The sequence below is a fragment of the Anastrepha ludens genome, chromosome X (assembly GCF_028408465.1).
Source record: "Anastrepha ludens isolate Willacy chromosome X, idAnaLude1.1, whole genome shotgun sequence".
In the NCBI taxonomy this organism is placed as follows: domain Eukaryota; kingdom Metazoa; phylum Arthropoda; class Insecta; order Diptera; family Tephritidae; genus Anastrepha; species Anastrepha ludens.
In genome coordinates this window covers 54,120,894-54,192,982 of record NC_071503.1, presented here as the reverse complement: position 1 = coordinate 54,192,982, position 72,089 = coordinate 54,120,894, and the positions used below count along the sequence as shown (strand labels likewise).

The 72,089-nt window shown below is 37.6% G+C and overlaps 4 protein-coding genes across 4 annotated transcripts; all 4 read right to left on the bottom strand.

Moving 5' to 3' along the window:
- Positions 1–28,650: 28,650 nt before the first annotated feature.
- Positions 28,651–29,046, bottom strand: LOC128869414 (probable fatty acid-binding protein). Its single transcript, XM_054111965.1, has one exon. The coding sequence runs from the start codon at positions 29,044–29,046 to the stop codon at positions 28,651–28,653; it is 396 nt and encodes a 131-aa protein (XP_053967940.1).
- Positions 29,047–36,359: 7,313 nt separating this feature from the next.
- LOC128869520 (uncharacterized) lies at positions 36,360–36,878 on the bottom strand (the record flags this gene model as incomplete). The annotated part of the gene is made up of 2 exons (XM_054112088.1): positions 36,561–36,878; positions 36,360–36,446 (listed from the first exon to the last, which is right to left on the bottom strand). Coding segments are annotated over exons 1-2 (405 nt in total), but the record flags the coding sequence as incomplete, so codon positions are not given.
- A 7,643-nt stretch (positions 36,879–44,521) lies between these two features.
- LOC128869516 (uncharacterized) lies at positions 44,522–45,040 on the bottom strand (the record flags this gene model as incomplete). The annotated part of the gene is made up of 2 exons (XM_054112086.1): positions 44,723–45,040; positions 44,522–44,608 (listed from the first exon to the last, which is right to left on the bottom strand). Coding segments are annotated over exons 1-2 (405 nt in total), but the record flags the coding sequence as incomplete, so codon positions are not given.
- A 6,390-nt stretch (positions 45,041–51,430) lies between these two features.
- LOC128869336 (uncharacterized) lies at positions 51,431–52,119 on the bottom strand (the record flags this gene model as incomplete). The annotated part of the gene is made up of 2 exons (XM_054111873.1): positions 51,632–52,119; positions 51,431–51,517 (listed from the first exon to the last, which is right to left on the bottom strand). Coding segments are annotated over exons 1-2 (405 nt in total), but the record flags the coding sequence as incomplete, so codon positions are not given.
- Positions 52,120–72,089: the final 19,970 nt, after the last annotated feature.

Here is a 72,089-nt window from a genome sequence, read left to right as displayed (position 1 = left end):
ACTCATCACGATTGAGACCAGTAAGATTCTGATTACGGTATACTGGAAAATATTTTTAGGCAGTCTATGGACTGGTGAAAGCAGTATTTATTTATTTATTTATTTAAGTCTATGAATTACAATCCTTACAGACTATGATACAAAGGTTGCTTAGATTAAACTACAAATATATTACATGTATTTAAAAATTATACTAGCTACTAACTAACTATAATATAGAATTCAAAAGATTTAAAAATACTGTTCTTGAAAGCGAGAAATCAAGCGAGAATTCGAAATGGCTGATGGGCTAATGCTACAATCGCTAACGTCCCGTTAAAACTCTGGCAAGCCTTCGGGTACGTTCCTTACACGTCACTATTAAGTTGGTGGTGCAGGTTCAGTTGAGAAATCCTGACTAGTTCCTGTCCTGGATCTGAACTCTATTACCCATGAAGCGTAGAGTCAATACTCGCATGGCCTCTCTGCTTGCATAGATAATCTCGGGGACACTCCCTGCTTGCATAGACAAACCACCGGGCAAAGAACAAAAGAAGGAAACAGAGATGGGCGAAATGACAACGTAGATCCAGCAGCCTTTAGAAGAAGTAACTCACTGCCAAGATCTTTGCCGGCAAAGAACGCACCAATCCTGAATTCAGCTGGAAGTGGACCAGCCCGCACTGTGTTCAAATGTCAAAGCTGATAGCCCCTCAAACGACAACGGACAAAGTAACATCCACATTCAGATGAAGGATGCCTCCAGTACCGCTATTGGAGGCTACAGCCAGCGCAGTAACTCCAACCAGCACTGTTGCAGCGGCAGAACGGCTCGTCACTCCCATTTAAGCGAATGGCAAGACAGAAACGATCCCCGCAAAAGAAAGCGCGTCAATCGCCGCAATTGAAATGTCTCCACGGCTTAAGCTAACATGAGGAGGATGGAGAAAGTGGTGATCTACCAATGTAAGCTGGCGATAAGGTCTATGCAGCAGGCGTTTAGACGTCAAAAGAACACAAGCAACGAAGTCAAAGCTGGAGTATCCAAATGGGCTCTCGAGCCCCCGTAAGAACACTGCCATCCAGCAAATAACAGATACTATCACCTCTGCGACGACAAACCCGAAGTGAACGGCAGCCAGTCCGGCTGCCCCTGAGAGCTGTATGAAAGCCAGAGCAAATGGACCCAGTGGGAACAAAACAAGACCCCCTGAGAAAACGGATGAGGGCTGGAAGACAGTTCCTAAGAGGGGTATCCAAAAGAAGCCGAAGGATAAGTTTGCCGAGCCAAACAAAGGGAGCCACCCGCGAGCACAACACGCAAAGCCAGAAGCTGTTGTGATAAAACCCGCTGAAATCTATAGTTATGTAGATGTCCTGAAGGAGTTGCGCGCGAAAATTACGACTGATGAGTCAGTCAAAATAAAGCCCAACTGGAAAACGAAGGCTGGGGACATACATGAGCTTGTAAGAGTCTTCGTATATTTAGGAACCAGCATTAACACCGATAACATTGTCAGCCTTGAAATCCAACGTAGAATACCTCTTACCAACAAGTGCTACTTTGCAAAATTTATTCACCACATCAGCTGAAAACGGTTGGATAGAGGATTCAGGAGCGACTTGTCATATTGTAGGGAATAAAGAACATTTTATAAATTTTAATCCAAACCACCATGAGCATGTTGCAAGCGGTCAACGAGTACTAGCCACAGGCAAAGGAAAGGTATCTATCAATTTTATAAATAAATTCGGGAACAAAGTTTTAGTTAATACTAGCGTACCCTCGCCCGCTTCGCTAGACGATAAATTCAATGATTTGCTGAAAGAGAATAAAATTAATACGAAACAAAGCAAATTCTTTTATACAATTTCATTCGAACTTTATTGTAACACTTTTTGGTAGACAACGTTTTTGGTTTTTTCATCTTTCGCGTGAATAATGACGATGGTTTGCCAACTCGTGAGCAAGCTACATACATTTGTCCATGAGAAAAAATTGGGTATTCTAAATTAATACCGCACATTTGTAGAGACTGTCCTTGCGCCTTATTAATTCTCATAGCGAAGGCAAGGCGAATAGGGAACTGCAAACGTTTGAAATCGAATGGTAAATCCGCCGGAATCAGTGGAATTCAGGGTATCAAAATGTCTTCTCCTTTGTACTTCCCTTTCAAAATTGTTGCTTCGATAACGTTACCCATTAGCTTCTTCACAGCGAGTCTGGTACCGTTGCAAAGTCGGGGCACATTACTATTGCGCAGCATAATAATCGGTGCTCCAATTTTTAATCGTAAATTATGAGGTGGTAAGCCTGGCAAATCGAGTGAGTTTAAGAATTCAGTTGGATAATTTACGACCTCATCTTGATCAGTAATAGTGTCCATTGACTTATACGCAACTATGTCACCAGGTATTTGATCTAAAATAGCTGAATTTATATCATTGACGTCCTTATTTTTCCCAGCTAAAATTGCTCTTTCGCTGAGTCAATCATGGTTTTTGTAATGTTGAACTATGTTTGGAAATACACTCTGTATCAATGCCTCTTTAGACTGTGCAAAAGTGCAGAAATTGTTAGGCAATGTTATCATTCCTGTTGTTTTTGAAAAAAGGTTCATTTTTTTTGGTTAAAAAGTGTTTTTTGAAGTTTTGAAAAACACTTCGCTCTAACAAAGTTCTTCTCAGTTAATTGCTGAAAATTAAATATTTTGAAAAAACTATTTTTTTTTTAATTTAACGTTTTTGAGAAAATTTTGTTCTTGAAAAAATTTCATACTTTTGTAAAAGTTTAAATTGATTTGTTAAAAAAGATTTTTTTCCGCTTTGAAAAACACCCCCTCGAAAAAATGTATTCTCTATTAATAGTGGAATATGAAATGCTTTGAAAACAGCATTTTTTTTTTAAATTTTGTTTGGTTTTCAGAAAATTTTGTTTTGAAAAAATTGCATACCCTTGAAAAAGTTTTATTTTATTTTATTTGTTTAAAATTTTTGAAATTTTTGTTTTTGTAATTTTAGAAAAACACCTCTTCGAAGAAATTTCTTTTATCTTTTTGAGGAAAATTTGGTTTTGAAAAAATTTCATGCTTTCGAAATTTTTTTATTTTACTTTATTTCTTCAAAATTTTTGAAAACAATTTTTTTTATAATTTTCGAAAAACACCCCTTTGAAAAAATGTTTTCTATGTGTCACAGTGGTATTCCATTAACTTTTAGGATTATAGTCAAATACTTACAAATATCTACGCTTTCACAAATAGCAACAATAAACAAATTTCTTCAAAACCAAAAAATTTACTTTTTTTCTAAAAAAATTCTAAACAAACAACGTAATAAATTTAGAATTTTGTGTTCACGAAAAAACAGTATTGTTTTTATTGTATTAACTGAAAACCAAAATGTTGCAAAAAATCAAAACAAAACTAAATTATTTTTTTGTGTTCATTTGGTCCATATGTTCCATAAAAAGTTGATATGGTAAATAATATGCAGGGTCTGATACACGCAAATTTTCATTGACCATTATAGTGACAAAATTATCGATCACCAATTCCAACAGGATTTCAAAATCAGAGTTGGAATGAGTTGTGTGTGGTGTACTTCTGAAAAAATGAGAAATAAACAAAATAAATCTAAAAATTCGAATTCTAACTTTATCTTGTGTATGTTCTTATTACCTTTGAATTTTTCCAATGAAGCACCATTCATTTTAAATTTTCCAAGAATTTTTTTTATCATTTCGCGTTTCTTTCCTTTGTTTCTTCCATTTGTTCATAGCCGAAAACATCGTTTGCAAACGCATTCATTTCCATATAGAATTGGTCAAAGAAAGCATTGCTCAATTGAATTGAAACATTATTTTCATAAATACTTAGGACCTTAACTAATGCACCTTGGTACATACCTAACGCAGATATTCATCGCGACCTTGACATCGATACTATTGATGAAACAATACAAAGCGCTAGCAGAAGACACATAAATAGACTATTAACGCATACAAATCCTATGATGAGAAGACTACCAAATAAAGAAAAATCTACCCAAAGTCGGCTTAACCGTCAAACACCAACAGATCTTGCAAAATCCTTGTAATCAATTGTCAACTAATCGTATATGTCATTGTTTGTTAACCACTTGTTTTTAAATAATATGTATATATTTCTTCTAAATGAGCTTGGGCCCTTCAATATCACTCTCATTCCATCTTTTCGTAAATCAAATTACTTATTGTCTAACGACAGGTGTAATATTTTATGGAAGAAATAAAAAAAAAAAAAAAAAATTTTCATTCGAATCATTTGAAATTTCTGTATACAATAACGAAAAATTCAAAAAAAGTTGTACACATAAAATGAATGTCGATTCGAAACTTACTTTAATCTAAGAATCGAGCAAGTTTTGTTTAGTACAATATTTTGATTTTTTCTTTTTTTTATATGAAGAAAATATTTAAAAGAAATTTTTTTTTGCTAAAAACCTTCCCCTAGTGGATCCCTATAATATGAAAAAAGAACGAATAAAATTGGCCTCGTATCGGCCCAAAAAAATGCGTAGTCATTGGTGTATTCACGAATGGCATAAAAGGCTCAGTCATAGAGATATTAAGTAGTCAGAACTTTATCAACTGGAAACCTTTTAGAAGGTGTAAATTTTCAGAAATGCAAAAATTCGTAAATTCTGAGGTATGCTTTGAAGGACAAATGAGCAGAATGAAATTTTCTCAAAAATCGTCTACAAATACAAAAGAAGCACTTGATTTAGTACATTCAGACGTTTGCGGTCCTATGCAAACTACCACACCGTCAGGTAAAAAATATGTACTCACATTTATCGATGACTTATCAAAATATACCACCGTTTACCTTATTAAGGAAAAATCAGAAACATTCGAAAAATTTAAAGGATTCGTAGAAATATGCAAAACGTTGTTCGGCAAGAAACTGAAAATGATTCGGACTGATAGAGGTGGTGAGTATATGAAATATTTTGAAACTCATGGCATACAGTATCAGCGCACTGCTCTGTACAGTCCGCAACAAAACGGGGTAGTAGAACGTAAAAATCGTACTCTAATAGAAATGGCTCGCTGAATGATCATAGAGCTATATGATCAAAGTCGAAAATAAGTTTTGGGGCGAAGCAGTAATGATGGATAATTATATCCAAAATCGACTTCCTGCTATAGGCATACAAAATACTACATTTGAAAGTTGATTCGGTACAAGACCAAATATAGAGCTCATACGCCGGTTCGGATCAAAATGCTATGTTTTCGTACCAATTGAGAAGAGGCAAACACTTGATTCAAAATGTATCGACTCTATTTTAGTTGGCTATGACTACACATCCAAAGCATTCAGATGTTACGTTCCAAAAACTGGTAAGGTTATCATCAGTCGTGATGTGAAGTTCTTACACACGGATAGCGAATTAAAAATAAACCAGATTCTGGAGAAGAATATAGTCATACTACAAAATAAGAAGAATGATCAGAAAGCCCATGAGGAAATTACCAACGATATAGACACACTACAAAACGAAGAAGAACCGGAAAGTCGGATTCAAGCAGCGATACAGAACTTCGTCGGTCAGCAAGGAAAAATAAGGGCAGAAGTGCTACGAGGTGGACTGATGAAATGGTAAATTATGAAAAAGCGAATTTACTGAGTTATTTAGAAACAGAACCAAACAGTTTAAAGGAAGTTTTGGCGAGCAAGCATAAAGGGAAATTGCTAGCAGCCATGCAAGAAGAAATGCAATCACTTAAAAATAATAGAACATGTGAATTGTGTGAGTTACCACTTCTTTCTGAGTTACCAAAACCGATTGTCAAGGTTCAATTACTAGCCACAGGGCTCGTTTAGTCGCAAAAGGTTTTTCGCAAAAATTTGGAACAGGTTACGATCTGATATTTGCACCCATAGAAAAACAATCAACTTTTCGAAATTTACTTACTATTGCAGCGAAAAAAAAACTTTATAGCGGCATTAAGATGCAACAATAGCATTATTAAACGGGAAACTTAAGGAGACAATATACATGAAACAACCTCCAGGATTCGAAGTAGAAGAGAAGGAGCGTTACGTTTGTCGATTGAGGATGAGTATTTACGGACTTATGCAATCAGCAAGCGTTTGAAACCAAGCGGTACATAACGTTTTATTAGATGCTGATTATGTTCAAAGCAAAAATGATGGTTGTTTGTATACATACGCAGCTAAATATGAGTACTGCTTTGTACTTATTTATGTTGATGACTTCATCGTGGCAAACATATCAGCGGACTTAATCAGAATGTGTGAAAATGCTTTGAAAGCAAAATTCGAAATTCCGAATCTTGGAGATATACAAAATTACCTCGGACTGACAATCACAAAAACAAATGGATTTTATACACTAAACCAAATGTCATATATTGAAAAGATATCTCGCGAATTTTGCATGGCGGACGCAAAACTTTTGGAAATACCCAGGACTGCGTCTTACGGTAAAGGTGAAAAATCAGATCCGCTAATTAATAACGAAAAGTATAAACAACTGGTTGGTAGTTTACTGTGCGATAGTGTAAATACTCGTCCCGACATTTCGGCGAGTATATCTGTTTTGGCTCAGAAGGTATCTAGTCCAAATCAAGTGAACTGAAATGAGCTCAAGCGTATACTTAAGTACTTGCACGGCACCGCAGATTTATCCTTAGCTCTTGGAAGAAACGACGCCGAGTGCAACCTTGTCGGATATTCCGACGCTAATTGGGCAGAAAATCGCGTTGATAGAAAATCAAACAGCGGATAAGTTTTTATGTATATGAGTGATGTAGTCAGCTGCAGCTGCAGAAAGCAAACCTGTGTGGCAGTTTCTTCAACTGAAGTAGAATTCATCGCTCTATCTAAAGCATGTAAAGAGGCTCGGTGGATCCGTAAAATTCTCGAAGACATGAACCATCAGGAAACTGCACCAACGACATTATTCGAAGACAATCAGAGCTGTCGAAGAAGAAAACGTTTCGGGTAGATCCAAGCACATAGACACCCGGTATCACTTCGTGAAAGACTACGTACAAAAAAAATTATCAAATTCTCTTACTGTTCAACGAAAACTATGGTTACAGATCTTTTAACTAAGCCATTGACAGAAGTGCGCATTAAATTACTAAGGGAAAAATGTGGCCTAACATCATTTGAATGAGGAGGAGTGTTGGAGTTATGAAATTATATTATCGTTAATTAAAGATACTTTCGATACATATTTGTATTCACTACCTTTTTATCTGTTAGCATATAATTTTTTTTCATTAACACGCGGTATATTCATCTCACTGTAATTTATCATAATCAATTGAAGTTAAATAAAGTTATATTGGCACTTTGCATTTATGTTAGTGCTTTTCATTATTGGTACAATTATCCGGATGCTAGTAGGTTCTACAAGTTTATGCAACATTATTGTGTTAAGAGTGAAGCTACTTTTGTTATTATCAAAACAGGGGATCAAAAAGAATTTTGTGTTTTAATATTATACTGCTTCTTGATGGAAAAAAATACCGTTCAAGCAAAGAAATGGCTTGAAAAGTGTTATGGGGACTACGTTCCATCATAAACAATAATAAAACGATGATTTGCTGACTTTAAACGTGGTCGTAGAGACAGGTGGTAACAACAGAAAATATTAAAAGAATCCACAAAATTGTTTTTAATGATCGAAAAGTGAAATTCAGTGAGTTAGCTGGCATCGTTCCCACACTCCCCATATTCGCCAGATTTGAGTCCCAGCGAATATTGGCTGTTCGCAGACCTAAAAAATGCTCGCCGGTACGAAATTTCGCTCGAATGAAGAAGCTCGCTGAAACTGATGCCTATTTTAAGGCAATTTATTTTCATTGCTATAAAAACAACTTTTTCAGCCATTCACTTCCTTCCTGCACACATTTTTACGATTTCGCACATTATTTTACACTACTTATACATCCATTTCTCTGAAGTAAATTGTTAAATACATTTTTTTTCATCGGCTTGATTCAGGAAAAGCTTTAAAAAGCTTGAAAGCTTAATAAAAGCTTTTGGTTTGTGTAACAAATTTGTTTCCTTGTTCATGTAGTAAATAGTAAAAGCTCTTGATCTATTTATTAGCAATGACTTCTTATCTTTGTTGGAGCAAACAAAGTAATATACTTTAAATGCAATTTCTATATGAAGTTGCGATGGCTTGTTTGGTTGCATTGGTTGGCTGGTCGGTTGGTTAAAGTGGTGATTCATCCACAATCCAGCACAGCACATACCAGGCGTTTCGTTTCTGAATTTAATTGCTTTGCAATGTATACATTCTATGTTCATTTGGCCAATGTAGGCATGCATGCTGTAATCAATGGTGGCATCGTAATTGAAAGCCGCACGTTCCATTTGACGTATATCATAAACGGACGTACGCCCACGACGGTTTCTTGGTGCTTCACTATTAACCGACTGATTTCTCCGTCTGTGTCGTTGTGTTTCCACTTCATTTCGTCGAACACGATCTTCTTCACTTTGTGATCTTCGATTTAACGCTGTAGCATTTGATTGACGTGAACGTCTGCCAATGTTTGCTCGTCTTGCACGTGGCATTGTTTCAGTACAGTATATTACTAATTGAATGTAAAAGCAAAACATTGAAAATTATTTCAAGTCATTTCGGACGATAATATATATAAAAATAAATATTATTCAAAGTTCAATGTGTGTACGTGGTTAAAACAAACACATGGTTAACACTCACCAAAAGTATGTCTGTTCGCAATGAGAGCACGATATACAAGAACTCAAAGCACACAAGAGAACTGTCAACTGAATTCCAACGACAGCAAATTAATATGAACATAATACACTTACAACCACAATAGTACAACAGAAACGCTCATAAGCGGCTGTGTATTTGTTGTTGTTCTTCCCATACATGCATTTCGTTTGAGAGGAAACCATTACTCACATAAAATGTCAACCCCACATTCCCCTATGACCGGAACTGACACCCAGGGTTCCGGAGGAAGCGCAATACTAGTGGTGAAACATGGCACATTGGCTATGCCAATGGAGAGCCGAGTGAGTGTGAGCGATATACCGCCGTCGAAACGATCTGAAGCAACTGAACAAGTTGTGGAGGATGAGGAGATGGCGGACAATCTCTCAGTAGACTCAGACGGATCTCTGGTACCGAGTAAGTCTTTGACAACGGTTAAGCCTGGTGTGAATCAGGTAAGTACCGGTAAAAAGACCGAAGTTATTGGAGAGTTGAACGCAGGTGTTGGTCTAACCGCAAGGCAGATCAAACGAAGAAGACAGAAGGCGAGGCAAGCCGAAGCACTAGCTAAGGCAAGGACTCAAGCTCCGTCAACTTCGACACCTGTAACGGAAACGGGAAAGCGTGGCAGAACAGAGGATTCCTCTGTAACGCTGCGCTCTTCCGGAAACGAAACGGGGTCTGTGCCAACGACCGGGAAGAGGAGAAAGGCAAAGAAGAGGAAAGTCGAGAGACGGAATTCGGAAATGTCTGCATCCTCGATGCCTGATAAGGCAGAGGCTAAGGGACCTCAAATGTCGAATGACACTCTTCCGTCAACGTCTGGCGAATCATTCGCGAGAATGGCAGCAAAGGCAATTACGGTGGAGATACATACCGACAAACAAGATGGTCTACTGTCCAAAGGGCAACAAGACTATCTTGACAGCTAGCGTTGGAAAGCTATCGGTGAGTCGAAAGACACGCCGACTTTCGAGGGGAAAAGCGTGGTGGACAGCATCGTAAAGGTGCACTGTTCCAATGCTTTTTCCCGAGAATGGCTAGAAAAAGCGAGAGCAAAGATTCCAGCCTGCGAAAACCGCAAGTTTATTCTTGTTGAGAGTAGCAAAGAAAGGCTGGTACGAGCGAGTGTCTGGATTCCGAGTCCTTCCTGTAATTCAGCAGAACTCCTCAAACGCATCCGTGTTCAGAATAAGGATCTTGACACGACTCTCTGGAGAGTATACTCGTGCACCAGGCAGAAATCCGCTACCACTTCGGAGGCGGGTTCCCACCTGGTACTGGGCATCGATCTTGAGTCCCTCAAGGTTCTTAAGTCGAAGTACGGGTGCCGTCCTCAACTACATCTGGGGCGGATCCAGTTCCGTGTCCAGGATAAGGACAAAGCGTAAATATACTCAGTCTCATGACTGAAGTAATATTTACACAGATAAATCTGCAGCATAGCAAAGCGTCTACGGCTCTCTTGTGCCGTAGGCATGCAAAACTGCAAACAAACCCACACATAATACTTATACAAGAACCATGGGTATGTCACAAGCATATCTGTGGTTTAAGTGCTATGTCGTGGGGACAAATACTTCATTGTGAAGGGAATGTGAGACCGCGAGCATGTATTATCATGCCGAGGTTGATCGAACACACGATGTTAAAAGAGCTATGCTCCGGAGATATCGTTGCTGCAAAAATAAAGTACTTGAAAAGTGGGAACAGTGTCGAAGCTATCATAGTTTCGGCCTACCTACCCTACGACTCTTTACAGCCACCTCCTTCGAGGGAGCTAAGAGAAGTGGTCAAGTACGCAGAATCCAATAATCTGGGGTTAATAGTGGGCTGTGATGCAAATTCACAGAACAACCCCAGAGGTCTCAAGTTACTGGATTTTATCCTGTCATCCGATTTGGTCATTCAAAAAACTGGTAACAAACCAACTTTTGTGATCAGAAGGAGACACGAGGTGATAGATTTAACACTTACCAATAGGTCAGTTGGAAATCAAATCAACCGATGGCGAGTTTTGGAAGAGGACTCTCTTTCTGATCGTCTTATCGAATTCCGACTGGGGATTGACACAATATCAATACCTTCCGGTAGGAATCCTCGAAATGTGGACTGGGACAGGTATGGTGAGCTTGTAACAGAGCGATTACCAAACCTGAAAAAACTCAAATCAGCAGAAATGATTGAAGATGCTACTAAGAAATTAGAAGGTACTTTAATCAATTGCTTTGAGGAATTGTGTCCACTCAGGCAAAGCAGACAGGGGAAAGCGGTTCCTTGGTGGAACCCTGAACTGTATAAGCTTCGTGTACGGTCCAGGAAACTTCTTAATAAGGCCTTGAAGACCAAAACAGAAGAGGACTGGGCTAATCATCGACTTACACAGAGAGAATATATGAAAAAAGTACGGCAAGCCAAACTTGAATCGTATAGAAATTTCTGCAGTAACGTCGAAGAAATGAGGGAAACAGCGATACTTTTGTAAAGTCCTTCATTTAGACCGCTCAGTAAGGCTGGATTCCATTCCAAAACCTGATGGTTCATACACCATTTCCAAATCGGAAACGTTCAATGCTCTACTCGAAACCCATTTTCCGGGTAGTAGAACTCTCTCTGAAGTTGAGAGTGGCATGAACAATAACGGTGGCAACGGTGGAACCTCTAGGTACAGCTGGTATATTGCTAGTCGGATAGTGACAAGGGAATCGATAAGGTTTTCCTTATCTTCCTTTGAGAACTTTAAGTCCCCTGGACCTGACGGAATATATCCGGCAATGCTTAAAAAAGGAGGAGACAGGCTGATTGAGGCCCTGAAAAGGATCTTCACAGTCTGTCTTGCATTTGGTTATATACCATCCCAATGGCGACGCGTAAGAGTAGTATTTATTCCGAAACCAGGAAAAGATGACTATTCCCTAGCAAAAAGTTTTAGACCAATCAGTTTGACATCGTTCATGTTGAAAAGTCTGGAACGAGTGGAGGAGAAACATATTCGAGGGGGGGTATTGCCGAGAAGTCCACTTAGTAGAAATCAAGTCGCTTACCAGAGTGGAAAATCATGTGAATCAGCCTTACACGATCTTGTTAGCAAGATTGAAGCTGGGCTGGAAGCTGACGAATACACAATGGGCGTGTTCGTGGACATTGAGGGGGCTTTTGATAATGTCACTTTCGGCTCGATATGTTCTTCTGCCGAACGACACGGAGTTCATCAAGCCATTATAAAATGGATATATTCCATGCTCTCTGAGAGGCTGTTAACCGCTGGTGGGAGCGATGACGAGCAAATCACAGTCAGGGCCAAGCAAGGATGTCCCCAAGGGGGTGTTCTTTCTCCGCTGCTGTGGTGCTTCGTCGTAGACTCTCTATTAGTGGAGATGCAGGAACTCGGCTTTCACGTCCAAGCATATGCGGACGACGTCTGTGCGCTAACATCGGATAAATCCTTAAGGAGGCTTTGCACGAAAGTGCAGAGGATTCTTGACAAAATCGATGATTGGTGCATGAGACAAGGTCTTTCCGTTAATCCGAACAAAACAACCATGGTCTTGTTTACGAGAAAACGGAAATTGGATGGACTCAGTCTTCCAACACTGAAAGGTGTGACACTTGGTCTTTCCAACGAAGTTAAATATCTAGGAGTAATCTGGGATAAGAAGCTGACTTGGGAGACACACGTTTCGCTGAAGGTGAATCGTGGATTGAAGATTTTTCAGCAATGCCGTAGAGCCTTTGGCAAAACTTGGGGTCTGAAACCTTCTGTGGTCATATGGATATACACGGCACTTATCAGACCAATCATCACTTACGCTTCTGTGGTCTGGTGGTGACGGAGCATGGTTAAGTCCACAATCCGGGAACTATACAGGCTGCAAAGAAGTGTATGTTTATGCATCACGGGTGCCATGAATACAACCTCTGGTGATGCCCTAAATGCTATGCTTGATTTGCTCCCCCTGGATCTTAAGATACAACAGGAAGCAATAAAAGCAATGTATAGACTCCATAAATATGGTTTCTGGCACGAAGATGGAACTTTGGGACACAGAGAAATCTTTAAGTTGCTGTCGGAGTAGTATCCACTGTTTTTGGCACCTAAAGATGACCTGATACCCACAGTTTCATTCGGAAGGAAATTTGATGTCAGATGGCGTGAGCAATGGAGCAATCCAGAATGCATTCAAGGAGGTTTGACGGATATTTTCTTTACCGATGGGTCCAAGAAAGAAATAGGGTCTGGAGCCGGATGGTACTTAAACGATAGTAATAAGTATCACTATGCTATGGGGGGAATGGCAACTGTTTTCCAAACAGATGTTTTTGCCATCCTAAAAGTAGCCGAATGGATAATCGAGAGGAGATGGAGCGGGAGACAGATTGGAGTCTTCAGTGACAGTCAGGCTGCATTGAAGGCCCTGGAGAACGCGAAGCAAACCTCAAAGATTGTTCAAGAATGTAAGAAGAAGCTTAATTCTGTCGCAAGACAAAACAGGCTTGTACTTATATGGGTTCCGGGACACTCCGGAGTTCAAGGAAACGAAATTGCCGACGAATTGGCCACCCGTGGATCAGCGGTGCCCCCACAGGGGCCAGAGCCAATAATCTGAAACAGTCCCGCAGGAATCAAGAATTGGATCAACGATTATGTAGGCAATCTACATAAAGAGCGATGGTCCGGTCTAGAACGCTGCAGAACTGCAAAGTGTTTTGTGACAAGTCCGAACAGAAAACTGTCAAACTTTCTACTAAAACTTAGAAGGACAGACATTCGGTTGATGGTCGGCATCATTACAGGACACAACCCATGGGGTTAGCATATGACCACCATTGGAATCATCTAGGACCCGGTATGCCTGTCATGCTTGGAGGAGGCGGACAGCACTGAGCACTTTCTCTGTGAGTGTCCTGCCTTTGCTAGAGCACGACTACGAGTATTGGGTTCCAATGTCATGAGAATGAGTAATATTCGTTCTCTAAAACTGGAGGATATTTACAGATTTGCCAAAGAATCTGGAAAATTCTCACAGGACTAACTATCTCTATCTCTGTCGCTATTCTTTCCAATCTCTGTCTCTGATACCTTTCTCCCTCCCTCCTTGACTATCTACCCCCATTCCAGAGCTTTAAATACAATGGGCTTTTTAGCCTGAGTGTTTTAGGAGCCACCCAATCTCCTGGTGCTCCTTGGCTCGACCTTTTCAAATTCATTCAATTCAACTTCTTTATATATATATAGATCAATATTATTCAAAGTTCAATGTGTGTACGTGGTTAAAACAAACACATGGTTAACACTCACCAAAAGTATGTCTGTTCGCAATGAGAGCCCGATATAAAAGAACTCAAAGCACATAAGAGAACTGTCAACTGAATTCCAACGACAGCAAATTAATATTAACATAATACACTTACAACCACAATAGTACAACAGAAACGCTCATAAGCGGCTGTGTATTTGTTGTTGTTTTTCCCATACAGGCATTTCGTTTGAGAGGAAACCATTACTCACATAAAATGTCATAACTCTGGAACAGCTGCCCCGATATCAATCAATAAAATGTTTAAACAGTTGAATTAGTTGATTTTTTTCATTCAACATACTTTCTAAAGATGTCACAATAGCCTTTTCTGTACTTTTTTAAAATTTGATAATGGTGGTCACCTATATACAGGTAAGGTGAAAGAGCCGATAAAAACTTGTAATTAAACTTTGATTCTTTAATTTCCATTTCAACTTTTTACGCTAAATAAATTATGCTAAAATAAATAAAGTTAAAAATGTTTTTCCAGTTCCTCCTGGAGCATTCAATTTTTTATTATATTTTCGTCCAAAATGACTTGCAATTCGATAAAAAATTGATTGCTAAAAATATTTGATTTGTGAACACAATAACGTATAAAATAAAATGAAATAATTTTTATTTTTATTTCGGAGAAAGAAAAGCAACGTTTAATTTAATACAATTGTATACACAACATTTTTTGTTTTATTTTGTGGTGCATAAATAAACAAATTTTTTGGCGCTCCAACTCTCGAACATGCAACGTACAGTTGACCATGGGAAAAGCAAGCTTCCTCTAAATTAACTCCACACATCTGGAGCGTTTGCCCTTGGGCTTTGTTTACGGAAGCCGAACAGGAAATTGAAGACGTTTAAATTCGAATGGCATGTCCGTTGGTATTAATGGGATGCGCGGCATTGGCAGAGAACGTAAATTCATAGAGAAGGCGCAGTCCCGGCCCGTTCCTCCTAACAAAATATGGGTAGGAAAGCACAAGTTAACAGTAGGAAATTAATTAATATGGCTGCCGGAGAGAAATGAGAGGGAGAGAGTGATACGCAAGTGTGAAAAAATGTAGTTTACATTAGCTTACATTTGCTTGCGTACAGAACAGATTTGTTCATTTGATATGTCCATATGATTTGTATGCATGTTTACAGATTTGTGCTTTTTGGTTTTTTTATAAAAATTGCGCGTAATTTAGGACATATGTAAGTAATTAAGTTATGAAAATTGGGCGAAATTTTATGTATGCATGTTTATATACATATATTAGCAAAGGACATATTTATTTTAGGTTTACATATATGAAAATTGCGCCAAATATTGAAAAGCTCTTATGATTGCTTGTAACCAATTGAACTTGAATGCGCACACTCTCATTATTTTATTTACATATTTATAAAAAACTTTTGAATTTAAAGGATCGGGTGTAGGATAATGCCGTATGGGTAATTTGAAGCCAAGTATAATGATTTATTTAATGAAACTTGGTTGAGATGTAAGGGAGTGGCTCATGAACAACTTTTATATCTTTCAATATTTACACGCATTTTAATACAATACACTTATAAATTGGTACATAATACAACTATGTATGTATGTTGTTCTAAATTTCACTTCAATTCATAAAATATATGGTCACAAACGCATTTTTACTGGTTTTTATACTTGTATTCAAAACAACAATATCCTTTCGCTAAATTACACAATTTTAACAATTAATTACTTGAAAACTATAAATCCCCGGAGGGTGCGGTTTCTTGTTTTATATATGTATATGATTATACTGAATATACCTCAATTTAAATTTTGTAAAAATTAAAATAAAAACTTTAATTAGGCTATGATGATGTCCCACCGAACAAGTGGACCGAAAAAAAAAAAGGAGCTGATGTATCGAAGCTGCGTGCCTAAGGATAAAGTTATACTTTTTGCGTTTCCTAGGGACGAAGAGACCCGTAAGAATTGGGCCTTGGCTTGCAACGCGCAAGTGTCAAGCACTGACAGGGTTTTTATTTGCCAACGCCATTTTGAACCCACATTGGTTACAAAATATAAACTCTTGAAAGGGGCTTTTCCTGGCTTCAATTTAGAGCCAGTAAATAGAAGTCGCTCGCCTAGTGCTGCCTCTGATTGGGCTTGCCCGCCCGTCACTGCAACTTATTGTAGGGTAGTTAAGCAAGTAGAAGAAGATTTAACTCTGGAAGAGTTTGAGAAATATTCGATTTTAGAGGAAAACAGGCAGGCTAGTTATAGTAATCAGATCTGCGTGGACTTAGAAACCACAATCACTCGCGAACGGTTTGCTCAGTCTGCTCGCTATTATCAGAGCAACGCGGTCAAATTCAATAAACGTATTGGGGAGCTTGAAAAAGAAAATAATGACCTAAAAAATAAATATTCTGAGTTGTTGAAACGTGCAATAATTGCGGAAGAAAGTTGTAGCAACTTTTGCAAAAATGATCGTCAGTACCAAAACAGGTTGGTATAATGAGGACGAAAAGACATTGGCTCAAAATTTGAACTATATGTCCACTAAAGCATATACTTTTATGCGTGACGATGTAGGTTTTTGTTTACCACACAAATCATCGCTTTTGCGTTGGCGCCCCATCAGGTATGTTGTTCCAGGTTTCAATGCCAATGTCGTTAACAATTTAAGCAAAATTGCTAGCAAAATGTCCGGCACAGAACGCATATGCATTTTATTATTTGATGAAATTAGCATCAAGCCGGATCTTACTTATAATAAAAGTAGGGATATAATTGATGGGTTTGTGGACCATGGGGAAGGTCAACGTCAAAGCAGAATAGGGAACAAATGTTGTTTTTTTATGGTTAAAGGGTTGTGCTCTAAGTGGAAGTATGTATTTTCCTACTATATTTCCAAAAATGTTTTAATGGTTTTAATGGTACAGAGTTACATCAAATTGTAATGAGTAACATTTTATTTTTCAGGGTTTTCTCCGTCTTTCAGATTTTTCTCTATCTTTCAGGTTTTCCTTTTATCTTATTTTTCAGGTAGCACCTGAGCCTAGATTTTTAAACCACTACAATTTTCACTTAATCACGACAATAATTTAATTCGACAGGATTTCCTTACAAAATCAATATATTCGTTCAGCTAAATCAAATGAATATCTGCATATGAAAAATCGTTCATATGGACGTGCAAAAGCAAACACGCATATACATAAATACATGCCTACGAACTTCCATAGACATACATACATATGAGGCTGCGAGCACTTGCGACAGAAAAAATATTTCGATTTGCTATTGCTGTCGAGAATTGAGAACACATATTTACATACATATATTGATGCATACATATGTATGGAGCCGCGGCCACTCGACTTGACAAAAATTCAAGATTTACCAAATATTGGCAAATAATTCAACGCGAAATATTCCAATATTGACTATTTTCGAATGGTCGCGAAAATTGGCATATGGGCGGCTCGTTTTATGAATGAAAGTACTTTGCTCGTAGAAATATGAGCTCGAACTTATCAATGAATTTGCTTTTGTTGTGTTTTTTAATATTTGAAACTGTTCAGCGCCGTCGCGGGTAAATAATCATGGCCGCAGCAGCTACGCCTAGGAATGCATTTTGTTCTTGTAGTCGCTAGGCTTAGAATTTTAGTTTTGGAAGCATACACATGTAAGGGCAAAAGTAAGTATGTACGGTTATATTATATGTATATACGAATATTCATTGTTTTGCTTAGAATAGAAACATTTACGTACATATGTAAATTGTCCCAACATATGTATTCATATATGCATATATACATACATATGTTTATGTACGCGAATGCCGTTTAGATGAGTTTTTTTTGCATATGTTAGGAATATGTTTGCATACGTTTGTCTATTTGCTTTTGAATTTTTTATATGTAGATACATATGAGCTGTGTTTTGAGGCAGGTCAAGATTTTTTTCTGCCCACATGAAATGGATGGTAGATGTTATATCTATTTAGTATATGAATATATGTATGTACATACATATGGATATAAAAATTTAAAAAGGACACATATTGTTGAATAATAACCGTTGATGCAAATGAATGGTTTACAAAGCCAATTTTTTATGTGAATATTTTGAAATTATTTTGATAATGCACTTAATATCAATACAATTTCGTTAATTAGATACTTAAAATTTCACATTCATGCATGCATATACTTAGAATTAATTTATTCATCTCACAAGAAATAATCCATTTGCGCATGCAAAATGCCTACGGGAAATAAGCATGAAAAATAAATGTGATTTTTGCATACATACATACATACATATGTATATTAGAAATATGTTTGCATACGTTTGTCTATTTGCTTTGAATTCTTTATATGCAGATGTGTATGAGCTGGCTTTTGAGGGAAGTCATGTTTTTTCTGCCCACATGAATATGGATGGTAGATGTTATATTAATTCAACACTTTACTGAATAATAAACCTTGATGTAAATGAATGGTTTACAAAGTTATTTTTTGTGTTATGATATTTGAATAATTTTGATAATAGACCTAAATTCAATACAATTTAGTCAATGAGATACTTAAAATTTCATATTCGTGCATACATATACTTAGAATTATTTTTATTATTATTTATTAGAGAAATATGAAATATAACACTAACTGATAGAGCACTCTAGCTACTTAGGCCTACGGTGCTATTGCGTTACTTAGAATTAATTTATTCATCTCACAAGAAATAATCCATATGCGCATGCAAAATGCCTACGGCAAATAAGCATGAAAGAAAAATGTACAAGTCTGCTGTTATTTTCTTTTCCCTAACATCAAATCATGGCATTTTACATTTCAATGCAAACGCTATATTTATTTCTGTTGACTACGCTCCGCTATGTTAACTCTCTACTGTTAACTTCCTACCCTCGTTTTGATGTGTTTTGACATTTAACCTGCCCATTCGTTCCTGAGCCTTCTCTATGAATTTACGTTCTCTGGCATTGGTACAATTTCACCTTTTGCTTTGCCAGTGAGAATTGTTGCTTGAATTAAATTTGGCATCAATTTCTTCACTGAAAGTCTCGTCCCATTACAAAGTTTCGGTGCATTAAGATTTCGGAGAAGTATAATCGATGAACCAACTTTCAAATTCAAATTGGTGGTTCCAAAGAATTAAAAAATTCGACCGGATAATTGACTGCGTCTTCATTATTCATAGCAGTATCAATGGATTTATACGTTAGCGAATCACCTGGCAATTTTTCCTGGATGTGGAAATTGATTTCATTGACATTGATATTTTTTGGTGCTAAAATTGCACGTTTTCGTAACCAATCATGGTTATTGTAATTTTGAACAATATTTGGGAAAACGCAATCAATGAGTTCTTGTTTTGATGATACAATTATGCAAAAATTATTCGGTAACATAATAAACCCATTTTGATCACGTGCTGATGAATCATTTTGAAGACGCACACGCATATTGGTCGTCAACGAAAGCCTTTGTACGTGTGCCCACAAAAATGAACTTTTCAAACATGCATTAATTTCATCAGCAGGTGTTGATCTCGGAATAACAGGCAACGTTTGACGAAAATCACCAGATTACAATATTAATGCACCGCCAAACAGCTGTTGATTCTGTCTCAAATCTTGCAATGTTCGACTTAAGGCTTCCAAAGATTTTTTATGGGCCATTGGACATTCGTCCCATAAAATGTTTGTTGCAAAACTTTAGCCATTCCAGGACTCCTTGAAATATTGCATGTTGGTGTTTCAATTGCTTGCATGTTCAATCGCGTTGCAATTCTCGTTCAAATAAATCATGCATTGGACGATTTGGTTGAGTCAATCCTAATTGCCCTAATGCTTTATTTGCAATAGTAAGGCACAAATCTTCGATCATTATCAAGGCTTCATTATACATTTCCAATGTCAGCAGCAATGCAGGATCATTGGAACGATGTTGAAGTCGAATCAAAATGTCTTCAGCCATGAAATCTTAGTATTTATTCCACAATTCCAGTGGATTTGATGGAAAACATGTTGATATTATGATCACAAATAACATACGAATTTGATTTGGTGGAGATGAAATTGATGCATCACGAAGCGTAGCATCCCAATGCGTATCATCTTCCAGCAAATGCAATTGTTGACATGCTTCACGGTATGTGGCATGGTTGCGGTCCATGTACGTTCACCAACAAAAGTCGCAAGTAAAAACATTCAATATTGGCTGGACTAACTGTATAAATGCGTCCCAAAGCATCTGTTCGAAAAAAACCTGGATAACAATCAACAGATGTGTCTTGTTTGCGACGTTAAAATTTTTTTGTTGATGCATTTCATGTGAAATAGTGTGGCACTTCCGAATATAGCAAAGTCCTGGCAAATTCATCCGTTTAACATAACTGAAAATAAGCTGTCAGTGTAGTTGCTCGTGGCTCTACTGCTCTTTGTTCGGCATTTGCAGCAGTGAAGTAAACACGTTGGCCGTTTTCAAGATGAACTGCCAAATCTACAACAACCGGATGTCTGTCATGAATTGGAAACGATAAAATACGCCATACAGCTTCATTCGTACTAATATAGCGCCCCATTTGATACAGCAAAATTTCATCATGACTATCTTCAGGAGCCACTCCAAAAACAGCCATATCGCTGCCTTTATTCACATACTTGCAAATATATTTGATTGATTTTACAGAATTGCAATATTCTACATTTATGTGAGCGTTGAACATTTTTGACAGTATCGGTGAGTACGGAACTATCCACCGATTATCGATTTCAACGTCTTGATTTTGAAGTTTAATTACAGTTGATTTACCGTTGTCTTCAGTTGATCGTCGACGATACTGTGGATATCCATCATCTCCTGTAATTGTTTCAGCAATCAATTGTTTTGGAAAACGTTTCGAACGTTTGCCATCAATCATACAGGGTGAATTTCGATTAATATCACCACAGGGACCGTGAATCAAATTTTTCGTGACAACTTCGAATAATCCTGGGTCGATGGTTTGATCTGGAATTTCGGCCGATATGACAGTATCAATCATATCAGGTGTTATTTTGTGTACCAACCAAATCAAGATATGTGCGTGAGGTAAGCCTCTTTTTTGCCACTCTATGGCATACATAAAGCACCGCACTTCTCCAAATACACGGAGTTTGACAATCAGATCCATTAATTTTTTCAATTTTTGTTGAAATACAAGGGCCCTTATGTCAATGCACCTGATCTTTTGGCACCTGACCATCAAATAAACAATCAGACACATCGACCCACTTCGGATTGCATGTAAATGTGATGAATGGATCCGGTCGGCCATAATTTCGTACATATGTCATCGCATCTTGCGTATATTCATGCATATGACGTTGGCTACCAACATATGATGATGGTAAAATTGTTAAACGGCCGATATCATTCACATTTGCATCATTGATTATTGCGTCACGCAAATGTATGTATTCCTCTGATCTCAATCGGGCTTGATTGTGACGGATGAAATTGAATCGCTCGCTCACTTTCAATTTTGGCGTACATATCGACAATATATTGATGCGAAAGTTGATTGCATCGGAAAATAAAATTGTTTTCTTGAGGGCGAATCATCAATCGATACAAATAAAATTTCATCGCACTGACGGCTTTCGTTGATTTTTGACCTGCAATGCAAAAATTAATTAGGGTATGAAAATTATTTAAAAATCATATTTAAATAAAAATAAAATGTGTATGTACGAGTTGTTGGGTTTATCAATGGTATGTTGATATGATAGCCATCGTCCCCTCTCCAAAACAAAATGGGGTATTGCAATGCATCATAACAGCGATGGAGTTCTGAAATACGTTGTAATTGCTCATTGAAAAGTACTTTTCTTCGGGGAAGAGCTTTAGAGCAAACCTGCCGACTAAAGGTTCCTTTTAAATAAAAGATTTCTTTTTATTTAATATAGTTAGGGCAAATGACTACCAGGCTAAGACTGAATTGCCCGCCTTCTGATAGAATGGCTTTCTTTTATACTTTCTTTTTGCTTTGTCATCAATAAAATATATACAATAATTCCAACCAAACATTGTTACAAGTAGAAATCAATAACAAAATTATAAATTCATAAAAATACTATACAATAAAATTTTGCTTAGGTTGACTTAAATTTTGCTTAGGCAGACTTACTTCACAGTAAGCTATGGTTTTGCTTTGGAGTGAGGTATCAAATGACAAAAAAAATGTATTTGGTGTGTGCCATGTGTTTACTTATGTTTCGGGTTTCAAAAAAAGGAAAAGAATTATGTCATTGAAATTAAAGAGTAGAGTAAATTGAAGTGAAAAAAAGGAAACAAATTATGTCATTGAAATTAAAGAGTAGAGTAAATTGAAATGGTTTACATAATTTAAGTTTGAGTTCATTTACCTATTAAAAATATATTTAAAGAATTCGAAAGAAGTTTGAAAGTGAAGTGAAGGTACTCTACACCCCTATGGTTAAGATTGAAAATTACTGTGCTAAAAAACTTTGGTTAAATTTTGCAAGTTCAGTAGTTTTCAATAAAAATAATTTTATGACTATAAAAGTTTGTTAGTATATTTAAATTTTGTTTTAATTGTATGTTTTATAGTAAATTTTTCTTTAATTTATTTAATATGATAATATTTTAGGTCATTTTGTATTTCTTAAGGGTATTATTATGATATTCCTTAAGCTTATTGTTAATTTGTAATACAGAATTGACTCCTTTAAGCTCCACTATGAGATAAGGGCCATGATATGGACTTTGCTGTTTTCTTCTACTTTCTAGTTTTACAAATACCCAGTCACCTACTTTTAATTCTGATGTGTTACTGCTCTTGTCATATAGTTCTTTTCTCTTTTGTTTTGTTAGTTTTATCAGCTCTTGTGCCCTAAGAAGTGACTCTTTTAGTCTAAGTTTCATCTCATTTGCGTAATTGTTTAAGTTATATACTGGTTGATTGTCCTCGATTATGTCAGTTGGTAAGCGTGGAAGTTTTCCGTATATTAACTCGTACGGTGAAAATTCCGTCTCTATGTTCGGTGTGGTATTAAAAGCAAATGCAAAATAAGGTAGCCATTGGTCCCATTCGTGATTTTCTACGAAGTGTAACAGAAATTCATTTAGGACTCTGTGACTCCTTTCAACTGTTATTGTCTGATGGTGATAGGGTGCTGAAAAGGTCTGCTTTATATTTAGTATTTCGCATATATTTTTCATTAATTCATTTGCAAACTCTGTACCTCGATCAGGTTTTAATGTATTAAAAAGTCCGTATTTTAGTATTACCTGTTCTACTAGTGTCTTTGCGATAGAAATTGCTTCTTTAGTTTTCATTGGGAATAAGATTACGTATTTTGTCAGTTCGCATTGTACCGTTAAAATATATCGGAAGCCATTTGATATAATCAATGGTCCTACTGTATCTATGCTTAAATTTTCAAAGCTTGTACTAGGTGTGTCTGTTATTGTCATTTTTTCTTTTATGTACTTTGTCTGTTTGTTTCGAGTACATTCTTTACAACTCTTTATATATTGTTTTATCATTTTTCTCATGTTCTTCCATATGTATTTTTGTTTTAATTTTAAGATAGTTTTTCTTATACCCAGGTGTCCTCCTAGTGCTGAATTGTGATACTCAAAGATTAAATTTTTTATAATTTCTTCGTCATTAATTTGTTTTGGGGCTTTATATAAAATTATTCTTAAGGGTCTTAAATTTTGTTACAATCTTTCAGTTTGCAACTTGTTGAATGCTTTCTTAAAATTTTCAATATTCATTTCTCTTAATAAATTATCTTTTTCTAGCGCTAGCTTTTCTATATTTCTTTTAGTCGCTATTGATGATAGTTTCGCCATGATTGAAACGTATTTCAGAGGCTCCTCACTATATCGGACTATTATATCCCCAGTTTTATTTATCTGTATTTCGGATCCTTTCATTTTTTCTTCGTATACGAATTTTAATCTATATATATATAAAAATGAAATGATGTTCGTTTGTACGCATTTTTTTGGGCCGATACGAGGCCAATTTTATTCGTTCTTTTTTTCATATTATAGGGATCCACTAGGGGAAGGTTTTTAGCAAAAAAAAAAATTTTTTTTAATATTTTCATCATATAAAAAAAAGAAAAAATCAAAATTTTGTACAAATTGTGTTTTTAGTGAAAATTGCCGCAGAACTTGCTCGATCCTTAGAAGTTTCGAATTAACATTCATTTTATGTGTACAACTTTTATTGAATAAATATACGAATTTTTCGTTATTGGGAAACGATTTGTGTCGTGTTGATAAGTTGCAAATTTTTTTCGACGGAGAGTAAACATAAACACAGAGGTTTGTACGCTCTTTATGAAGAGAAATGCTTCAGTACACATACACGAACGCCGAATTACTGATTTGTGTTTTGTGTGCAGTTCATTTGTGAGAGCAACAAGTGTGTTGACCAAGGATAATAGATTTACCAAGGTTTGCCAGACAAAAAACAGTTATTCGGCTCTCAGAGAATTTGACAGAAGTTGTTTTTGGGTTTACGTCAAACCAGGCAAGGATGATAGATTTACCAAGGTTTGCCAGACAAAAAACAGTTATTCGCCTCTCAGAGAATTTGACAGAAGTTGTTTTTGGGTTTACGTCAAATGAGATATACATTTTGTAAGAACAAAGAAAATGTTCAAACGGTTTGTTTACGAATACCACACACCAGAGCACAACACTTTATACCTTTCCCCATGTGATGTGGCAGAAAAAATTTGTTTTTGCAGTTTCAAGCAGACCTGGTAACTATAGGTCTTGCGTGTTGACAGTTTTCTTTGGGTATTCACATCGATAAGATTACAATAGATTACATTGTTCCCGGATTGATACGAATTGAAAAAAATAACATTACATTTTCGGAATGGCAGATTTAAATAAAGTTGTGGATTTATTTACCGAAGAGGATGAACACATGAATACACAAAATTCACTTGAGCGTGAATACCATTATGATTGTAATGAGCTAAACACATTCGCAACATCAAATTTAACGAAATTGAATGACCAACAGCAACATGTTTATGATACAATCATGAAAAGTGTTAGCCATGGACCTGGTGGATTGTTTTTCTTGGATGCTCATGGGGGAACAGGAAAGACCTTTTTGACCATTGGCACTCGCTTCTTCCGGAATTGCGGCTACATTACTGGAAGGCGGTCGCACAGCACATTCAACATTAAAGTTGCCTTTGAATATGCAGGTAAATGAAACACCAACATGTAATATTTCGAAAAAATCTGGAATGGCAAAAGTTCTTAAAATATGTAAGCTCATCGTATGGGACGAGTGTACTATGGCACACAAGAAACCATTGGAAGCACTTGATAGAACTTTGAAAGATCTACGAGGAAGCCAAACAGTCTTTGGAGGTACCATGATTTTATTGGCTGGAGATTTCAGGCAAACATTACCTGTGATCCAAAATCTACGGCTGCAGATGACATCAATGCATGTTTAAAATCATCGAATTTATGGAGACATGTAAACACGCTTACACTTGCTACAAACGTACGTGTTTAACTACAGAACGATCCGTCAGCAGCTGAAATTTCACACCAATTACTGAAAATCGGAAATGGCCAAATGTCTGTCGAATCAACAGGAATGATTACATTGCCTAACAATTTCTGCACCTTTGCACAGTCTAAAGAGGCGTTGATACAGAGTGTATTTCCAAACATAGTTCAACATTACAAAACCCATGATTGGCTCAGCGAAAGAGCAATTTTAGCTGGGAAAAATAAAGACGTCAATGATATAAATGCAGCTATTATGGATCAAATACCTGGTGACATAGTTGCATATAAGTAAGTCAATGGACACTATTACTGATCAAGATGATGTCGTAAATTATCCAACTGAATTCTTAAACCACTCGATTTGCCAGGCCTACCACCTCATAATTTACGATTAAAAATTGGAGCACTGATTATTATGCTGCGCAACATTAATGTACCACGACTTTGCAACGGTACCAAACTAGCTGTGAAGAAGCTAACGGGTAACGTTATCGAAACAACAATTTTGAAAGGGAAGTACAAAGGAGAAGACGTTTTGATACCCAGAATTCCACTGATTCCGACGGATTTACCATTCGATTTCAAACGTTTGCTGTTCCCTATTCGCCTTGCCTTCGCTATGACAATTAATAAGGCGCAAGGACAGTCTCTACAAATGTGCGGTATTAATTTAGAATACCCAATTTTTTCTCATGGACAATTGTATGTAGCTTGCTCACGAGTAGGCAAACCATCGTCATTATTCATTTACACGAAAGATGGAAAAACCAAAAACGTTGTCTCCCAAAAAGTGTTACAATAAAGTTCGAATGAAATTGTATCAAAGAATTTGCTTTGTTTCGTATCAATTTTATTCTCTTTCAGCAAATCATTGAATTTATCGCCTAGCGAAGCGGGCGAGGGTACGCTAGTCTTTTTATATTTCTTATATCGGCTGTGGACGTACAATCCCAAATGTGAAGTTGGCCTGACTTCGAATGAGAGTTGTAGTTCTCCTTGTCTACCCTGGTGTTATTTTTGGCAGACATTCCCCTTGTTATTACAAACATTTTATTATTGTCATCACAATCCGTTGGTATCATTTTTTTAGTATGTCTGAGTCTATCTTTATTGTGATAATGCATCGGCATTTGTGTTCATTTTGCCTTGCTTGTAGACTATTTCGAAATCATAGTCTGACAAATCAAGTCTAGTCCTTGTCATCTTGGACGAAGGATTTTTGTGTGAAAATAAGGAGATAAGAGGTCTGTGGTCCGTTACCACGGTGAATTTTCTACCCATTAGGTGGGAATTTTCTACCCATGGACGGAAGAAATTTATTCCGCAGTGAATCGTGAGTAGTTCTTTTTCTATGACCGATTTATTTATATCATGTTTTACTAAAGTTTTGCTTGCATATGATATATGCAAATCTTTTCCTATTTCTCCTTGACTAAGTACTGCACCGAGTGCGAAATTAGATGCGTCTGTTGTGAACACAAATGGTTGCTCGAAATTTGGATATTGTAAGATAGGTGGATTGATTAGTTTTCCTTTTAGTGATTCGAATGCTTTCTGACATTCGTCAGTCCAATCAAATACTTGTCCCTTCTTTACAAGATTATTTAGGCACTTGGTTATTTGAGCAAAATTGTGTACAAAACGTCTATAATAATTGCAAAAAGCTACAAATCTCCTAACCTCGTCACTACTTTTGGGTACGGGGTATTTTTTTATCACTTCAAATTTTGATGGGTCTGTTTTTATGCCATCTTGCGTGATCAGATGTCCTAGGTACACGACTTCGGATTTAAAAAATACGCACTTTCTCGCATTTAGTTTTAAGTTACAATATATTTTCGTAGTCTTTCAAAAACTGCAATTAAATTACTGTTGTGGTGTTTTAGACTACAGCCAAACACTATAATATCGTCTACGTATAAAAATGCATTGCTATCTAAACCACTCAAAGCTATTGTGAGAATTCTTTGAAAGCTATTGCTAGATATTTTGAGTCCAAATGGTAAGCGTTTAAATTGGTAATGACCTTGTCTTGTGGAGAATGCAGTCAGGGGGCTTGAGTGTTTGTCTAGCGTTATCTGGTGAAATGAGCTTGTCATGTCGAGCGTTGAAAAATATTTTGCGCGACCCGGTTTGTCTAGTACGTCTTCTATTCTTGTCAACGGATCATTAATAATCTTTTTGTTTAGTTGTCTATAGTCTACTACAAGCCTCCATTTTTTTTTGTCTCCGCTACTTTTCTTTGGTACAATCAAAAGAGGTGAATTATAGGCGCTCACTGATGGTTCCACTATGTCGGTTTGCAATAAATTTTCTACTTGTTCTTCTATTTCTTCAATATTTTCCATTTAAAATGTAATTATAGAATTTCATTTTATTGTATGATATATATATATATTTTTTCTTAATACATTAAAAATTTGAAAAAAAAATTTTATTTTAGATTTTTTGTTTTTTCAACGCCATTGTGCATTTTATTAAAGTTAATACAAATTCTACACTTTTTTTATTTTCATTAAGGTGCACGAATATTCAATTTTATGTTTATTTAACTGAATGCAAAAAGTCACATTGGTTCTTATACCAGTTTTGTGCTTAAATATTTGTCAATGATAAAAATTTGAAATTAAATGTTAATATATTTAAATGCATTAGCGAAAAGTCTCTATTCAACAATATTTATCATAGCATGTGTGAACAATTTGGTGCGCATCGTTAATAATATTGAGAATTATTTCACTTTAATTAGCCGCCTAATCACATAAAAATAGTTAATTGTTACCTAATAACAATTTCATATATTTAATTACATTATTTTATGCGTTAATCATCAAATAATCAGTCATAAACAAAATTGGGATATTCACAATCCAAAATATATATATATGCATATGTAGTTATATAAAGTACAATGTATGCTGTATGATAGTTAGTTTTTCAATCATTAGTTTATCGCAAGAAGTGGCATTTTTTATTTTAAATTACTTTAGCTTTTTGTTACTGTTGTTTTGAACTTCGCATGTAGCGCACGGCGCATTTATACAGTCTTGTAGGTTCTGGCGGACTTCACGTCGTTGAGGGTGAGAGTAGTCACTAGCTCGGAGTCAGTGAATTCACGAATAATGGTCGATGGTTTGTTACTCTTCTGTTCTTGCACCAATTTGTTGCCATCCAGAGTGAAGACGCTCTTCACTTTGCGACCATCAAGTGTCTCTTCATCGAATTCCTCGCCCAGCTTGAAGTTGATCGTAGTTGTCTTGAAGGTTGAGGTAGTGGTGAAAGAGTAATTATCACCATCCTTCTTCAGTTCAACGGTGGGGCTGACACTGTTACCCATTTTGCGTAGAATCATACCTACACCCAATTCCTTCATGTATTCGTCGAAGGTTTCACTATTTTCTAGTTTGTATTTCTTTCCTTCCCAGACAGCCATTTTTACTAATAATTTATTTAGCGTTTAGGATCGTCCGCAGGATCGCCATGAAAAGCACTTTTCTTCGGGGAAGAGCTTTAGAGCAAACCCGCCGACTAAAGGTTCCTTTTAAATAAAAGATTTCTTTTTATTTAAAGAAATGAAATCTTTGTATTTATTCCACAATTCCAGTGGATTTGATGGATAACATGTTGATATTATGATCTCAAATAGCATACGAATTTGATTTGGTGGAGATGAAATTGATGCATCACGAAGCGTAGCATCCCAATGCGTATCATCTTCCAGCAAATGCAATTGTTGACATGCTTCACGGTATGTGGCATGATTGCGGTCCATGTACGTTCACCAACAAAAGTCGCAAGTAAAAACATTCAATATTGGCTGGACTAACTGTATAAATGCGTTCCAAAGCATCTGTTCGAAAAAAACCTGGATAACCATCAACAGATGTGTCTTGTTTGCGACGTTGAAATTTTTTTGTTGATGCATTTCATGTGAAATAGTGTGGCACTTCCGAATATAGCAAAGTCCTGGCAAATTCATCCGTTTAACATAACTGGAAATAAGCTGTCAGTGTAGTTGCTCGTGGCTCTACTGCTCTTTGTTCGGCATTTGCAGCAGTGAAGTAAACACGTTGGCCGTTTTCAAGATGAACTGCCAAATCTACAACAACCGGATGTCTGTCATGAATTGGAAACGATAAAATACGCCATACAGCTTCATTCGTACTAATATAGCGCCCCATTTGATACTGCAAAATTTCATCATGACTATCTTCAGGAGCCACTCCAAAAACAGCCATATCGCTGCCTTTATTCACATACTTGCAAATATATTTGATTGATTTTACAGAATTGCAATATTCTACATTTACGTGAGCGTTGAACATTTTTGACAGTATCGGTGAGTACGGAACTATCCACCGATTATCGATTTCAACGTCTTGATTTTGAAGTTTAATTACAGTTGATTTACCGTTGTCTTCAGTTGATCGTCGACGATACTGTGGATATCCATCATCTCCTGTAATTGTTTCAGCAATCAATTGTTTTGGAAAACGTTTCGAACGTTTGCCATCAATCATACAGGGTGAATTTCGATTAATATCACCACAGGGACCGTGAATCAAATTTTTCGTGACAACTTCGAATAATCCTGGGTCGATGGTTTGATCTGGAATTTCGGCCGATATGACAGTATCAATCATATCAGGTGTTATTTTGTGTACCAACCAAATCAAGATATGTGCGTGAGGTAAGCCTCTTTTTTGCCACTCTATGGCACACATAAAGCACCGCACTTCTCCAAATACACGGAGTTTGACAATCAGATCCATTAATTTTTTCAATTTTTGTTGAAATACACGGGCCGTTATGTCAATGCCGATCTTTTGGCACCTGACCATCAAATAAACAATCAGACACATCGACCCACTTCGGATTGCATGTAAATGTGATGAATAGATCCGGTCGGCCATAATTTCGTACATATGTCATCGCATCTTGCGTATATTCATGCATATGACATGGGATACCAACATATGATGATGGTAAAATTGTTAAACGGCCGATATCATTCACATTTGCATCATTGATTATTGTGTCACGCAAATGTATGTATTCCTCTGATCTCAATCGGGCTTGATTGTGACGGATGAAATTGAATTGCTCACTTTCAATTTTGGCGTACATATCGACTATATATTGATGCGAAAGTTGATTGCATCGGAAAATAAAATTGTTTTCTTGAGGGCGAATCATCAATCGATACAAATAAAATTTCATCGCACTGACGGCTTTCGTTGATTTTTGACCTGCAATGCAAAAATTAATTAGGGTATGAAAATGATTTAAAAATCATATTTAAACAAAAATAAAATGTGTATGTACGAGTTGTTGGATTTATCATTGGTATGTTGATATGATAGCCATCGTCCCCTCTCCAAAACAAAATGGGGTATTGCAATGCATCATAACAGCGATGGAGCTCTGAAATACGTTGTAATTGCTCATTTCTACGATACAAAACAATATCTCGTGGCCGAAACTGTTCACCAACCACAACAATGGCTACTTCATCAATCGTTGGTACATTGAATCGTCTGGCGTGCTCCCCAATTGGTGTTTTATCGGCTTTTATTATGATTTTTTGGCCACTTTGAACAATTTCACCAACTCATTGTGTTGATGGACCATTGTTTGCAATTCATTCACGATTGATCTTCTCGTATTCGTCGATATTCCACTGGGCTGATCTAATTCACTATTCTCATCACCAATAAAATATATTTGCAAAAATTTATGGTCACCATCTGGAAATGGTAGCAATAGTATATTTGACCTTGAATCTGTAAAGTTCGAGAAATATATGTAGATAACGGATCTGAATTTTTAAAAACATCGAACACAGGGACGGCACATAAATTAAATATGATATTGTTTATTCCAAACGAACTAATAACCTTAAACGTCGGCATAAATCCATCTCTCATAATATTTGTAGCTCCAAAAGAAGTCATTTGAAAGCATGAATTGTATTTTTTAATGTTTAAGAGGAAATGCTTCGACGTTGGTGAATTGCCAAAAACCAATGAATGCAAAGGTTCTGGCGGAAGTTCTAGCACCGGCAATTTGACTTTCCCACCAGCACAGCACATCTCAGGCGTTTCGTTTCTGAATTTAATTGCTTTGCAATGTATACATTCTATATTCATTTAGCCAATGTAGGCATGCATGCTGTAATCAATGGTGGCATCGTAATTGAAAGCCGCGCGTTCCATTTGACGTATATCATAAACGAACGTACGCCCACGACGGTTTCTTGGTGCTTCACTATTAACCGACTGATTTCTCCGTCTGTGTCGTTGTGTTTCCACTTCATTTCGTCGAACACGATCTTCTTCACTTTGTGATCTTCGATTTAACGCTGTAGCATTTGATTGACGTGAACGTCTGCCAATGTTTGCTCGTCTTGCACGTGGCATTCTTTCAGTACAGTATATTACTAGTTGAATGTAAAAGCAAAACATTGAAAATTATTTCAAGTCATTTTGGACGATAATATACAATATATAAAAATAAATATTATTCAAAGTTCAATGTGTGTACGTGGTTAAAACAAACACATGGTTAACACTCACCAAAAGTATGTCTGTTCGCAATGAGAGCACGATATAAAAGTTCTCAAAGCACAACAGAGAACTGTCAACTAAATTCCAACGACAGCAAATTAATATTAACTAATACACTTACAACCACAACAGTACAACAGTACAACAGAAACGCTCATAATCGGCTGTGTATTTGTTGTTGTTTTTCCCATACAGGCATTTCGTTTGAGAGGAAACCATTACTCACATAAAATGTCATAACTCAGGAACGGCTGCCCCGATTTCAATCAAACTCCTCAAACCACCTCCTCAAAGGTAGAAAAGAACTCTAAAATCTTTGTATCAATCGGTTCAGCGGTTCTTGACTTATAAGATTACCAAGGAAATGTAACTTCTTCTTATATTTATAGACTAGCACTAGCACTAGCATTACCCAGTGGGCTTCGCACCACCATACATAAAATGTTTTTTTTATATCACAAGAAATGTTTCATATTAAGTTTTCTTTATATAACTCGTAAAATGTTTAAACAGTTGAATTAGTTGATTTTTTTCATTCAACATACTTTCTAAAGATGTCACAAAAGCCTTTTCTGTACTTTTTTAAAATTTGATTGTGGTGGTCACCTTTATACATGTAAGGTGAAAGAGCCGATAAAAACTTGTAATTAAACTTTGATTCTTTAATTTCCATTTCAATTTTTTACGCTAAATAAATTATGCTAAAATAAATAAAGTTAAAAATGTTTACTCCAGTTCCTCCTGGAGCATTAAATTGTTTATTATATTTTCGCCCAAATTGACTTGCAATTCGATAAAAAATTGATTGCTAAAAAGATTTGATTTGTGAACACAATAACGTACAAAATAAAATGAAATAATTTTTATTTTTATTTCGGAAAAAGAAAAGCAACGTTTAATTTAATACAATTGTATACACAACATTTTTTGTTTTATTTTGTGGTGCATAAATAAACAAATTTTTTGGCGCTCCAACTCTCGAACATGCAACGTACAGTTGACCGTGGGAAAAGCAAGCTTCCTCTAAATTAACTCCACACACCTTGAATTAAATTTGGCATCAATTTCTTCACTGAAAGTCTCGTCCCATTACAAAGTTTCGGTGCATTAAGATTTCGGAGAAGTATAATCGATGAACATACTTACAAATTCAAATTATCCGATGGCATGCCTGGTGGTTCCAAAGAATTTAAAAATTCGACCGGATAATTGACTGCGTCTTCACTATTCATAGCAGTATCAATGGATTTATACGTTACCGAATCATTGACATTGATATTTTTTGGTGCTAAAATTGCACGTTTTCGTAACCAATCATGGTTATTGTAATTTTGAACAATATTTGGGAAAACGCGATCAATGAGTTCTTGTTTTGATGATACAATTATGCAAAAATTATTCGGTAACATAATAAACCCATTTTGATCACTTGCAATTTTTCCATCGCCAATCTTCAGCAATTGCTTTGAAAACTCACGTGCTGATGAATCATTTTGAAGACGCACAGGCATATTGGTCGTCAACGAAAGCCTTTGCATTAATTTCATCAGCTGGTGTTGATCTCGGAATAACAGGCAACGTTTGACGAAAATCACCAGATTACAATATTAATGCACCGCCAAACAGCTGTTGACTCTGTCTCAAATCTTGCAATGTTCGACTTAAGGCTTCCAAAGATTTTTTATGGGCCATTGGACATTCGTCCCATAAAATGTTTGTTGCAAAACTTTAGCCATTCCAGAACTCCTTGAAATATTGCATGTTGGTGTTTCAATTGCTTGCATGTTCAATCGCGTTGCAATTCTCGTTCAAATAAATCATGCATTGGACGATTTGGTTGAGTCAATCCTAATTGCCCTAATGCTTTATTTGCAATAGTAAGGCACAAATCCTCGATCATTATCAAGGCTTCATTATACATTTCCAATGTCAGCAGCAATGCAGGATCATTGGAACGATGTTGAAGTCGAATCAAAATGTCTTCAGCCATGAAATCTTAGTATTTATTCCACAATTCCAGTGGATTTGATGGAAAACATGTTGATATTATGATCACAAATAACATACGAATTTGATTTGGTGGAGATGAAATTGATGCATCACGAAGCGTAGCATCCCAATGCGTATCATCTTCCAGCAAATGCAATTGTTGACATGCTTCACGGTATGTGGCGCACATTTGATCATTGACAGTTTGTAAATGTTGGAATGATTGCGGTCCATGTACGTTCACCAACAAAAGTCGCAAGTAAAAACATTCAATATTGGCTGGACTAACTGTATAAATGCGTTCCAAAGCATCTGTTCGAAAAAAACCTGGATAACCATCAACAGATGTGTCTTGTTTGCGACGTTGAAATTTTTTTGTTGATGCATTTCATGTGAAATAGTGTGGCACTTCCGAATATAGCAAAGTCCTGGCAAATTCATCCGTTTAACATAACTGGAAATAAGCTGTCAGTGTAGTTGCTCGTGGCTCTATTGCTCTTTGTTCGGCATTTGCAGCAGTGAAGTAAACACGTTGGCCGTTTTCAAGATGAACTGCCAAATCTACAACAACCGGATGTCTGTCATGAATTGGAAACGATAAAATACGCCATACAGCTTCATTCGTACTAATATAGCGCCCCATTTGATACTGCAAAATTTCATCATGACTATCTTCAGGAGCCACTCCAAAAACAGCCATATCGCTGCCTTTATTCACATACTTGCAAATATATTTGATTGATTTTACAGAATTGCAATATTCTACATTTATGTGAGCGTTGAACATTTTTGACAGTATCGGTGAGTACGGAACTATCCACCGATTATCGATTTCAACGTCTTGATTTTGAAGTTTAATTACAGTTGATTTACCGTTGTCTTCAGTTGATCGTCGACGATACTGTGGATATCCATCATCTCCTGTAATTGTTTCAGCAATCAATTGTTTTGGAAAACGTTTCGAACGTTTGCCATCAATCATACAGGGTGAATTTCGATTAATATCACCACAGGGACCGTGAATCAAATTTTTCGTGACAACTTCGAATAATCCTGGGTCGATGGTTTGATTTGGAATTTCGGCCGATATGACAGTATCAATCATATCAGGTGTTATTTTGTGTACCAACCAAATCAAGATATGTGCGTGAGGTAAGCCTCTTTTTTGCCACTCTATGGCACACATAAAGCACCGCACTTCTCCAAATACACGGAGTTTGACAATCAGATCCATTAATTTTTTCAATTTTTGTTGAAATACACGGGCCGTTATGTCAATGCCGATCTTTTGGCACCTGACCATCAAATAAACAATCAGACACATCGACCCACTTCGGATTGCATGTAAATGTGATGAATAGATCCGGTCGGCCATAATTTGTATCAATATGTATCTTGCGTATATTCATGCATATGACGTGGGATACCAACATATGATGATGGTAAAATTGTTAAACGGCCGATATCATTCACATTTGCATCATTGATTATTGCGTCACGCAAATGTATGTATTCCTCTGATCTCAATCGGGCTTGATTGTGACAGATGAAATTGAATCGCTCACTTTCAATTTTGGCGTACATATCGACGATATATTGATGCGAAAGTTGATTGCATCGGAAAATAAAATTGTTTTCTTGAGGGCGAATCATCAATCGATACAAATAAAATTTCATCGCACTGACGGCTTTCGTTGATTTTTGACCTGCAATGCAAAAATTAATTAGGGTATGAAAATTATTTAAAAATCATATTTAAACAAAAATAAAATGTGTATGTACGAGTTGTTGGATTTATCATTGGTATGTTGATATGATAGCCATCGTCCCCTCTCCAAAACAAAATGGGGTATTGCAATGCATCATAACAGCGATGGAGCTCTGAAATACGTTGTAATTGCTCATTTCTACGATACAAAACAATATCTCGTGGCCGAAACTGTTCACCAACCACAACAATGGCTACTTCATCAATCGTTGGTACATTGAATCGTCTGGCCTGCTCCCCAATTGGTGTTTTATCGGCTTTTATTATGATTTTTTGGCCATCGGTGGGCATCAGATCGAGTGCCACTTTGAACAATTTCACCAACTCATTGTGTTGATGGACCATTGTTTGCAATTCATTCACGATTGATCTTCTCGTATTCGTCGATATTCCACTGCGCTGATCTAATTCACGATTCTCATCACCAATAAAATATATTTGCAAAAATTGATGGTCACCATCTGGGAATGGTAGCAAAGACCCAGCTCTATGGTATATTTGACCTTGAATCTGGAAAGTTCGAGAAATATATGTAGATAACGGATCTGAATTTTTAAAAACATCGAACACAGGGACGGCACATAAATTAAATATGATATTGTTTATTCACAACGAAGTAATAACCTTAAACGTCGGCATAAATCCATCTCTCATAATATTTGTAGCTCCCAAAGATGTCATTTGAAAGCATGAATTGTATTTTTTAATGTTTAAGAGGAAATGCTTCGACGTTGGTGAATTGCCAAAAACCAATGAATGCAAAGGTTCTGGCGGAAGTTCTAGCACCGGCAATTTGACTTTCCCACCAGCACAGCACATCCCAGGCGTTTCGTTTCTGAATTTATTTGCTTTGCAATGTATACATTCTATATTCATTTGGCCAATGTAGGCATGCATGCTGTAATCAATGGTGGCATCGTAATTGAAAGCCGCGCGTTCCATTTGACGTATATCATAAACGGACGTACGCCCACGACGGTTTCTTGGTGCTTCACTATTTATTTATTATTATTATTATTAATTGTTCGACTTTTACATTTCATTACATTTCATTTTTAATCATTAACATTAGAACGTACGACAGTGACACTAGGTCGTTTGTCGGAAGAAAAAAGAAAAAAAAATCTTACATTTTACATATGTTACTATGGTACTATATATTGAATTCGCTTAAAATTAATTTTCTATATTCTATAGCACCAGTGATGAACTTAAATAAATTATTATATCCAGAAGGGCCAACACCATTTAAAATGTCTATGATTTCATCTCGGTTTAAACTAAATTTTCCAAAAAATCTTTGACGAATTCTTTTAAGTATCGGGCATTTTCCTAAAAAATGTGTGATGTCGTCTAATTCATTTAAGTTACATAAAGTGCAATTTAAATCCCTTTGGCTTCCCAAGTATATTAAATCACATCTGGCTTTCATAATCCACATAATTTTATAGATTCTAGTATTATCGTTTAAATAGCTTCTGGCGTTGTTATGGTCTAATTCCTTATATAATCGGGTGCTTTGGTGTGCCCTTTCCCATAAAGTTCGAATATTCGAATCATGAAGATTTTCTATTATTGAAATTATATTTCTATTCCACTCTCTTTTATTTGAAGTGCCCCAGTTACATGTTATATTTAACTTTTGTGCTAGATTACTAATTTCTTCAACCCAAAATATCTGTTTTTCTAAAATCTTTTTTGATAGTATATGAGGCAATCTATTATCATCATATTCAAATAACGTTTTGAATATATATTTTAAGTGAAGCTGCAGTGTATACAAATGAAAACTTGGAACATTTGTCTCCAAGAGAATGCAATAAGATGGCGTATTACTCGGGAGATGAAGTACCCTTTTTAAAAAATAAAGTTGAATTTTGTCTACTTCTTCAAACAATGAGTTTCCCCATACCTGAGCAGCATAACTCTGGATTGCTCTAGTCACCGCTAAAAACAGTTTCCATTTTGCCGACAACTTAATTTTATTTTTACTAAGAAATGTGCACCAAGTTGCATTTATGCTATTTTTCGCTAGAACATTTCTATTTTCTATATGTTGCTTGAAACTGAGTTTTGATGTTAGCTTTACACCCAAGTAATTATATTCTTTCGTTATTGGTATAACTTCGCCGTGAAAAAACCACTTTTCTTTTTCTGCTATTCTACCGCCTCTCCGAAAGATCATTATAGCTGACTTAGATAAGTTTACTTGCATGTTCCACTTTTCGCAGTATTTTTCTAAGTTGCTTATCATTTTTTGAAGAGCACTAACCTCATCTGCTAATATGACGATATCGTCAGCATATAATAGCAAACGGATATTTAACTCATCTATAAAGAGTCCCCCCTCCAAGCAGTCGTGCAGGTCATTCAAGTAAAGAGCAAAGAGCAAAGGTGAAAGCAGGCACCCTTGCTTTACTCCTGACGATATTTTGAATTTTTCACTCATTTCATCTCCTACTTTTACTATCGAACATGTATTTCTGTAATAACTTTCAATAAAGTTTGCCATTTTGGTGGAGATTCCTATTTCATGAAGCTTGTATAGCAATAGTTGTCTAGGGACAGTATCAAAAGCGGCTTTAAAGTCCACAAAAAACGCGTACACTTTTTTCTTCTCCCTGAACTTAATATGGACTATTGCTGCTAGGTTATATATGTTATCTACAGTTGAATGTCGCTTTCTGACACCTGCTTGAAATTCTGTTATAATATTTTTATTTGCTACCCAGCTTGTGAGTCGCTCATTTAAAATGCCCATCATTATCTTTGCAACACAATTCATGAATGAGATACCTCTATAATTGGAGTGCTTCACTATTAACCGACTGATTTCTCCGTCTGTGTCGTTGTGTTTCCACTTCATTTCGTCGAACACGATCTTCTTCACTTTGTGATCTTCGATTTAACGCTGTAGCATTTGATTGACGTGAACGTCTGCCAATGTTTGCTCGTCTTGCACGTGGCATTCTTTCAGTACAGTATATTACTAGTTGAATGTAAAAGCAAAACATTGAAAATTATTTCAAGTCATTTTGGACGATAATATACAATATATAAAAATAAATATTATTCAAAGTTCAATGTGTGTACGTGGTTAAAACAAACACATGGTTAACACTCACCAAAAGTATGTCTGTTCGCAATGAGAGCACGACATAAAAGTTCTCAAAGCACAACAGAGAACTGTCAACTAAATTCCAACGACAGCAAATTAATATTAACTAATACACTTACAACCACAACAGTACAACAGTACAACAGAAACGCTCATAATCGGCTGTGTATTTGTTGTTGTTTTTCCCATACAGGCATTTCGTTTGAGAGGAAACCATTACTCACATAAAATGTCATAACTCAGGAACGGCTGCCCCGATTTCAATCAAACTCCTCAAACCACCTCCTCAAAGATAGAAAAGAACTCTAAAATTTTTGTATCAATCGGTTCAGCGGTTCTTGAGTTATAAGATTACCAAGGAAATGTAACTTCTTCTTATATATATAGACTAGCACTAGCACTAGCATTACCCAGTGGGCTTCGCACCACCATACATAAAATGTTTTTTTTATATCACAAGAAATTTTTCATATTAAGTTTTCTTTATATAACTCGTAAAATGTTTAAACAGTTGAATTAATAGGACTATGAATAAGTTCGTGCGGTTTTTTTTCGAAATTTGAAACTTTATTGACGTAAAATGGTTACAAATTTAATATTCAAAATATTGTCCATCGCTTACTACTACTTTTTCCCATCTTTCTGGCAATTCACGGATTCCCTTTGTGAAAAATTCGGTCGGTTTTGCCGCAATCCACGAATCGATCCATTTTTTGACTTCATCGTAATTACGGAAGTGCTGGTCAGCCAGGCCATGTTGCATCGATCGGAAGAGATAGTAATCGGATGGCGCAAGGTCTGGACTATACAGCGGGTGGGGTAGGACATCCCATTTGAGCGTTTCTAAGTATGTTTTGACCACTTGTGCAACATGTGGCCGAGCATTGTCATGTTGCAAAATAACTTTGTCGTGTCTATCGGCGTATTGCGGCCGTTTTTCTCGCAGTGCTCGGCTCAAACGCATCAATTGTCGTCGGTAGACATCCCCCGTAATCGTTTCATTCGGTTTCAGTAGCTCATAATACACAACACCCAGCTGGTCCCACCAGATACACAGCATAACCTTCAGGCCATGAATATTCTGCGCCGACGTCGATGTTGAAGCATGGCCAGGGTATCCATACGTTGCCCGACGTTTTGGATTGTCGTAATGAAACCCACTTTTCATCGCCAGTCACAATTCGATGCAAAAAACCCTTTCTTTTGTGCCGTTGAAGCAGTTGTTCGCATGCCATAAAACGGCGTTCAACCTTCTTGGCTTCAATTCATACGGCACCCAATGGCCTACCTTTCGGATCATTCCCATGGCTTTTAAACGTTTGGAAATGGTTGATTGATCAACTCCCAAAGTTTTTGCAACCTCTTCTTGCGTTTGAGCCGGATCTTGATCGAGCAATTCCTCCAATTCGGTATCCATGAACTTTGGCGGCGCACCCTCGCGTTCTTCGTCTTCCAAGCCAAAATCACCACTTTTAAAGCGTGCAAACCACTTCTGGCACGTTCGCTCAGATAGAGCATGCTCACCATAAACTTCCACCAAGATACGATGACTTTCGGCTGCTTTTTTCTTCATATTAAAATAATGAAGAAGAATTCCCCGCAAAAACACATTATTTGGCACGAAATTCGACATTTTCAAGTGTGGTAAAAATATTGTTGTTTACGCTTCAAATAAAAAACTTATACTGACGTTTGTGCCTTACGACAGTAGCTCTCCAATGAATGTTTGGAAATGTGGATCGATGGAATAATAATCAAGTTACGCCATCTGTTGTAAAACCGCACGAACTTATAAATAGACCTATTAGTTGATTTTTTTCATTCAACATACTTTCTAAAGATGTCACAAAAGCCTTTTCTGTACTTTTTTAAAATTTGATTGTGGTGGTCACCTTTATACATGTAAGGTGAAAGAGCCGATAAAAACTTGTAATTAAACTTTGATTCTTTAATTTCCATTTCAATTTTTTACGCTAAATAAATTATGCTAAAATAAATAAAGTTAAAAATGTTTACTCCAGTTCCTCCTGGAGCATTAAATTGTTTATTATATTTTCGCCCAAATTGACTTGCAATTCGATAAAAAATTGATTGCTAAAAAGATTTGATTTGTGAACACAATAACGTACAAAATAAAATGAAATAATTTTTATTTTTATTTCGGAAAAAGAAAAGCAACGTTTAATTTAATACAATTGTATACACAACATTTTTTGTTTTATTTTGTGGTGCATAAATAAACAAATTTTTTGGCGCTCCAACTCTCGAACATGCAACGTACAGTTGACCGTGGGAAAAGCAAGCTTTCTCTAAATTAACTCCACACACCTTGAATTAAATTTGGCATCAATTTCTTCACTGAAAGTCTCGTCCCATTACAAAGTTTCGGTGCATTAAGATTTCGGAGAAGTATAATCGATGAACATACTTACAAATTCAAATTATCCGATGGCATGCCTGGTGGTTCCAAAGAATTTAAAAATTCGACCGGATAATTGACTGCGTCTTCACTATTCATAGCAGTATCAATGGATTTATACGTTACCGAATCATTGACATTGATATTTTTTGGTGCTAAAATTGCACGTTTTCGTAACCAATCATGGTTATTGTAATTTTGAACAATATTTGGGAAAACGCGATCAATGAGTTCTTGTTTTGATGATACAATTATGCAAAAATTATTCGGTAACATAATAAACCCATTTTGATCACTTGCAATTTTTCCATCGCCAATCTTCAGCAATTGCTTTGAAAACTCACGTGCTGATGAATCATTTTGAAGACGCACAGGCATATTGGTCGTCAACGAAAGCCTTTGCATTAATTTCATCAGCTGGTGTTGATCTCGGAATAACAGGCAACGTTTGACGAAAATCACCAGATTACAATATTAATGCACCGCCAAACAGCTGTTGACTCTGTCTCAAATCTTGCAATGTTCGACTTAAGGCTTCCAAAGATTTTTTATGGGCCATTGGACATTCGTCCCATAAAATGTTTGTTGCAAAACTTTAGCCATTCCAGAACTCCTTGAAATATTGCATGTTGGTGTTTCAATTGCTTGCATGTTCAATCGCGTTGCAATTCTCGTTCAAATAAATCATGCATTGGACGATTTGGTTGAGTCAATCCTAATTGCCCTAATGCTTTATTTGCAATAGTAAGGCACAAATCCTCGATCATTATCAAGGCTTCATTATACATTTCCAATGTCAGCAGCAATGCAGGATCATTGGAACGATGTTGAAGTCGAATCAAAATGTCTTCAGCCATGAAATCTTAGTATTTATTCCACAATTCCAGTGGATTTGATGGAAAACATGTTGATATTATGATCACAAATAACATACGAATTTGATTTGGTGGAGATGAAATTGATGCATCACGAAGCGTAGCATCCCAATGCGTATCATCTTCCAGCAAATGCAATTGTTGACATGCTTCACGGTATGTGGCGCACATTTGATCATTGACAGTTTGTAAATGTTGGAATGATTGCGGTCCATGTACGTTCACCAACAAAAGTCGCAAGTAAAAACATTCAATATTGGCTGGACTAACTGTATAAATGCGTTCCAAAGCATCTGTTCGAAAAAAACCTGGATAACCATCAACAGATGTGTCTTGTTTGCGACGTTGAAATTTTTTTGTTGATGCATTTCATGTGAAATAGTGTGGCACTTCCGAATATAGCAAAGTCCTGGCAAATTCATCCGTTTAACATAACTGGAAATAAGCTGTCAGTGTAGTTGCTCGTGGCTCTATTGCTCTTTGTTCGGCATTTGCAGCAGTGAAGTAAACACGTTGGCCGTTTTCAAGATGAACTGCCAAATCTACAACAACCGGATGTCTGTCATGAATTGGAAACGATAAAATACGCCATACAGCTTCATTCGTACTAATATAGCGCCCCATTTGATACTGCAAAATTTCATCATGACTATCTTCAGGAGCCACTCCAAAAACAGCCATATCGCTGCCTTTATTCACATACTTGCAAATATATTTGATTGATTTTACAGAATTGCAATATTCTACATTTATGTGAGCGTTGAACATTTTTGACAGTATCGGTGAGTACGGAACTATCCACCGATTATCGATTTCAACGTCTTGATTTTGAAGTTTAATTACAGTTGATTTACCGTTGTCTTCAGTTGATCGTCGACGATACTGTGGATATCCATCATCTCCTGTAATTGTTTCAGCAATCAATTGTTTTTGGAAAACGTTTCGAACGTTTGCCATCAATCATACAGGGTGAATTTCGATTAATATCACCACAGGGACCGTGAATCAAATTTTTCGTGACAACTTCGAATAATCCTGGGTCGATGGTTTGATTTGGAATTTCGGCCGATATGACAGTATCAATCATATCAGGTGTTATTTTGTGTACCAACCAAATCAAGATATGTGCGTGAGGTAAGCCTCTTTTTTGGCACTCTATGGCACACATAAAGCACCGCACTTCTCCAAATACACGGAGTTTGACAATCAGATCCATTAATTTTTTCAATTTTTGTTGAAATACACGGGCCGTTATGTCAATGCCGATCTTTTGGCACCTGACCATCAAATAAACAATCAGACACATCGACCCACTTCGGATTGCATGTAAATGTGATGAATAGATCCGGTCGGCCATAATTTGTATCAATATGTATCTTGCGTATATTCATGCATATGACGTGGGATACCAACATATGATGATGGTAAAATTGTTAAACGGCCGATATCATTCACATTTGCATCATTGATTATTGCGTCACGCAAATGTATGTATTCCTCTGATCTCAATCGGGCTTGATTGTGACAGATGAAATTGAATCGCTCACTTTCAATTTTGGCGTACATATCGACGATATATTGATGCGAAAGTTGATTGCATCGGAAAATAAAATTGTTTTCTTGAGGGCGAATCATCAATCGATACAAATAAAATTTCATCGCACTGACGGCTTTCGTTGATTTTTGACCTGCAATGCAAAAATTAATTAGGGTATGAAAATTATTTAAAAATCATATTTAAACAAAAATAAAATGTGTATGTACGAGTTGTTGGATTTATCATTGGTATGTTGATATGATAGCCATCGTCCCCTCTCCAAAACAAAATGGGGTATTGCAATGCATCATAACAGCGATGGAGCTCTGAAATACGTTGTAATTGCTCATTTCTACGATACAAAACAATATCTCGTGGCCGAAACTGTTCACCAACCACAACAATGGCTACTTCATCAATCGTTGGTACATTGAATCGTCTGGCCTGCTCCCCAATTGGTGTTTTATCGGCTTTTATTATGATTTTTTGGCCATCGGTGGGCATCAGATCGAGTGCCACTTTGAACAATTTCACCAACTCATTGTGTTGATGGACCATTGTTTGCAATTCATTCACGATTGATCTTCTCGTATTCGTCGATATTCCACTGCGCTGATCTAATTCACGATTCTCATCACCAATAAAATATATTTGCAAAAATTGATGGTCACCATCTGGGAATGGTAGCAAAGACCCAGCTCTATGGTATATTTGACCTTGAATCTGGAAAGTTCGAGAAATATATGTAGATAACGGATCTGAATTTTTAAAAACATCGAACACAGGGACGGCACATAAATTAAATATGATATTGTTTATTCACAACGAAGTAATAACCTTAAACGTCGGCATAAATCCATCTCTCATAATATTTGTAGCTCCCAAAGATGTCATTTGAAAGCATGAATTGTATTTTTTAATGTTTAAGAGGAAATGCTTCGACGTTGGTGAATTGCCAAAAACCAATGAATGCAAAGGTTCTGGCGGAAGTTCTAGCACCGGCAATTTGACTTTCCCACCAGCACAGCACATCCCAGGCGTTTCGTTTCTGAATTTATTTGCTTTGCAATGTATACATTCTATATTCATTTGGCCAATGTAGGCATGCATGCTGTAATCAATGGTGGCATCGTAATTGAAAGCCGCGCGTTCCATTTGACGTATATCATAAACGGACGTACGCCCACGACGGTTTCTTGGTGCTTCACTATTTATTTATTATTATTATTATTAATTGTTCGACTTTTACATTTCATTACATTTCATTTTTAATCATTAACATTAGAACGTACGACAGTGACACTAGGTCGTTTGTCGGAAGAAAAAAGAAAAAAAAATCTTACATTTTACATATGTTACTATGGTACTATATATTGAATTCGCTTAAAATTAATTTTCTATATTCTATAGCACCAGTGATGAACTTAAATAAATTATTATATCCAGAAGGGCCAACACCATTTAAAATGTCTATGATTTCATCTCGGTTTAAACTAAATTTTCCAAAAAATCTTTGACGAATTCTTTTAAGTATCGGGCATTTTCCTAAAAAATGTGTGATGTCGTCTAATTCATTTAAGTTACATAAAGTGCAATTTAAATCCCTTTGGCTTCCCAAGTATATTAAATCACATCTGGCTTTCATAATCCACATAATTTTATAGATTCTAGTATTATCGTTTAAATAGCTTCTGGCGTTGTTATGGTCTAATTCCTTATATAATCGGGTGCTTTGGTGTGCCCTTTCCCATAAAGTTCGAATATTCGAATCATGAAGATTTTCTATTATTGAAATTATATTTCTATTCCACTCTCTTTTATTTGAAGTGCCCCAGTTACATGTTATATTTAACTTTTGTGCTAGATTACTAATTTCTTCAACCCAAAATATCTGTTTTTCTAAAATCTTTTTTGATAGTATATGAGGCAATCTATTATCATCATATTCAAATAACGTTTTGAATATATATTTTAAGTGAAGCTGCAGTGTATACAAATGAAAACTTGGAACATTTGTCTCCAAGAGAATGCAATAAGATGGCGTATTACTCGGGAGATGAAGTACCCTTTTTAAAAAATAAAGTTGAATTTTGTCTACTTCTTCAAACAATGAGTTTCCCCATACCTGAGCAGCATAACTCTGGATTGCTCTAGTCACCGCTAAAAACAGTTTCCATTTTGCCGACAACTTAATTTTATTTTTACTAAGAAATGTGCACCAAGTTGCATTTATGCTATTTTTCGCTAGAACATTTCTATTTTCTATATGTTGCTTGAAACTGAGTTTTGATGTTAGCTTTACACCCAAGTAATTATATTCTTTCGTTATTGGTATAACTTCGCCGTGAAAAAACCACTTTTCTTTTTCTGCTATTCTACCGCCTCTCCGAAAGATCATTATAGCTGACTTAGATAAGTTTACTTGCATGTTCCACTTTTCGCAGTATTTTTCTAAGTTGCTTATCATTTTTTGAAGAGCACTAACCTCATCTGCTAATATGACGATATCGTCAGCATATAATAGCAAACGGATATTTAACTCATCTATAAAGAGTCCCCCCTCCAAGCAGTCGTGCAGGTCATTCAAGTAAAGAGCAAAGAGCAAAGGTGAAAGCAGGCACCCTTGCTTTACTCCTGACGATATTTTGAATTTTTCACTCATTTCATCTCCTACTTTTACTATCGAACATGTATTTCTGTAATAACTTTCAATAAAGTTTGCCATTTTGGTGGAGATTCCTATTTCATGAAGCTTGTATAGCAATAGTTGTCTAGGGACAGTATCAAAAGCGGCTTTAAAGTCCACAAAAAACGCGTACACTTTTTTCTTCTCCCTGAACTTAATATGGACTATTGCTGCTAGGTTATATATGTTATCTACAGTTGAATGTCGCTTTCTGACACCTGCTTGAAATTCTGTTATAATATTTTTATTTGCTACCCAGCTTGTGAGTCGCTCATTTAAAATGCCCATCATTATCTTTGCAACACAATTCATGAATGAGATACCTCTATAATTGGAGTGCTTCACTATTAACCGACTGATTTCTCCGTCTGTGTCGTTGTGTTTCCACTTCATTTCGTCGAACACGATCTTCTTCACTTTGTGATCTTCGATTTAACGCTGTAGCATTTGATTGACGTGAACGTCTGCCAATGTTTGCTCGTCTTGCACGTGGCATTCTTTCAGTACAGTATATTACTAGTTGAATGTAAAAGCAAAACATTGAAAATTATTTCAAGTCATTTTGGACGATAATATACAATATATAAAAATAAATATTATTCAAAGTTCAATGTGTGTACGTGGTTAAAACAAACACATGGTTAACACTCACCAAAAGTATGTCTGTTCGCAATGAGAGCACGACATAAAAGTTCTCAAAGCACAACAGAGAACTGTCAACTAAATTCCAACGACAGCAAATTAATATTAACTAATACACTTACAACCACAACAGTACAACAGTACAACAGAAACGCTCATAATCGGCTGTGTATTTGTTGTTGTTTTTCCCATACAGGCATTTCGTTTGAGAGGAAACCATTACTCACATAAAATGTCATAACTCAGGAACGGCTGCCCCGATTTCAATCAAACTCCTCAAACCACCTCCTCAAAGATAGAAAAGAACTCTAAAATTTTTGTATCAATCGGTTCAGCGGTTCTTGAGTTATAAGATTACCAAGGAAATGTAACTTCTTCTTATATATATAGACTAGCACTAGCACTAGCATTACCCAGTGGGCTTCGCACCACCATACATAAAATGTTTTTTTTATATCACAAGAAATTTTTCATATTAAGTTTTCTTTATATAACTCGTAAAATGTTTAAACAGTTGAATTAGTTGATTTTTTTCATTCAACATACTTTCTAAAGATGTCACAAAAGCCTTTTCTGTACTTTTTTAAAATTTGATTGTGGTGGTCACCTTTATACATGTAAGGTGAAAGAGCCGATAAAAACTTGTAATTAAACTTTGATTCTTTAATTTCCATTTCAATTTTTTACGCTAAATAAATTATGCTAAAATAAATAAAGTTAAAAATGTTTACTCCAGTTCCTCCTGGAGCATTAAATTGTTTATTATATTTTCGCCCAAATTGACTTGCAATTCGATAAAAAATTGATTGCTAAAAAGATTTGATTTGTGAACACAATAACGTACAAAATAAAATGAAATAATTTTTATTTTTATTTCGGAAAAAGAAAAGCAACGTTTAATTTAATACAATTGTATACACAACATTTTTTGTTTTATTTTGTGGTGCATAAATAAACAAATTTTTTGGCGCTCCAACTCTCGAACATGCAACGTACAGTTGACCGTGGGAAAAGCAAGCTTTCTCTAAATTAACTCCACACACCTTGAATTAAATTTGACATCAATTTCTTCACTAAAAGTCTCGTCCCATTACAAAGTCTCGGTGCATTAAGATTTCGGAGAAGTATAATCGATGAACATACTTACAAATTCAAATTATCCGGTGGCATGCCTGGTGGTTCCAAAGAATTTAAAAATTCGACCGGATAATTGACTGCGTCTTCACTATTCATAGCAGTATCAATGGATTTATACGTTACCGAATCACCTGGCAATTTTTCCTGGATGTGGAAATTGATTTCATTGACATTGATATTTTTTGGTGCTAAAATTGCACGTTTTCGTAACCAATCATGGTTATTGTAATTTTGAACAATATTTGGGGAAACGCGATCAATGAGTTCTTGTTTTGATGATACAATTATGCAAAAATTATTCGGTAACATAATAAACCCATTTTGATCACTTGCAATTTTTCCATCGCCAATCTTCAGCAATTGCTTTGAAAACTCACGTGCTGATGAATCATTTTGAAGACGCACAGGCATATTGGTCGTCAACGAAAGCCTTTGCATTAATTTCATCAGCTGGTGTTGATCTCGGAATAACAGGCAACGTTTGACGAAAATCACCAGATTACAATATTAATGCACCGCCAAACAGCTGTTGACTCTGTCTCAAATCTTGCAATGTTCGACTTAAGGCTTCCAAAGATTTTTTATGGGCCATTGGACATTCGTCCCATAAAATGTTTGTTGCAAAACTTTAGCCATTCCAGAACTCCTTGAAATATTGCATGTTGGTGTTTCAATTGCTTGCATGTTCAATCGCGTTGCAATTCTCGTTCAAATAAATCATGCATTGGACGATTTGGTTGAGTCAATCCTAATTGCCCTAATGCTTTATTTGCAATAGTAAGGCACAAATCTTCGATCATTATCAAGGCTTCATTATACATTTCCAATGTCAGCAGCAATGCAGGATCATTGGAACGATGTTGAAGTCGAATCAAAATGTCTTCAGCCATGAAATCTTAGTATTTATTCCACAATTCCAGTGGATTTGATGGAAAACATGTTGATATTATGATCACAAATAACATACGAATTTGATTTGGTGGAGATGAAATTGATGCATCACGAAGCGTAGCATCTCAATGCGTATCATCTTCCAGCAAATGCAATTGTTGACATGCTTCACGGTATGTGGCGCACATTTGATCATTGACAGTTTGTAAATGTTGGAATGATTGCGGTCCATGTACGTTCACCAACAAAAGTCGCAAGTAAAAACATTCAATATTGGCTGGACTAACTGTATAAATGCGTTCCAAAGCATCTGTTCGAAAAAAACCTGGATAACCATCAACAGATGTGTCTTGTTTGCGACGTTGAAATTTTTTTGTTGATGCATTTCATGTGAAATAGTGTGGCACTTCCGAATATAGCAAAGTCCTGGCAAATTCATCCGTTTAACATAACTGGAAATAAGCTGTCAGTGTAGTTGCTCGTGGCTCTATTGCTCTTTGTTCGGCATTTGCAGCAGTGAAGTAAACACGTTGGCCGTTTTCAAGATGAACTGCCAAATCTACAACAACCGGATGTCTGTCATGAATTGGAAACGATAAAATACGCCATACAGCTTCATTCGTACTAATATAGCGCCCCATTTGATACTGCAAAATTTCATCATGACTATCTTCAGGAGCCACTCCAAAAACAGCCATATCGCTGCCTTTATTCACATACTTGCAAATATATTTGATTGATTTTACAGAATTGCAATATTCTACATTTATGTGAGCGTTGAACATTTTTGACAGTATCGGTGAGTACGGAACTATCCACCGATTATCGATTTCAACGTCTTGATTTTGAAGTTTAATTACAGTTGATTTACCGTTGTCTTCAGTTGATCGTCGACGATACTGTGGATATCCATCATCTCCTGTAATTGTTTCAGCAATCAATTGTTTTGGAAAACGTTTCGAACGTTTGCCATCAATCATACAAGGTGAATTTCGATTAATATCACCACAGGGACCGTGAATCAAATTTTTCGTGACAACTTCGAATAATCCTGGGTCGATGGTTTGATCTGGAATTTCGGCCGATATGACAGTATCAATCATATCAGGTGTTATTTTGTGTACCAACCAAATCAAGATATGTGCGTGAGGTAAGCCTCTTTTTTGGCACTCTATGGCACACATAAAGCACCGCACTTCTCCAAATACACGGGGTTTGACAATCAGATCCATTAATTTTTTCAATTTTTGTTGAAATACACGGGCCGTTATGTCAATGCCGATCTTTTGGCACCTGACCATCAAATAAACAATCAGACACATCGACCCACTTCGGATTGCATGTAAATGTGATGAATAGATCCGGTCGGCCATAATTTGTATCAATATGTATCTTGCGTATATTCATGCAAATGACGTGGGCTACCAACATATGATGATGGTAAAATTGTTAAACGGCCGATATCATTCACATTTGCATCATTGATTATTGCGTCACGCAAATGTATGTATTCCTCTGATCTCAATCGGGCTTGATTGTGACGGATGAAATTGAATCGCTCACTTTCAATTTTGGCGTACATATCGACGATATATTGATGCGAAAGTTGATTGCATCGGAAAATAAAATTGTTTTCTTGAGGGCGAATCATCAATCGATACAAATAAAATTTCATCGCACTGACGGCTTTCGTTGATTTTTGACCTGCAATGCAAAAATTAATTAGGGTATGAAAATGATTTAAAAATCATATTTAAACAAAAATAAAATGTGTATGTACGAGTTGTTGGATTTATCATTGGTATGTTGATATGATAGCCATCGTCCCCTCTCCAAAACAAAATGGGGTATTGCAATGCATCATAACAGCGATGGAGCTCTGAAATACGTTGTAATTGCTCATTTCTACGATACAAAACAATATCTCGTGGCCGAAACTGTTCACCAACCACAACAATGGCTACTTCATCAATCGTTGGTACATTGAATCGTCTGGCCTGCTCCCCAATTGGTGTTTTATCGGCTTTTATTATGATTTTTTGGCCATCGGTGGGCATCAGATCGAGTGCCACTTTGAACAATTTCACCAACTCATTGTGTTGATGGACCATTGTTTGCAATTCATTCACGATTGATCTTCTCGTATTCGTCGATATTCCACTGCGCTGATCTAATTCACGATTCTCATCACCAATAAAATATATTTGCAAAAATTTATGGTCACCATCTGGGAATGGTAGCAAAGACCCAGCTCTATGGTATATTTGACCTTGAATCTGGAAAGTTCGAGAAATATATGTAGATAACGGATCTGAATTTTTAAAAACATCGAACACAGGGACGGCACATAAATTAAATATGATATTGTTTATTCACAACGAACTAATAACCTTAAACGTCGGCATAAATCCATCTCTCATAATATTTGTAGCTCCCAAAGATGTCATTTGAAAGCATGAATTGTATTTTTTAATGTTTAAGAGGAAATGCTTCGACGTTGGTGAATTGCCAAAAACCAATGAATGCAAAGGTTCTGGCGGAAGTTCTAGCACCGGCAATTTGACTTTCCCACCAGCACAGCACATCCCAGGCGTTTCGTTTCTGAATTTAATTGCTTTGCAATGTATACATTCTATATTCATTTGGCCAATGTAGGCATGCATGCTGTAATCAATGGTGGCATCGTAATTGAAAGCCGCGCGTTCCATTTGACGTATATCATAAACGGACGTACGACCACGACGGTTTCTTGGTGCTTCACTATTAACCGACTGATTTCTCCGTCTGTGTCGTTGTGTTTCCACTTCATTTCGTCGAACACGATCTTCTTCACTTTGTGATCTTCGATTTAACGCTGTAGCATTTGATTGACGTGAACGTCTGCCAATGTTTGCTCGTCTTGCACGTGGCATTCTTTCAGTACAGTATATTACTAGTTGAATGTAAAAGCAAAACATTGAAAATTATTTCAAGTCATTTTGGACGATAATATACAATATATAAAAATAAATATTATTCAAAGTTCAATGTGTGTACGTGGTTAAAACAAACACATGGTTAACACTCACCAAAAGTATGTCTGTTCGCAATGAGAGCACTATATAAAAGTTCTCAAAGCACAACAGAGAACTGTCAACTAAATTCCAACGACAGCAAATTAATATTAACTAATACACTTACAACCACAACAGTACAACAGAAACGCTCATAATCGGCTGTGTATTTGTTGTTGTTTTTCCCATACAGGCATTTCGTTTGAGAGGAAACCATTACTCACATAAAATGTCATAACTCAGGAACGGCTGCCTCGATTTCAATCAAACTTCACACAAACCACCTCCTCAAAGATAGAAAAGAACTCTAAAATTTTTGTATCAATCGGTTTAGCGGTTCTTGAGTTATAATATTACCAAGGAAATGTAACTTCTTCTTATATATATAGACTAGCACTAGCACTAGCATTACCCAGTGGGCTTCGCACCACCATACATAAAATGTTTTTTTTATATCACAAGAAATTTTTCATATTAAGTTTTCTTTATATAACTCGTAAAATGTTTAAACAGTTGAATTAGTTGATTTTTTTCATTCAACATACTTTCTAAAGATGTCACAATAGCCTTTTCTGTACTTTTTTAAAATTTGATTGTGGTGGTCACCTTTATACATGTAAGGTGAAAGAGCCGATAAAAACTTGTAATTAAACTTTGATTCTTTACTTTCCATTTCAATTTTTTACGCTAAATAAATTATGCTAAAATAAATAAAGTTAAAAATGTTTACTCCAGTTCCTCCTGGAGCATTAAATTGTTTATTATATTTTCGCCCAAATTGACTTGCAATTCGATAAAAAATTGATTGCTAAAAAGATTTGATTTGTGAACACAATAACGTACAAAATAAAATGAAATAATTTTTATTTTTATTTCGGAAAAAGAAAAGCAACGTTTAATTTAATACAATTGTATACACAACATTTTTTGTTTTATTTTGTGGTGCATAAATAAACAAATTTTTTGGCGCTCCAACTCTCGAACATGCAACGTACAGTTGACCGTGGGAAAAGCAAGCTTTCTCTAAATTAACTCCACACACCTTGAATTAAATTTAGCATCAATTTCTTCACTGAAAGTCTCGTCCCATTACAAAGTTTCGGTGCATTAAGATTTCGGATACAAATTCAAATTATCCGGTGGCATGCCTGGTGGTTCCAAAGAATTTAAAAATTCGACCGGATAATTGACTGCGTCTTCACTATTCATAGCAGTATCAATGGATTTATACGTTACCGAATCACCTGGCAATTTTTCCTGGATGTGGAAATTGATTTCATTGACATTGATATTTTTTGGTGCTAAAATTGCACGTTTTCGTAACCAATCATGGTTATTGTAATTTTGAACAATATTTGGGGAAACGCGATCAATGAGTTCTTGTTTTGATGATACAATTATGCAAAAATTATTCGGTAACATAATAAACCCATTTTGATCACTTGCAATTTTTCCATCGCCAATCTTCAGCAATTGCTTTGAAAACTCACGTGCTGATGAATCATTTTGAAGACGCACAGGCATATTGGTCGTCAACGAAAGCCTTTGTACGTGTGCCCACAAAAATGAACTTTTCAAACATGCATTAATTTCATCAGCTGGTGTTAATCTCGGAATAACAGGCAACGTGTGACGAAAATCACGTTGACTCTTGCAATGTTCGACTTAAGGCTTCCAAAGATTTTTTATGGGCCATTGGACATTCGTCCCATAAAATGTTTGTTGCAAAACTTTAGCCATTCCAGAACTCCTTGAAATATTGCATGTTGGTGTTTCAATTGCTTGCATGTTCAATCGCGTTGCAATTCTCGTTCAAATAAATCATGCATTGGACGATTTAGTTGAGTCAAACCTAATTGCCCTAATGCTTTATTTGCAATAGTAAGGCACAAATCTTCGATCATTATCAAGGCTTCATTATACATTTCCAATGTCAGCAGCAATGCAGGATCATTGGAACGATGTTGAAGTCGAATCAAAATGTCTTCAGCCATGAATTCTTTGTATTTATTCCACAATTCCAGTGGATTTGATGGAAAACATGTTGATATTATGATCACAAATAACATACGAATTTGATTTGGTGGAGATGAAATTGATGCATCACGAAGCGTAGCATCTCAATGCGTATCATCTTCCAGCAAATGCAATTGTTGACATGCTTCACGGTATGTGGCATGGTTGCGGTCCATGTACGTTCACCAACAAAAGTCGCAAGTAAAAACATTCAATATTGGCTGGACTAACTGTATAAATGCGTTCCAAAGCATCTGTTCGAAAAAAACCTGGAAAACCATCAACAGATGTGTCTTGTTTGCGACGTTGAAATTTTTTTGTTGATGCATTTCATGTGAAATAGTGTGGCACTTCCGAATATAGCAAAGTCCTGGCAAATTCCTCCGTTTAACATAACTGGAAATAAGCTGTCAGTGTAGTTGCTCGTGGCTCTACTGCTCTTTGTTCGGCATTTGCAGCAGTGAAGTAAACACGTTGGCCGTTTTCAAGATGAACTGCCAAATCTACAACAACCGGATGTCTGTCATGAATTGGAAACGATAAAATACGCCATACAGCTTCATTCGTACTAATATAGCGCCCCATTTGATACTGCAAAATTTCATCATGACTATCTTGAGGAGCCACTCCAAAAACAGCCATATCGCTGCCTTTATTCACATACTTGCAAATATATTTGATTGATTTTACAGAATTGCAATATTCTACATTTATGTGAGCGTTGAACATTTTTGACAGTATCGGTGAGTACGGAACTATCCACCGATTATCGATTTCAACGTCTTGATTTTGAAGTTTAATTACAGTTGATTTACCGTTGTCTTCAGTTGATCGTCGACGATACTGTGGATATCCATCATCTCCTGTAATTGTTTCAGCAATCAATTGTTTTGGAAAACGTTTCGAACGTTTGCCATCAATCATACAGGGTGAATTTCGATTAATATCACCACAGGGACCGTGAATCAAATTTTTCGTGACAACTTCGAATAATCCTGGGTCGATGGTTTGATCTGGAATTTCGGCCGATATGACAGTATCAATCATATCAGGTGTTATTTTGTGTACCAACCAAATCAAGATATGTGCGTGAGGTAAGTCTCTTTTTTGCCACTCTATGGCACACATAAAGCACCGCACTTCTCCAAATACACGGAGTTTGACAATCAGATCCATTAATTTTTTCAATTTTTGTTGAAATACACGGGCCGTTATGTCAATGCCGATCTTTTGGCACCTGACCATCAAATAAACAATCAGACACATCTACCCACTTCGGATTGCATGTAAATGTGATGAATAGATCCGGTCGGCCATAATTTGTATCAATATGTATCTTGCGTATATTCATGCATATGACGTGGGCTACCAACATATGATGATGGTAAAATTGTTAAACGGCCGATATCATTCACATTTGCATCATTGATTATTGCGTCACGCAAATGTATGTATTCCTCTGATCTCAATCGGGCTTGATTGTGACGGATGAAATTGAATCGCTCACTTTCAATTTTGGCGTACATATCGACGATATATTGATGCGAAAGTTGACTGCATTGGAAAATAAAATTGTTTTCTTGAGGGCGAATCATCAATCGATACAAATAAAATTTCATCGCACTGACGGCTTTCGTTGATTTTTGACCTGCAATGCAAAAATTAATTAGCGTATGAAAATTATTTAAAAATCATATTTAAACAAAAATAAAATGTGTATGTACGAGTTGTTGGATTTATCATTGGTATGTTGATATGATAGCCATCGTCCCCTCTCCAAAACAAAATGGGGTATTGCAATGCATCATAACAGCGATGGAGCTCTGAAATACGTTGTAATTGCTCATTTCTACGATACAAAACAATACCTCGTGGCCGAAACTGTTCACCAACCACAACAATGGCTACTTCATCAATCGTTGGTACATTGAATCGTCTGGCGTGCTCCCCAATTGGTGTTTTATCGGCTTTTATTATGACTTTTTGGCCATCGGTGGGCATCAGATCGAGTGCCACTTTGAACAATTTCACCAACTCATTGTGTTGATGGACCATTGTTTGCAATTCATTCACGATTGATCTTCTCGTATTCGTCGATATTCCACTGCGCTGATCTAATTCACTATTCTCATCACCAATAAAATATATTTGCAAAAATTGATGGTCACCATCTGGGAATGGTAGCAATAGTATATTTGACCTTGAATCTGTAAAGTTCGAGAAATATATGTAGATAACGGATCTGAATTTTTAAAAACATCGAACACAGGGACGGCACATAAATTAAATATGATATTGTTTATTCCAAACGAACTAATAACCTTAAACGTCGGCATAAATCCATCTCTCATAATATTTGTAGCTCCAAAAGAAGTCATTTGAAAGCATGAATTGTATTTTTTAATGTTTAAGAGGAAATGCTTCGACGTTGGTGAATTGCCAGAAACCAATGAATGCAAAGGTTCTGGCGGAAGTTCTAGCACCGGCAATTTGACTTTCCCACCAGCACAGCACATCTCAGGCGTTTCGTTTCTGAATTTAATTGCTTTGCAATGTATACATTCTATATTCATTTGGCCAATGTAGGCATGCATGCTGTAATCAATGGTGGCATCGTAATTGAAAGCCGCGCGTTCCATTTGACGTATATCATAAACGGACGTACGCCCACGACGGTTTCTTGGTGCTTCACTATTAACCGACTGATTTCTCCGTCTGTGTCGTTGTGTTTCCACTTCATTTCGTCGAACACGATCTTCTTCACTTTGTGATCTTCGATTTAACGCTGTAGCATTTGATTGACGTGAACGTCTGCCAATGTTTGCTCGTCTTGCACGTGGCATTCTTTCAGTACAGTATATTACTAGTTGAATGTAAAAGCAAAACATTGAAAATTATTTCAAGTCATTTTGGACGATAATATACAATATATAAAAATAAATATTATTCAAAGTTCAATGTGTGTACGTTGTTAAAACAAACACATGGTTAACACTCACCAAAAGTATGTCTGTTCGCAATGAGAGCACGATATAAAAGTTTTCAAAGCACATAAGAGAACTATCAACTGAATTCCAACGACAGCAAATTAATATTAACATAATACACTTACAACCACAACAGTACAACAGAAACGCTCATAATCGGCTGTGTATTTGTTGTTGTTTTTCCCATACAGGCATTTCGTTTGAGAGGAAACCATTACTCACATAAAATGTCATAACTCAGGAACGGCTGCCCCGATTTCAATCAAACTTCACACAAACCACCTCCTCAAAGATAGAAAAGAACTCAATCGGTTCAGCGGTTCTTGAGTTATAAGATTACCAAGGAAATGTAACTTCTTTTTATATATATAGACTAGCACTAGCACTAGCATTACCCAGTGGGCTTCGCACCACCATACATAAAATGTTTTTTTTATATCACAAGAAATTTTTCATATTAAGTTTTCTTTATAGAACTCGTAAAATGTTTAAACAGTTGAATTAGTTGATTTTTTTCATTCAACATACTTTCTAAAGATGTCACAATAGCCTTTTCTGTACTTTTTTAAAATTTGATTGTGGTGGTCACCTTTATACAGGTAAGGCGAAAGAGCCGATAAAAACTTGTAATTAAACTTTGATTCTTTAATTTCCATTTCAATTTTTTACGCTAAATAAATTATGCTAAAATAAATTAAGTTAAAAATGTTTTTCCAGTTCCTCCTGGAGCATTAAATTGTTTATTATATTTTCGTCCAAAATGACTTGCAATTCGATAAAAAATTGATTGCAAAAAAGATTTGATTTGTGAACACAATAACGTACAAAATAAAATGAAATAATTTTTATTTTTATTTCGGAAAAAGAAAAGCATCGTTTAATTTAATACAATTGTGTACACAACATTTTTTGTTTTATTTTGTGGTGCATAAATAAACAAATTTTTTGGAGCTCCAACTCTCGAACATGCAACGTACAGTTGACCGTGGGAAAAGCAAGCTTCCTCTAAATTAACTCCACACATCTGGAGCGTTTGCCCTTGGGCTTTGTTTACGGAAGCCGAACAGGAAATTGAAGACGTTTAAATTCGAATGGCATGTCCGTTGGTATTAATGGGATGCGCGGCATTGGTACAATTTCACCTTTTGCTTTGCCAGTGAGAATTGTTGCTTGAATTAAATTTGGCATCAATTTCTTCACTGAAAGTCTCGTCCCATTACAAAGTTTCGGTACATTAAGATTTCGGAGAAGTATAATCGATGAACCAACTTTCAAATTCAAATTATCAAGGCTTCATTATACATTTCGAATGTCAGCAGCAATGCAGGATCATTGGAACGATGTTGAAGTCGAATCAAAATGTCTTCAGCCATGAAATCTTTGTATTTATTCCACAATTCCAGTGGATTTGATGGAAAACATGTTGATATTATGATCACAAATAACATACGAATTTGATTTGGTGGAGATGAAATTGATGCGTATCATCTTCCAGCAAATGCAATTGTTGACATGCTTCACGGTATGTGGCGCACATTTGATCATTGACAGTTTGTAAATGTTGGAATGATTGCGGTCCATGTACGTTCACCAACAAAAGTCGCAAGTAAAAACATTCAATATTGGCTGGACTAACTGTATAAATGCGTTCCAAAGCATCTGTTCGAAAAAAACCTGGATAACCATCAACAGATGTGTCTTGTTTGCGACGTTGAAATTTTTTTGTTGATGCATTTCATGGGAAATAGTGTGGCACTTCCGATTATAGCAAAGTCCTGGCAAATTCATCCGTTTAACATAACTGGAAATAAGCTGTCAGTGTAGTTGCTCGTGGCTCTACTGCTCTTTGTTCGGCATTTGCAGCAGTGAAGTAAACACGCTGGCCGTTTTCAAGATGAACTGCCAAATCTACAACAACCGGATGTCTGTCATGAATTGGAAACGATAAAATACGCCATACAGCTTCATTCGTACTTCAATTCGTACAGCCCCATTTGATACTGCAAAATTTCATCATGACTATCTTCAGGAGCCCCTGCCTTTATTCACATACTTGCAAATATATTTGATTGATTTTACAGAATTGCAATATTCTACATTTATGTGAGCGTTGAACATTTTTGACAGTATCGGTGAGTACGGAACTATCCACCGATTATCGATTTCAACGTCTTGATTTTGAAGTTTAATTACAGTTGATTTACCGTTGTCTTCAGTTGATCGTCGACGATACTGTGGATATCCATCATCTCCTGTAATTGTTTCAGCAATCAATTGTTTTGGAAAACGTTTCGAACGTTTGCCATCAATCATACAGGGTGAATTTCGATTAATATCACCACAGGGACCGTGAATCAAATTTTTCGTGACAACTTCGAATAATCCTGGGTCGATGGTTTGATCTGGAATTTCGGCCGATATGACAGTATCAATCATATCAGGTGTTATTTTGTGTACCAACCAAATCAAGATATGTGCGTGAGGTAAGCCTCTTTTTTGCCACTCTATGGCACACATAATACACGGAGTTTGACAATCAGATCCATTAATTTTTTCAATTTTTGTTGAAATACACGGGTCGTTATGTCAATGCCGATCTTTTGGCACCTGACCATCAAATAAACAGTCAGACACATCGACCCACTTCGGATTGCATGTAAATATGATGAATAGATCCGGTCGGCCATAATTTCGTACATATGTCATCGCATCTTGCGTATATTCATGCATATGACGTGGGCTACCAACATATGATGATGGTAAAATTGTTAAACGGCCGATATCATTCACATTTGCATCATTGATTATTGCGTCACGCAAATGTATGTATTCCTCTGATCTCAATCGGGCTTGATTGTGACGGATGAAATTGAATCGCTCACTTTCAATTTTGGCGTACATATCGACGATATATTGATGCGAGAGTTGATTGCATTGGAAAATAAAATTGTTTTCTTGAGGGCGAATCATCAATCGATACAAATAAAATTTCATCGCACTGACGGCTTTCGTTGATTTTTGACCTGCAATGCAAAAATTAATTAGCGTATGAAAATTATTTAAAAATCGTATTTAAACGAAAATAAAATGTGTATGTACGAGTTGTTGGATTTATCATTGGTATGTTGATATGATAGCCATCGTCCCCTCTCCAAAACAAAATGGGGTATTGCAATGCATCATAACAGCGATGGAGTTCTGAAATACGTTGTAATTGCTCATTTCTACGATACAAAACAATATCTCGTGGCCGAAACTGTTCACCAACCACAACATTGGCTACTTCATCAATCGTTGGCACATTGAATCATCTGGCGTGCTCCCCAATTGGTGTTTTATCGGCTTTTATTATGATTTTTTGGCCATCGGTGGGCATCAGATCAAGTGCCACTTTGAACAATTTCACCAACTCATTGTGTTGATGGACCATTGTTTGCAATTCATTCACGATTGATCTTCTCGTATTCGTCGATATTCCACTGCGCTGATCTAATTCACTATTCTCATCACCAATAAAATATATTTGCAAAAATTGATGGTCACCATCTGGGAATGGTAGCAATAGTATATTTGACCTTGAATCTGTAAAGTTCGAGAAATATATGTAGATAACGGATCTGAATTTTTAAAAACATCGAACACAGGGACGGCACATAAATTAAATATGATATGGTTTATTCCAAACGAACTAATAACCTTAAACGTCGGCATAAATCCATCTCTCATAATATTTGTAGCTCCCAAAGATGTCATTTGAAAGCATGAATTGTATTTTTTAATGTTTAAGAGGAAATGCTTCGACGTTGGTGAATTGCCAGAAACCAATGAATGCAAAGGTTCTGGCGGAAGTTCTAGCACCGGCAATTTGACTTTCCCACCAGCACAGCACATCCCAGGCGTTTCGTTTCTGAATTTAATTGCTTTGCAATGTATACATTCTATATCCATTTGGCCAATGTAGGCATGCATGCTGTAATCAATGGTGGCATCGTAATTGAAAGCCGCGCGTTCCATTTGACGTATATCATAAACGGACGTACGCCCACGACGGTTTCTTGGTGCTTCACTATTAACCGACTGATTTCTCCGTCTGTGTCGTTGTGTTTCCACTTCATTTCGTCGAACACGATCTTCTTCACTTTGTGATCTTCGATTTAACGCTGTAGCATTTGATTGACGTGAACGTCTGCCAATGTTTGCTCGTCTTGCACGTGGCATTCTTTCAGTACAGTATATTACTAGTTGAATGTAAAAGCAAAACATTGAAAATTATTTCAAGTCATTTTGGACGATAATATATATTATATAAAAATAAATATTATTCAAGGTTCAATGTGTGTACGTGGTTAAAACAAACACATGGTTAACACTCACCAAAAGTATGTCTGTTCGCAATGAGAGCACGATATAAAAGTTCTCAAAGCACATAAGAGAACTGTCAACTGAATTCCAACGGCAGCAAATTAATATTAACATAATACACTTACAACCACAACAGTACAACAGAAACGCTCATAATCGGCTGTGTATTTGTTGTTGTTTTTCCCATACAGGCATTTCGTTTGAGAGGAAACCATTACTCACATAAAATGTCATAACTCAGGAACGGCTGCCCCGATTTCAATCAAACTTCACAAAAACCACCTCCTCAAAGATAGAAAAGAACTCAATCGGTTCAGCGGTTCTTGAGTTATAAGATTACCAAGGAAATGTAACTTCTTTTTATATATATAGACTAGCACTAGCACTAGCATTACCCAGTGGGCTTCGCACCACCATACATAAAATGTTTTTTTTATATCACAAGAAATTTTTCATATTAAGTTTTCTTTATAGAACTCGTAAAATGTTTAAACAGTTGAATTAGTTAATTTTTTTCATTCAACATACTTTCTAAAGATGTCACAATAGCCTTTTCTGTACTTTTTTAAAATTTGATTGTGGTGGTCACCTTTATACAGGTAAGGTGAAAGAGCCGATAAAAACTTGTAATTAAACTTTGATTCTTTAATTTCCATTCCAATTTTTTACGCTAAATAAATTATGCTAAAATAAATTAAGTTAAAAATGTTTTTCCAGTTCCTCCTGGAGCATTAAATTTTTTATTATATTTTCGTCCAAAATGACTTGCAATTCGATAAAAAATTGATTGCAAAAAAGATTTGATTTGTGAACACAATAACGTACAAAATAAAATGAAATAATTTTTATTTTTATTTCGGAAAAAGAAAAGCATCGTTTAATTTAATACAATTGTGTACACAACATTTTTTGTTTTATTTTGTGGTGCATAAATAAACAAATTTTTTGGAGCTCCAACTCTCGAACATGCAACGTACAGTTGACCGTGGGAAAAGCAAGCTTCCTCTAAATTAACTCCACACATCTGGAGCGTTTGCCCTTGGGCTTTGTTTACAGAAGCCGAACAGGAAATTGAAGACGTTTAAATTCGAATGGCATGTCCGTTGGTATTAATGGGATGCGCGGCATTGGTACAATTTCACCTTTTGCTTTGCCAGTGAGAATTGTTGCTTGAATTAAATTTGGCATCAATTTCTTCACTGAAAGTCTCGTCCCATTACAAAGTTTCGGTACATTAAGATTTCGGAGAAGTATAATCGATGAACCAACTTTCAAATTCAAATTATCAAGGCTTCATTATACATTTCGAATGTCAGCAGCAATGCAGGATCATTGGAACGATGTTGAAGTCGAATCAAAATGTCTTCAGCCATGAAATCTTTGTATTTATTCCACAATTCCAGTGGATTTGATGGAAAACATGTTGATATTATGATCACAAATAACATACGAATTTGATTTGGTGGAGATGAAATTGATGCATCACGAAGCGTAGCATCCCAATGCGTATCATCTTCCAGCAAATGCAATTGTTGACATGCTTCACGGTATGTGGCGCACATTTGATCATTGACAGTTTGTAAATGTTGGAATGATTGCGGTCCATGTACGTTCACCAACAAAAGTCGCAAGTAAAAACATTCAATATTGGCTGGACTAACTGTATAAATGCGTTCCAAAGCATCTGTTCGAAAAAAACCTGGATAACCATCAACAGATGTGTCTCGTTTGCGACGTTGAAATTTTTTTGTTGATGCATTTCATGTGAAATAGTGTGGCACTTCCGAATATAGCAAAGTCCTGGCAAATTCATCCGTTTAACATAACTGGAAATAAGCTGTCAGTGTAGTTGCTCGTGGCTCTACTGCTCTTTGTTCGGCATTTGCAGCAGTGAAGTAAACACGTTGGCCGTTTTCAAGATGAACTGCCAAATCTACAACAACCGGATGTCTGTCATGAATTGGAAACGATAAAATACGCCCTACAGCTTCATTCGTACTAATATAGCGCCCCATTTGATACTGCAAAATTTCATCATGACTATCTTCAGGAGCCACTCCAAAAACAGCCATATCGCTGCCTTTATTCACATACTTGCAAATATATTTGATTGATTTTACAGAATTGCAATATTCTACATTTATGTGAGCGTTGAACATTTTTGAGTACGGAACTATCCACCGATTATCGATTTCAACGTCTTGATTTTGAAGTTTAATTACAGTTGATTTACCGTTGTCTTCAGTTGATCGTCGACGATACTGTGGATATCCAGGTTAGGTTAGGTTAGTATGGTTGCCCAGGGAGTGGGCACACTTGGACGAAGAGAGATTCGTCCTTTGTGATACCATTGTAAAGGAAGTGGGGAGAGGGGAAGGACCGATGAGGTGCAGGGAGAGGGCGGGGAGAGGTGGTGATGGGAAGGTTAGGAGCGTGCGGATTATGAACGATGACTATGTTTGCGTCAACCGCTTAATGCTGCTGATGAAACTCATCAGATTTTTAATGTCAGCGCCAGCTATCTCAGCAGGCGTGGCAAAGAAGTAAGAGCCAAGATGCCTGAATCTTAGCCCCGCCAGGGCAGGGCAGCTAAGGAGAAGGTGCTGAGATGATTCCACCTCATCCTCCATACATCCAGCACAGAAAGGACTCGAGATGATTCCAAGTCTTACAGCATGCATTCCTCGCACATTGTGTCCTGTGAGAGAACCCACTAGATTGGAGAGCTGATATTTTGTCAGCCTCAGAAGCTCACCCGGGCGCCTTCGGTCCACACGTGGCCAGAAGGATTTCGTGACTTTGCACGTTTGTGCATTTTCCCAGCGCTCGCTGAGTTTTCGCGATGCCCATCTTTCCAGGAGCAGACCGCAGGTAGTCAGGGGGATTCCAATTTTCTCCCTCCGCGGGGAAATCACCTCACATGTCCCTTGGCTAGCCAGCTCATCCGCCGCACAGTTTCCCGCAATGTCGCTGTGACCGGGAACCCAGATGAGGCTGATGTCAAAGAATTCGGACGCAGTCGAAAGTGAGGTCAAGCATTCCTTGACCAATTCCGAATGCACCGTCATAGACCCGAGGGCCCTTATTGCCGCTTGGCTATCGGAGTAAATATTTACCTTCTTGACTGTTAGTACACATTTGAGCAGCCAATCAGCTGCCTCCTTGATTGCGGCTACCTCTGCCTGGAACACACTGCAGTGGTCCGGTAACCTGAATTTTAGTCTGACGGGGAGCCCTTCGCAAAAGACTCCTCCGCCAACCTTTCCTTCCAACTTCGATCCATCCGTGAACAAGTTCACCAGGCCCTGCCCCCAAGTGTAGCCCCCCGTCCACTCTTCCCTTGACGGGATGTGAGTGGTGAATGTTCCGGTTGGACTAAATGAGGGTATACACTGGTCTGTTGACAGAGGGATGAACTCAAAGTTTCTAAGGATGCTTGAGTGCCCATAAGGGAGATTGAGCTTATAGCTCCAGCCCCTCAGTCTGATTGCGGTACGTGTAGCGGCAGTTCTGCCTGCGATATCTACGGGTACCACATTTAACATTGCGTTGAGCGCCAGAGTAGGAGTCGTTCGAAGCGCCCCACTGATTCCAATGAGTGCCGACCTCTGAACTCTTTCCAGCTTCTTCACCAATGTCGTCTTCTCTAGTGAATTCCACCAGACTATGACTCCATATAACAAGATAGGCTTTACAATGGTATTATACAGCCAGAAAACAACTCGAGGCGAGAGGCCCCATCTTTTGCCAATTGCGCCCTTGCACCCATACAAGGCGATTGTTGCCTTCCTCACCCTTTCCTCAATATTGGGCTTCCATGTAAGCTAGCTGTCAAGAATAATACCAAGGTACTTCACCTTGTCAGAAAGCATCAGAGGAGCGCCCCCTAGTGAGGGAAGTTGAGCTCTGGGTATTTTATATTTCCTCGTAAATAGGACGAGCTCCGTCTTAAGAGGATTCACCGACAGGCCACAAACCGTTGCCCATCTAACAACTGCATTCAGATATCCCTGCATCAAGTTGTACAGAGTATCCAAAAATTTTCCTCTAACAATTAGTCCCACGTCATCCGCGTAGGCAATTACCCTGCAGCCTCCCTTCACCAGCTCCTCCAACAGATCATTTAGAACAACAACCCAGAGGAATGGTTAGAGAACCCCACCTTGCGGAGTGCCTCTACTCACCTGCCGGTGGATGGAGATACCGCCCCACTCTGCCGTGACAGTTCTGTCGCTAAGCATTTTGTGGATAAGTCTTATAAGGTCGGTTTCGACCCCTAGTTTACCTAGAGACCTGGTAATTGCCTCCGGAAGGACGTTGTTAAAAGCCCCCTCAATGTCGAGGAAGGCGCCTACCGCAAACTCCTTCTGAAGAAGAGACTTTTCGATTTCTTCCACGATTGTATGTAGGGCAGATTCCACCGATCTACCCTTGCAATAAGCATGTTGAGTATGCGACAGTCGACCCCGAGGAATTTCGCTTCTTATGTGCAGGTCAATCAGTCTCTCAAGGGTTTTCAGTAAGAAAGATGAGAGACTAATTGGTCTGAAGTCCTTAGGGGAGACGTGCGAGCTCTTACCTGCCTTGGGTATAAAGACAACCCTCACGGCCCTCCATGATCTTGGTATATAGCCCCTGGCTACGCAGCTCGCATAGATGGGGCTCAACCAACGGCATGATACCTCCACAGATTTCTGTAGTTGGGCAGGAATGATGCCGTCAGGACCAGGAGACTTGAAGGGCCTAAAGGAGTCAATGGCCCAAGCCAGGCGACGCTTATCCAGCAACCAGCCCCGCTCCGGAATGCAAGTTGAAATGCTATCCAGGCCGGTGCTGCTAGGTGCTGGGCTCGTCGGAAAATGGGCGTCGAGAAGTAACTTCAGTGACTCCTCGCCGCTCATCGCCCAACGCCCCGATTCGTCTCTTAGGTACCCCAAGGGAGCGGAACTCTTCGTGAGTACTCGTCTAAACCTGGAGGACTTATGGCAGCCCTCTACGCTTTCGCAGAAGCTTCTCCAGGAGTCCTACTTAGCCTTCCTAATTTCGGACTTGTATATTCCTAGCCCTGCTTTATACAGTTCCCATCCCGAGGGAGACCTAATTCTTTTAGCCCTGTTAAAAAGGCGTCTGCATGAGGCCCTAAGCTCAGATAGCTCCGTTGTCCACCAGGGCGGTTTTTCCTTCCTGGGAAAAACTGTTATTGGACAAGAAGTTTCCAAGGCCGTGTTGCAAGCTGAGGTGAAAGTTTCCACCAGTTCGTCGATCGTTTCTTCCGATAGATCTAGATTTCCTCCCGGTGCCTTGGGGAGTAAGCTCAGCAAATTTCTATAATATGCATCCCAGTCCGTCCTCCTCAGGTTCCTGTAGGGGGATCTTATTGGACGAGTTTGAGTGAGAGAGAACTGAATGTACCTATGGTCCGAGAAGGAATGAGTGTTTAGCACCCTCCAATCGGAGATTCGGTTTATCAGTGAGGAAGAAGCCAGAGTAAGGTCAAGCCCCTCTTCTCTGGCTGCGGTAATAAAAGTGGGGTCCTTACCCCTGTTACATATAAACAAGTCCTCGTTTAAAATATAATCAAAAAGTGACTCACCTCGTGCATTGATGTTAGAACTTCCCCAGCAGGTGTGATGGGAGTTCGCGTCAGTGCCTGTGATAACGCCGATTTTCCTGCGTTTTGCTTCAGCCAGGGTTTCCCTTAGCAGCGCCGGAGGTGGTTTCACCTCGTCATCGTGTGCCATATATACGGACATCAGCCATAGCTTTCCAGCCGGGCCCTCCAGACTCACCGTCACAATGTCTTCATTGCTGAAATTAGGCAAAATAAATGCGTTAAGTTCCCTCCTGATGAGTATACAGGATCTTGGTTTACCTGTCCTGCTATACGCCACTAGTTTGTAGCTTTTCGTCCTGAGCCCAGAAATGCCGTTGCTGCTCAGCCACGGCTCCTGAATCAGGACTATATCAGCTCCACCTTGCTCAAGGTGGATAAGTAGGTTGGCGGACGCCGCCTTAGAGTGCTGAAGATTTATCTGAAGAATATTCATCCTCCAGGATCCTCTCCATCACCTCCAGGACGGCGTCCTCGCTCTCCGAGGCCAGAAGCCTCTCCTCCTCCGCCCTGTCGAAGAACGACCCGATGCTTATGACGGACCCCGGTAAAGAGCGGACGTCATCAGCATTGTCACCCTCCGACGTGACGGAATCTACCTCCATGTCCACAGGAGCTTCCTCTACTGTGGGCCTTGCTTCTCCCAGCACTTCCGGATGTGCGGGGGCATCTCCTCTGGCATCGGTTTGGTAGACCTTAAGGACTACCTTCTCGAAGCCATAGTTGATGACCCCCTTTGCTTCAGCAAGAGGACTGAGAGACTCTGCATTCAGCAGAATCAGCGCTTGCCGATAGGATCCCTCAGTCTTCTCCACCTTAACCACCCTCTAGTTGTGCGTGGGAAGTTTGGGGTTACAGTAGCGGAGGATTTCCTCCATCTCCTTCGAAGCAGAGGGTTCGGAGGGGAGCCAGACACGTTCTCGCGGACGCACAGGTAGATCCCTTCTGTCCACTACCTTCAGCTTGGCTCCCTCCCATACCTCTCCCACCAAGGCTACTGCCGCCCTATAAATCGAAGCTGACCGTTCGTCAGCGCAGGAACCGCAGCTTCTTGTAGGAACCGTAGTGCCATCCGGCACTTTCACAGCTTGGAGGTGGTCCAGGGTTTTCCCTCACCACCTTCATGAATACGGCAGAGATGGCGGACGCTACCCTCTTCCACTCCTCCCTAGAGATAGCGCCGTCTTCTCGACCGCTGTCCATCACCCCGAGAATGATGGAGCCCGCCTGCTTAGCGACTTCGCTAAACGATTTTGGTGGGCCACCTCCAATCTTGGGTCTCTTCTCTTGGGAGACGTCCTCCTCCTGGGAGCGTTGCCTTTTTACTCCCGAGCCCGGGTGTGGAGCGCTCGCTTCCACTCCCTTTCCGCTGCCCTCCTCTGCTCCTCTGACCACCTTCCTGGCCCACTCGAGCGTCTGAGAATGCCTCTCAGATAACTGAGGGTCATTCTGGCCACCGTAGCGCTCCAGGATCCTGGTAGCCATACGAAGGTCAGAGAAGGACCGCTTACTCTGTCCAGGCTGCCGTTTAGGCTTAACAGGGGGTCCCCGAAAAGATACCCCCGAAGTCCCCGGAAAGCTAGGTGAAAGTCCTTTGCTGGTGCTGGCTACCCCATCCAGCGCCACTGCTCCAGGAGTCGCAGACGGTTCCGTCTGTGATCCGCTACCTATTAAAGGTGGGTTTCCACCTTTAACCCCCGAATTTATGGAGAAAGTCGGTTCCGACTTTCCCCCGGTGTCCCCCTTGGTCACTGCCCTACTCGTCGATTCCGACGACTTACCCCCACTAGAGACTACCCCCCGGGGCGTGGGTTTTTTGGGAGGTGATTTCCCTCCTCCAGTCCTGAGAGAGGTGGTTTTGGGGTTCGGTTCCGAACTCCCGCTACCCCCTGAAGCTTTCTGCAGGGTTATTGTGTTGTTATTGTTTGTTGTTGTTGTGTTTTTGTTTTTGTTATTGTTATTGTTCATTGTTGTTGTTGTTGGGTCCCCACTCGAAGCCGCTATCCAAACCCGTAGTGTGTAGTCGTCCTGAAATGGTCCCATGGTTGTCTGTGCCATAGCAGGGAGGCCATGCGAGGGTTGACGCATGTCCTTATGGGGCATGCGTTCAGAGCCAGACCGGACACAAAGACGGGAGTCGTCTCAACCGCACCTACACCGCCAACCCAATGGCTACGGATTTGGAACGTACTCCGAGGCCTGCCAGGGTTTTAACGGGACGGGGGCAGTCACGTCATTAGCCCATCAGCCATTTCTGCTGAGTTTCACCTCAGCATACTCAGGTGACAGAATGCCGCGACTACCAGCACAGGGGTCAGAAAAAGTCGAAAAAGTAGTGAAAACAATTTGTCCAAATCCGAAAAAGCGAGGGGGGTCGTCATCGTTCAGGAGGCCGTTGAGGCCGCAGATCATTTAGCGCTACCCAGGGTGCACCACGCGGAGGCGATCTGCCCTACACCCCACTGTGGATATCCATCATCTCCTGTAATTGTTTCAGCAATCAATTGTTTTGGAAAACGTTTCGAACGTTTGCCATCAATCATACAAGGTGAATTTCGATTAATATCACCACAGGGACCGTGAATCAAATTTTTCGTGACAACTTCGAATAATCCTGGGTCGATGGTTTGATCTGGAATTTCGGCCGATATGACAGTATCAATCATATCAGGTGTTATTTTGTGTACCAACCAAATCAAGATATGTGCGTGAGGTAAGCCTCTTTTTTGCCACTCTATGGCACACATAAAGCACCGCACTTCTCCAAATACACGGAGTTTGACAATCAGATCCATTAATTTTTTCAATTTTTGTTGAAATACACGGGCCGCTATTTCAATGCCGATCTTTTGGCACCTGACCATCAAATAAACAATCAGACACATCGACCCACTTCAGATTGCATGTAAATGTGATGAATAGATCCGGTCGGCCATAATTTGTATCAATATGTATCTTGCGTATATTCATGCATATGACGTGGGCTACCAACATATGAATATGGTAAAATTGTTAAACGGCCGATATCAGTCACATTTGCATCATTGATTATTGCGTCACGCAAATGTATGTATTCCTGTGATCTCAATCCGGCTTGATTGTGACGGATGAAATTGAATCGCTCACTTTCAATTTTGGCGTACATATCGACGATATATTGATGCGAAAGTCGACTGCATCGGAAAATAAAATTGTTTTCTTGAGGGCGAATCATCAATCGATACAAATAAAATTTCATCGCACTGACGGCTTTCGTTGATTTTTGACCTGCAATGCAAAAATTAATTAGCGTATGAAAATTATTTAAAAATCGTATTTAAACGAAAATAAAATGTGTATGTACGAGTTGTTGGATTTATCATTGGTATGTTGATATGATAGCCATCGTCCCCTCTCCAAAACAAAATGGGGTATTGCAATGCATCATAACAGCGATGGAGCTCTGAAATAGGTTGTAATTGCTCATTTCTACGATACAAAACAATATCTCGTGGCCGAAACTGTTCACCAACCACAACAATGGCTACTTCATCAATCGTTGGTACATTGAATCGTCTGGCGTGCTCCCCAATTGGTGTTTTATCGGCTTTTATTATGATTTTTTGGCCATCGGTGGGCATCAGATCGAGTGCCACTTTGAACAATTTCACCAACTCATTGTGTTGATGGACCATTGTTTGCAATTCATTCACGATTGATCTTCTCGTATTCGTCGATATTCCACTGCGCTGATCTAATTCACTATTCTCATCACCAATAAAATATATTTGCAAAAATTGATGGTCACCATCTGGGAATGGTAGCAAAGACCCAGCTCTATAGTATATTTGACCTTAAATCTGTAAAGTTCGAGAAATATATGTAGATAACGGATCTGAATTTTTAAAAACATCGAACACAGGGACGGCACATAAATTAAATATGATATGGTTTATTCCAAACGAACTAATAACCTTAAACGTCGGCATAAATCCATCTCTCATAATATTTGTAGCTCCCAAAGATGTCATTTGAAAGCATGAATTGTATTTTTTAATGTTTAAGAGGAAATGCTTCGACGTTGGTGAATTGCCAAAAACCAATGAATGCAAAGGTTCTGGCGGAAGTTCTAGCACCGGCAATTTGACTTTGCCACCAGCACAGCACATCCCAGGCGTTTCGTTTCTGAATTTAATTGCTTTGCAATGTATACATTCTATATTCATTTGGCCAATGTAGGCATGCATGCTGTAATCAATGGTGGCATCGTAATTGAAAGCCGCGCGTTCCATTTGACGTATATCATAAACGGAAGTACGCCCACGACGGTTTCTTGGTGCTTCACTATTAACCGACTGATTTCTCCGTCTGCGTCATTGTGTTTCCACTTCATTTCGTCGAACATGATCTTCTTCACTTTGTGATCTTCGATTTAACGCTGTAGCATTTGATTGACGTGAACGTCTGCCAATGTTTGCTCGTCTTGCACGTGGCATTCTTTCAGTACAGTATATTACTAGTTGAATGTAAAAGCAAAACATTGAAAATTATTTCAAGTCATTTTGGACGATAATATATATTATATAAAAATAAATATTATTCAAGGTTCAATGTGTGTACGTGGTTAAAACAAACACATGGTTAACACTCACCAAAAGTATGTCTGTTCGCAATGAGAGCACGATATAAAAGTTCTCAAAGCACATAAGAGAACTGTCAACTGAATTCCAACGGCAGCAAATTAATATTAACATAATACACTTACAACCACAACAGTACAACAGAAACGCTCATAATCGGCTGTGTATTTGTTGTTGTTTTTCCCATACAGGCATTTCGT

Bases quoted from the DNA above. Each gene is read 5' to 3' on its own strand.
- LOC128869414 (XM_054111965.1), bottom strand. From the start codon at position 29,046: ATGGCTGTCTGGGAAGGAAAGAAATACAAACTAGAAAATAGTGAAACC.